Source organism: Nycticebus coucang, chromosome 12 (assembly GCF_027406575.1).
Source record: "Nycticebus coucang isolate mNycCou1 chromosome 12, mNycCou1.pri, whole genome shotgun sequence".
NCBI lineage: Eukaryota > Metazoa > Chordata > Mammalia > Primates > Lorisidae > Nycticebus > Nycticebus coucang.
The window spans coordinates 51,509,850-51,570,797 of record NC_069791.1 but is presented as its reverse complement, the minus strand read 5'-3'; the positions used below and the strand labels follow the sequence as shown (position 1 = coordinate 51,570,797).

Here is a 60,948-nt window from a genome sequence, read left to right as displayed (position 1 = left end):
AGCACTTGGGAGGCTGAGGCAGGTGGATTGCCTGAGCTCAGGAGTTCAAGATGAACCTGAGCAAGTGCAAAACCCTGTTTCTGAAAAATAGTTGGGTGCTGTGGCAGGCACCTGAAGTCCCAGCAACCTGGGAGGCTGACACAAGAGAACCACTTGAGCCCAGGAGTTTGAGGTTGCTGTAAGCTAATGCCACAGCACTCTACCAAGGGTGACCAAGTGACACTCTATCTAAATAATAATAATAATAATACTGTAATGCATATTTGAAACTTGCTTAGAAAGTAGATTTTAAATGTTCTCACTCCACACTCAAAAAGTTGGTAACTATGTAATGTGATGGATATGTTAACTGACTGTAGTAATCGTTTCACAAAATATAGTATATCAAATCAACATACAATATACCTTAAATATAAATAATTGTATTTGTCAGTTGTACATCAATAAAGCTGGGGTGGGGGGAAAGAAGATATCCAGACAGGTAGAGAAACTACATTGCACTATTGTTTCAGTAAATAATTCCTAAGTAGTCTGACAGAAGTAAGGAGAGAGGCTCATGCTCCCTCCGTGTGCACAAAAAAGGGTCTCCAGGACAGTTTCTGGCATATGAAAATGCCCCAAAAATGCTCATTTTATGAATGAACAAATCAATAACTGTATGGAGCAATTCTGTCAGAAGTGAAACAGTTGACTGGCTACCTAAAATTCCATGGACCTCTCTTACACATAAAGAGCTGATTATCTCTATCTGTCTATCTCTATAATGATGGATGCCAATCCAACCACATGTCCATGAAGAATGTTTGATTCATAAGTAGATCTTCATCATCTCACAAACAGAGCCTAGAGGATTACTACAATGAGCATCATTCCAGCCCCATGCTGTGTATGGCTTGCGAAAATTTACAATAACGCAACGCTCTTTGTGATCACTGGGCTCACCTGGATGCCAGAATCTGAAAAGGAGAACAAGGATGAGGGTATTTCGTTAAACAATGCTTTGACAAAGATTAGAGACAGTCAAGGAGTGAGGGGATTGGGATGAACTTCACAGAGGCCAAGGTCAGATATGCCCAAATCTACTCTTCCCCACTAGAAATAGTTTCTCCTTTGGCTCAGCACCTATATTACGGCACCAGCCACATACACCAAGGGTGGTGGGTTCTAACCCGGCTGGGGCAAGCTAGACAACAATTACAGCTGCATCAAAAAATAGCCAGGCATTGTGGCCGGCACCTATAGTTCCAGCTACTTGGGAGGCTGAGGCAAGAGAATCACTTAAGCCTAAGAGTTTGAGGTTGCTGGGAGCTCTGACGCCACGGCACTCTACCAAGGGTGACATAGTGAGACTCTGTCTCAAAAAAAAAAAGTAAAAAGAAATAGTTTCTTCTTCACTTGCATCTCTGGCATTTCCCTGGAAAACTATGCCCACATTACTCAGTATTCCAAACATCCTCACAGCAGCTATCTCAAAGGCTTCTTTGTATTTGTCAGTCCTTATGTCCTGTACCCAAGGGACTGGCAGTCCACAGGTTTTTAGGTTTCACCCTGGCCCCACTTATCAATAGAATTTTTTCCTTCCCTCCCTCCTTCCCTTTTTTTGTTTGAGACAAGAGTCTCACTCTGTTGCCTTAGGTAAAATGCCGAGGCATTACCATGGCTTACAGCAATCTCAGGCTCCTGGGTTTAAGTAATCCTCTTGCCTGAGTTCTCAAGTAGCTGGGACTACAGGCATGTGCTACCATGCCCAGCTAGTTTTCCTGTTTTTAGTAGACATGAGGTCTGGCTCAAGCAATCCACTCACCTCAGCCTCCCAGAGTGCTAGGATTACAGTCATGACCCACTGGGACTGGCTTATATTTTCCTTTATATTAACGTACTGTTTTCGGAGTCTAAAGAACTAGTAAAAATCTCTGTATCTTCTACCTATTCTTGTTATCTTGGACAAGTCATTTAATATCCCTGCTTCTCAGTTTTCTTATATAAAAAATAGGGCATAGAGGAACATCACTATATATAATATTTCTCACAGTAGATACGAGAAAAGGTAGTAATCTATTCAAGTACTTGAGTATTTATTTATTTATTGAGACAGAGTCTCACTTTGTCAATCTCAGTAGAGTGCCGTGGTGTCACGGCTCACAGCAACCTCAAACTCTTGGGCTCAAGCGATTCTCTTGCCTCAGCATCCCTAGTAGCTGGGACTACAGGTGCTCACCACAATGCCAGGCTGTCTTTTCTTTTTCTTTTTTTTTTTTTAGCAGGTCTGGGCTCTCCAGAGCATGTGGCCAGCACCCTCTCCACTGAGCTACAGGTGACCAGCCATACCTGAGTTTTTAAAAAATTACATAATTATGAGTGGTGCCTGTGGCTCAAAGGAGTAGGACGCTGGCCCCATATGCAGGAGGTGGCGGGTTCAAACCCAGCCTTGGCCAAAAACTGCAAAAAACAAACAAACAAACAAAATTTTATAATTATGAGATATTATAAGACTATCAGAATTTGACATTTATGCCTTATAAGAAATATGAAATCTTAATAGTTGGTTACGATCTTAACCAACATGAATTTGTATTGTATTTGAAGACACAACTATAGGGGCTAAAAGCACAATAAAAACCACCCGGATTTGAAGACCATTGTTGACACTGTTGGGTGACCTTAGATGAATTATCCTCATTTTCCAAACTCAATTTCCTCATCTCTATAGTAGAAAAAATAATAGGTGCCGCATCAGATTCTTGTGATGACTAAATGACATAATACAATTATTTAACCCAGTGCCCAGGAGTTAACAGGGAGCTATTCTAGTTTTATAGCTGACAGCTACAACACCCTAAACTCCCTGGGTCTTGGACCCATGATTTCTTTATCTAATTCCATACTCACGCAGCACTCTCATTGTATGGTGTCTGATCGACCCACTGCCAATGTCTCCGACCCTCTGGATCTGACAACCCCACAAAATAAGCAAAATGTTCATTCAGATTTTGTATGATGAAATCCTGTGGTAAGAAAAGAAAGGAGTCATAACCTTTAGACCACTCAGCTTTAGCTGCATTCTATTTTTTTTTTTTTCAGCATTATGGTAAATGTTTTATTATTGATTTTACATACAGGTGATTCTGATGCAGAATTTTGTTAGGATCATTTCTCCTAGGAAAACAATCTCCGGACTTGCAATGGGAGACAATGAAACAAGAGATCTCACTTTACAATTCATCAAACCAATCTGGAGCATATCAATACCTTTGTATGAATATTACTTTGGCATTATAGAATAAGATATTAATAGAAACCATAACAGTAAAAAACCTCATATTCTCTAATTTCCCAAAATTTTTTAGATTTTGGAAGACATAAAACTAAAAACCATTTCAAATAACAGCACTCAAACACCATAAACATTTGTGATGAGGTGCAATAGTCAATTTTAAGCCTCATATCATCTAGGTTTTAGCTAATGGAACCCTTATCAGTTTCCTAGCTTTTTGTCAGCCTTCTTTTGGGGGCAATTTTGCCTTACTGGCAAAAGAAGACAATATTAAATATGTTAATAATCCATATTGAGAACACAGTGTAAGCAGGTTGCTAACTCCTCAGGGGCACACTATAAACACACCACCTCCAGGAACACTGGTGAGTGCCCCTAGTTATCCTGCATTAGGCAGTTTCACACAATCGTTTTTTTCTCTGAGGCTGAAGTCTCTGGCTTGATCTTCCTAGGAGCTTCAAGAACAGAAAGTAGTTTACGTTGTCTCTAACATCTTTTCCTTGGTATTCTACACTGTTTTCCTGATCCCAGCACAAAAATTTCCCTAAGGATGAAGCCTTCACCTTCCAGGTTTCCAGAACAGCCTCCCGTCCAGGGCCAGAAGAAGTTGTACCATATTCCCAAATGGAAAAATCCCATAAACATGATCTTCCGCCTTTGCAGACCATAAAGCTTCTTCTTTACATCGGGGAAGATTTCTCCTTTGAAATAAGGCTGAAAGTCCTTGAGTTCAGTCCTGATCTTCTCCTTCAGTACTGCAGGGAGGGGAACCCCCAGCTCCTCCAATTTGGGATTTCAGGGAGGACAGGACTATAGTCTCCTCTCAAAAGAGGAAATAGCCTGTCCTCTGCCCAGCCACAATCACAGCTCCATTCTTTTCCCACAGTTCCTTTGCTTTGAAATTTCTTGGTTCCTTCTCCAGTGTTTTTGGGTATATCTCCTCCAGACCCTCCAGCGTTGCTCTCTGCTGCTTGAACAGAAACACCTCACTGTTGTCCAGGAGCAGTGCCAACACAGCAGCCCTGTGCTGATGGACCATATCCCTGTGGAGAAGAGACTGGAGTCCTGGAACGTTCCTTCCTCCTGCATTCTCTGGTGCCCAACTCCTGGAAGCTGAGGGGCCAAACATTCCCGACACCAAGGGTCCTAGGGGTGGGCCCTGCCTAGCTGCATTTCTTATGACTTTAGGAAAATAAAAAGGAGAGTGGCCCTTGAGGTGGTACAAGCCTGTAATCCTAGCAGTCTGAGAGTCCGAGGCTGGTGGATTGGTGAGCTCAGGAGTTGAAGACCATCCTGAGCAAGAGCAAGACCCCATCTCCACTAAAAATAGAAAAACAAAACAAAACGAAACAAAAAAAAACCCAAAACCAAATAACAAAAACTAGCAGGGCGTTGTGGTGGGTGCCTTTAGTGCCAGCTACTTGGGAGGCTAAGGCAAGAGGATGCATTGAGCTGGAGGTTGCTGTGAGCTGTGATGCCATGGTATTCAACCCCAGGGTGAGAGAGTGAGACTCTGTCAAAAAAAAAAAAAAAAGCCATGTGCAGTGGCTTATGCCTGTAATCCTAGCACTCTGAGAGGCTGAGCTGGGTGGATTGCCTGAGTTCACCAGTTCAAGCCCAGCCTGAGAAAGAGCGAGACCTCATCTCTACAAATAGCTGGGCATTGGGGCAGGTACCTATAGTCTCAGCTACTCAGGAGGCTGAGGCAAGAGAATCACTTGAGCCCAAGAGTTTGAGGTTGCTGTGAGGTATGACACCACAGCACTCTACCAAGGGCGACAAAAGTGAGATTCTGTCTCAAAAAAAAAAAAATAAATAAATAAAAAATAAAAATAAAAAAAGAGAGAGAGAGAAAGAATAGGAGAAGATCCTAGGAGTGTATGTCAGCTGAGGCTGAGCAGGGAAGGATCAAAGACATCACTTATAAACATGATGTTCAGTATATATATGGGAAACAATTTCTATCTACGATCATAAGGAATTCTCAGCTCACACTGACTTCCCTTCTTTTCAACACTAAGAGATGCCATTCTTCAAAATTATGCATGAGAAAACTTTGGCGGATATAATCATTTTCCTTTCATAACTTCAGAGATTTTTTGTTTATATTGTTTAATGCTAAGAACCCAGATATCCTAAAGTGATAAACAATTAAGAAACAGTTTTGTTTTTCTAAACAGGATTTCAATCATAAAATCAATGGTGATTCAAACCTCTAAAACAGAACAGCACACAAATTAAGAAAGATGCACAACACTCTAGCCAGAGCCGAGCAATGAGCATCTCTCGGGACAACTGGCACAAGCGCCGCAAGACCAAGGGGCAAGAGAAAGCCCTACCACAAGAAGCGGAAGTATGAGTTGGGACGCCCCACAGCTAACACTAAGATTGGCCCCCGCCGTATACATACCGTTTGCGTTCAGGGAGGTAACAAGAAATACCGTGCCCGGAGGCTGGACTTGGGAAACTTCTCTTGTTCTCCTAGGAAAACAAGGATCATTGATGTTGTCTACAATGCATCCAATAATGAGCTGGTTCATACCAAGACCTTGGCGAAAAACTGCATTGTGCTTATTGACAGCACACCATACCGACAGTGGTATGAGTCCCACTATGCACTGCCCCTGGGCTGCAAGAAAGGAGCCAAGCTGACTCCAGAAGAAGAGATTTTAAACAAAAAACGTTCAAAAAAAATTCTGAAGAAATATGATGAAAGGAAAAAGAACGCCAAAATTTGCAGTCTTCTGGAGGAGCAGTTCCAGCAGGGCAAGCTTCTTGCATGCATTGCATCAAGACCAGGCTGTGGCCGAGCAGATGGCTATGTGCTAGAAGGCAAAGAGCTGGAGTTCTATCTGAGGAAAATCAAGGCCTGGAAAGGCAAATAATTCTTCCTCTCTCCTATCTTTTTTTTTTTTTTTTTGGTTACAGTTGTCATTTTTTAGCTGGCCCTGGGTTTGAACCCGCCAGCTTTCATGCACGTGGCTGGCGCCATAACCACTGTGCCATAGGCAAGAAGCCTTCTCTTTCCTGTCTTAGTTCATGTAATAAACGTTCATTATTCAAAAAAAAAAAAAAAAGAAAGAAAGAAAGATGCACAACATATATCCTCTTACCTGAATTGACCTTAAAATACCTGAACATTCCCTTTAAGAGACATCAGCAGAATCATGTGTCACTCAACAACAGGGATAAGCTCTGAGAAATGCATCTTTAGCTAATTTCATTGTATGAACTTCACGAAGTGTACTTACACAAACCTAGATGGTATAACTTCCTACACACTCAGGCTACATGATATAGCCTCTTTGATCCTAGCCTACCAACCTGTATAGCAGGCTATTGTGCTAAATACCGTAGGCAACTTTAACACAATGGTAAATATTTATGTATCTAAAGATAGAAAAGGTATTGTAAAATTATGGTATTATAATCTTATGGGACTGCCATTGTATATGTGGTCCATCACATTATTATGTAGTGCATGACTATATTAAAATTGTGCGGGCGGCGCCTGTGGCTCAAGGAGTAGGGCGCCGGTCCCATATGCCAGAGGTGGCGGGTTCAAACCTAGCCCTGGCCAAAAACCAAAAAAAAAAAATTGTGCAAAAAAACGTACCCACAGTGTTTAAACCATAAAACCAATACCTGACTTACACATGACAAAAATTAAGCAAAAGCATGTAAAATAATGTGTAGAATTCAAAGGCAAGTTAGGGGAATAAAGGTAAATAGGGACACATGATTTTTTGTTTGTTTGGGAGAGGGACAGAGTCTTAAGCTGTCACCCTGGGTAGAGTGCTATGGCGTCACAGCTTACAGCAACCTTAAACTCTTGGGCCTAAGCAATTCTCTTGCCTCAGCCTTCCAAGTAGCTGGGACTACAGGAGCCTGCCACAATGCCTGGCTATTTTTTGTTGTTGTTGTTGGCAATTGTCATTGTTGTTTTAGCTGGCTGGGTTTGAACCTACCAACCTCAGTGTATGTGGTGGCACTGTACCCACTGAGCTACTGGTGTCACCACACGTGATGTTTTTTATTTTTATTATTATTATTTTAATTTTAATTTAATTTAATTTAATTTGGCTTTATTTTATTTTATTTTTTGGCTTTTTCAAAATTTTATTTCGTTGCTTATTTTTTATTTCTTTACATTTTTTTTTGTTGTTGTTGAGACAGGGTCCCACCCTATGCCCCTGAGCAGAGTGCAGTGGGCGTGGTAGCTCACGGCAACCTCAGACTCTGGCTGCGGGCACCCCACTGCCTCAGCCTTCGGAAGCCGCTGGGATTACACGCCCGGCTGGGTTTTTCCATTTTTTTCATGAGTCGGGGTCTCACTGTCGCTCAGGCGAGTCTCCAACTCCTGAGCTCAAGCAATTCTCCCTCCTCAGACTCCCATAGTGCTGGGATTACAGGCGTGAGCCACCGCGCCCGGCACATGATGTTTTTTAAAGAAGGAAGCTTTGAGGATGTCAAGCCTGGCTGAGCCCACGAGTCTGAATCCTGAGCAGTTACTAAAAAGGATAAAATGTTATATCTCTAATAGTAAGCAAATTAACTGACCCTGTGTTAAAATGTTCAGAATGAAAACCAAGGTAGTTTACAGTAAAAAAATGTTCCCTAAAAGCATGGCCAATATGTGATTGAGCCAGGACTTGATTCCAGCGACTTGGACCAAACCATAGTTTTGGAGCCCACTCCCCTGGTGGGGACTGTGGCTTGGAGTCCCAGCACACCCCATGGTGGTGCTGACTTGTGTTCCCACCTCATTCACACGCACTGCAGGCACCTCCTCTCCTGTTTGTGGGGCCACATCAGCAGCCTTTCTGCCCTCCAGTTCATCCTTGGGGCTGATGAAGTGGTCTTCCTCATTCATGGTGGAGGACTCCGAGTCACGGTGCTTGGTCTCTGCCTCGCCCTTGGTGAGCACCTGAGGCCTAGTCACTCGATGTACTTGAGAGGCTGGCCCACTGCATCCGTAGCAGGTTGCCCAGCGTGAGCTTCTTGGACTGTGAACATGGTCAAATTTATTTCTGATCTAGAAGTTAGACAGGAGTTGGGGGCTGATAGGCATAGAAGATTCGGAACTCTAGGTCAAAGTGTGCCACCACTTGGCCAGAAAGAATTAGCAAGTTACTGTTATATAATTTGCCACCCATCCACATGAAACTGTAGGAGCCAGTTGCTACGTGAATACCACATCAACCAACGCGAACTTGTGAACTTTCCCAACAATTTTCGTTCCTCACTTTGCCTAGTAGATATTTCCTTTTCGTGTTCCGGATGAACTTTCAGATCCATGCACATACCAAAAATTGAAAGAGTAGAGCCTGGTTCAGAAGGATATACACAGCAAATCCTTTTTTCCTATTGTTGATTCTGGTTATCTCCTGCAGGTCTCTGAAGATGTCAGTATCTGTGAAGATGGTGCATTACCACTGCAATCGCCTCTCGCGCGGAGGAGCTGCTGGCTCAGAGCGTCCTTGCAGCGGCTCACCGCCTAGCGAGGCTGGAAGTGCGCCTGGACGCTCGTGGAGCCGCGGTAGGCACCCTGATAGAAGGCCGGCCAGTCGAGCTCCAGCAGCGGCGGCTCCAGGTTCCAATGCTCCGGGAAGTAGGTGCCGCAGGGGCAGTAGGGCGACCAGCCGGTCCTCCGCCGCCGCCGCGGCCTCCGCGCCAATATCCCCGGGCCGCGCGTCCGCGCTCACGATGGCGCGCACGTCATCCGGGTTCAGGAAGCCGCCCAGGAGCCCACAGCGCAGGAAGGCGGCGAAGGCGGCGGGGCCGCCGGCCACCAGCTCCTAGAACTCCGGGCGCAGCGCCTCGCTGAACAACGGGCAGGGTTGGGCGGCCCGCAAGGCGACAGGCAGGCGGCAGGCAGCTTGTTCAGAGCCTTCGGCCACAAAGCCAAGGCAGCGCTCGGACGCGACAGCTCTCAACTTCAGACATTCTTCAATTTCTTTCCTGATTGTTGACTCTGGTTATTGATGATTTAACTTTATTTCTCTATATAATTTAATACATCTTCTCTGTTAAGTGGTTAATGATGTATAAAAATTTATGCATTTAATAACAAACAGAAAATTCAACCTTCAACTCTATCTCCATTTTATATATATTTATATACATATATAAGTATATATAATGTATATATGTATATATATTATATATACATTTATATACATATACATAAATATATATATATATATTTTTTTTTTGGCCGGGGCTGGGTTTGAACTCACCACCTCTGGTATATGGAGCTAGCGCCCTACTCCTTTGAACCACAGCTGCCGCCCTCCCCATGTTATTTTTTCTTATTATTTTTTTGCAGTTTTTGGCAGGGGCTGGGTTTGAACCCGCCACCTCTGCATATGGGGCCAGTGCCCTACTCCTTTGAGCCACAGGCGCTGCCCCCCATGTTATATTTTTAACACCACAATTTCTTTGCGGGAGGTTGGTTTTCCTGACTAAGGAAAAAGGTATAGAATGTAAAGAGGCTTTCCTATCTATTTTATCGAAAGCCTTCTGCCACAGCACAAATATTCCAAAATAACAAAGACCTCCTTCTTACTCAAGGGAGACATACAAAAAACAGGGAGAGCTCACGACTCCATTATCTGTTAGGAAGTACCTGCTCTTCCTTGGTGTTGATCACCAGCAAGTGAGCCTCCATTTCAGAGCAGTTCTTCTGACTTTCACTCCAAGATCTTGATTCAGTAGAAATAAAGTAGCATTTGGAACTAAATGATTTCCAATTCTCTGGGCAACAGCTCCAGACTTTCTCTGTATTAGAAACAGAAGCATGTAAATACAACGTAAGCGTTCACATATAAAAGTGTGGGTATTATTAAAATTAAGGACCAAAGGAGATCACACGGAAGAGGGAACTCCCACCCCCACGCAGGTGTAACAAGGCTCATCCTACATCCCTAACGTGTAAAATAAGCCAAGTTTACTTCAATCAGGCAATAATGAGAGAGGGTCTCCTTTCTCCCACTGGAGTGGGTATCAGGAAAAACCAGGTAAAACAATATTTAAGTAAGATCCAGACTCTGAGAACATAATGCAAAAATGTCCAGGTTCAATAGAAAATAACTCATCATACCAAGAACCAGGAAGTTCTCAAATGTAATAAAAAATGATAATTGATAGATGCCAAAAACCAATATAGCACAAATGTTACAACTATCTGACAGAAGTTTTTAAGCAGCCATGATAAAATGCTTCAACAGGAAGGTGCAAACATGCTTAAAATAAATGCAAAAATAGGAAGCTTCAGTAATTAAGTAGAAAATATAAAGAAAAACAAATTAAAATGTTATAATTGAAAAATACAATAACCAAAATAAAAATCTCAGTGGACGGGGTCAACACCAGAATGACAGAGAAATCAGTGCATTGGAAGACAAAAACAGTAGAAATTGCCAACTGAACAACAGAAACAAAATAGAAAAAAGATAAACGTATATATACCAGAAAAGAGAGGTGGAAATGTATAAAGCAAAAACTGATACAACTGAAATGATAAAGTTGACAAAGACACAATTATAGGTGGGCACATCATTACCCTGCTCTCAAAAGTTGATAGAGCAACTACATAGAAAATCAGCATAAATGTGGAAGAACTGAAAAACATCATCAACCACCAGGATCTAATCAACATTTATTGCACACTGTACACAACAACCGAATACCCATTCCTTTCAAGCACTTTATGGGACATATTTCAAGCTAGAACATATCCTGGGGCATAAAATAAATGTCCACAAATTTTAAATCATTGAAATAATAGAAGAGTGTTCTATTATTCTTCACCACAATGGAAGAAAATTAGAAATTAATTAAGAAAAAAAACCTCACTTTTAAATAATCCATGGGTCAAAGAAGAAGCCTCAGAGGAAAGTTTTTAAAAATGCATTAACTGGGGTGGCAACTGTGGCTCAGTGAGTAGGGCGCTGGCCCCGTATACCAAGGGTGGTGGGTTCAAACCCAGCCCGCCTAACTGCAACAACAAAAATAAATTGCCGGGCATTATACTGGGTGCCTGTAGTTCCACGTAGTTGGGAGGCTGAGGCAAGAGAATCACTTAAGTCCAAGAGCTGGAGGTTGCTGTGAGCTGTGACGCTATGGCACTCTACCGAGGGTGACAAAGTGAGACTCTGTCTCTAAAAAAAAAAATGCATTAACTGAATGAAACAGAAATGTTCAAAATTGCTATTCTTCAAGAAGAATCAGGAGATATCTGACTCTAGGATAAGCATCCCCAGCATTTTGTACTCCCAGAAAGTACAGAAGTGTAAACAAAAACCAACATTGATGGTCCAGTGATCTGTTGACATGTCACAGATCACTGGAAGGACTGGCACAGTGTCACAACACTGCAATCTCAGCACTTTGGGAGGTCAAGGCAAAAGAATACTTAGAGGCCAGGAGTTTAAGACCAGCCTGTGCAGTATAACAATACTCCATCTCAACAAAATATTTTAAAATTATCAGGGCACGGATGTGTGCAGCTGTAATCCCAAGTACTTGGGAGGTTGAGGCAGAAGGATCACTTGGGTTTAGGAGTTGGAGTTTACAGTGAGCTGTGATCACACCATGGCATTCCAGTCTAAAGGACTGAGTAAGACCTTCTTTCAGAAAAAAAGGGAGAAGCTAACTGGAAGAACAGGTAGAACAACAACAAAAAAATAAATTACTATTGGATTATAATCCGGAGTTTAAAATAAATAACCATCAGTAAATCCAGACATAAGCAAATTATCAGACAAGTTAATAAATTGGATAGAAGAGATAACTCTCAGATGTAAAAAATTTCAAATACACTGGGCCTGGTGCTTCACTTGAGCTCAGGAGTTCAAGACCAGCCTGAGCAAGAATGAGACCCTGTCTCTAAAAAAAAAATAGCCAGGGGCCAGGTGTGGTGGCTCACGCCTGTAATCCCAGCACTGTAATCCCAAAGCAGGTGGATTGCCTGAGCTCACAGGTTGGAGACCAGCCTGAGCCAAAGCAAGACCCTGCTTCTAAATTATAGCTGGGCGTTGTGGTAGGCACCTGTAGTCCTGGCTACTTGGGAGACGGAGGCAAACGAATCGCTTGAGCTCAAGAGTTTTTTTTTTGTTTTTTTTTTTTTGAGACAGAGCCTCAAGCTGTCACCCTGGGTAGAGTGCTGTAGCATCACAGCTCACAGCAACCTCAAACTCCTGGGCTCAAACGATTCTCCTGCCTCCACCTCCCAAGTAGCTGGGACTACAGGTGCCTGCCACAACACCCAGATATTTTTTGGTTGCAGCCGTCATTGTTGTTTGGCGGGCCCAGGCTGGATTCGAATCCGTCAGCTCAGGTGTATGTGGCTGGTGCCTCAGCCGTTCAAGCCACAGGTACTGAGCCAAGCTCAAGAGTTTGAGGTTATTATGAGCTATGATGCCATGGAACACCACTGGGGACAACAAAGTGAGACTCAATCTCAAAAAATTAAAATTTCAAATACATGATATAGATACATGTGATGAGTAATTTTATTTTTTAATAATTGATTAATCAATTAAAAATTTTTTTTATGTTTTTCGTCTTTTTTGGGAGGGTACAATGTGCTGATTTTATATACCATTGGAATTTTTACATAGAACGGGTTAACATGGTGTTCACCTCACTTATTTAATTTATAGACATTTATACTCTACTATTAATATTTTGACAATATTAATATATTTGACAATACTTGCAATATTCACAGTAGCTGAGGTCCCTACTGATTACCCTCCTGCCGCCCATCTACCCCTCTCGCATTCCCTCACCCTCCTCTTCTCTCCTTCTTTCTGGGCTATATTTGTGTTTTATCTTTCGTATGAAAGTGTAGGGGATTATATATTGGTTTCATAATAGTATCGAGTACATTGGGTATTTTTTTTCCCATTCTTGAGATACTTTACTAAGAAGAATGTGATCCAGCTCCATCCATGTAAACATAAAAGAGGTGAAGTCTCCATCTTTTCTATGGCGCATAGTATTCCATGGTATACATGTACCACAATTTGTTAATCCATTCATGGGTCAATGACCATTTCAGAATATTATAGGGGTACAAATGTTTTGGTTACATGAATTGCTTTTGTACTGTTTGAGTCAAAGTTGCAAGTGTGCCCATCACCTGGATCGTGTACATTGTGCCTTTTAGGTGTGAATTTATACTTCTCTTCCTGTTCCCACTAATCATTGCTTTCTGTTGAGTTTTAATATCCAATGTGCACATGGGTGTCATGGGTGTTGATTGATTAGTTCCAATTTAACAGTGAGTATACGTGGTGTTTGTTTTTCTATTCTGATACTTCACTTAAAAGAATAGTTTCCAGTTCCAGTCAATTGTTACAAAAAGTATTAGTTCACCATTTTTTTAAATTAAATCACAGCTGTGTACATTAATGTGATCATGGGGCACCATACCCTGGTTTCATAGACTGTCTGACACATTTTCATCACACTGGTTAACATAGCCTTCCTGGCATTTTCTTAGTTGTTGTGCTAAGACATTTACATTCTACATTTACTAAGTTTCACATATACCCTTGTAAGATGCAGCGCAGGTGTAATCCCACCAATCTCCCTCCCTCTGCCCACCTCCTCCCTGCCTCCCTTCCCTTTCCCCCTTCCCCCTATTCTTAGGTTGTAAGTGGGTTATAGCTTTCATTTGAAAGCCATAAATTAGTTTCATAGTAGGGCTGAGCACATTGGATACTTTTTCTTCCTTTCTTGAGACACTTTACTAAGAAGAATATGTTCCAGTTCCATCCATGTAAACATGAAAGAGGTAAAGTCTCCATCTTTCTTTAAGGCTGCATAATATTCCATGGAGTTCACCATTTTTATGGCTGAGTAGTATTCCATGGTATATATATATATACCACATTTTATTAACCCATTTGTCTATTGGTGGGCACTTGGGTTGATTCCGTATCTTTAGGATTTCGAATTGTAGTGTAATAAACATTTGCGTGCATGTGTCTTTTTGATAAAATGACTTTTTTTTGAGTAAATACCCAGTAGGGGGATTCCTAGATCAAATAGTAGGTCTAGTTCTAGTTCTTTGAAGTATATTCATACAACTTTCCAGAGAGGATGTACTAGTTTGGAGTCACATCAATAGTATACAACAGCCAGGTACTGTGGTGGGCACCTGTAGTTGCAGCTACTTGGGAGGCTAAGGCAAGAGAATTGCTTAAGCCCAAGAGTGTGAGGTTGCTGTGAGCTGTGATGCCATGGCACTCTACCAAGGGTGACATAGTGAGACTCCAAGGGTGACATAGTGAGACTCTGTCTCAAAAAAAAAACAAAAAAAAGTATATAGGAGTTCTGGGTGGTGCCTGGAGCTCAGTGAATAGGGCACTGGCTGCATACACCAAGGCTGGCAGGTTCAAACCTGGCCTGGGCCAGCCAAAACAACAATGACAATTGCAACAACAAAAAAATAGCCAGGTGTTGTGGCAGGCACCTGTAGTCCCAGCTACTTGAGAGGCTGAGGCAAGAAAATCACTTCAGCCCAAGAAGTTGCTGTGAGCTGTGACACCACAGCAGTCTACCCAGGGTGACAACTTGAGACTCTGTCTCAAAAAAAAAAAAAAAAGAGTTCCTTTCTCTCTGGATCCGTGCCAGCATCTGTTGTTTGGGGATTTTTTTGATAAAATCCATTATCACTGGACTTAGGTGATATCTCATTGTGATTTTGATTTATATTTCCTTGATGATTAGAGATGTTGAGCATTTTTTCATGTGTTTATCAGCCATTAATCTATCTTCTTTTAAAAAGCTTCTGTTCATGTCTCTGATCTACCTTTTTTGTGAAATTATTTGATTTTTTCTTGTTGAAATGCTCAAATTCTTAATAGATTCTGATTATCAGCCCTTTATCAGATATATAGCATCCAAATAGTTTTTCCCTTTCTGTAGGTTGTCTATTTGCTCTATTGGTTGTTTTCTCGGCTGTACAGAAACTTTAATTCAATCAGGTCCCATTTGTTAATTTTGGTTGTTGCTGTGATTGCCTTTAGGTTCCTCTTTGTAAATTCTTTGCCTAGCTCACATCTATAAGAGTTTTCCCTAGCTGGGTGTTGTGGCGGGCACCTGTAGTCCCAGCTACTTGGGAGGCTGAGGCAAGAGAATCACCTAAGCCCAGGAGTAGGAGGTTGCTGTGAGCTGTGACACTATGGCACTCTACCAAGGGTGATAAAGTGAGACTCTGTCTCTAAAAAAAAACCTCCATGACTTTATGTAGAATTGAGTATTTCTGTTTGAGTTGATTTCTAGTTTTATTCAACTGTGGTCTCAGATGATACATGGTATAATTTCTATTTTTTTGAATTTGCTGAGACATGTTTTGTGGTCTAACAGGAGATCTTGGAGAATGCTCCATGTGCTGATGAGAAGAACATATGTTCATGGCTCCGTGCCTGTAGCTCAGTGGCTAGGGCAACAGCCACATACACCAAGGCTGGCAGGTTTGAACCCAGCCTGGGCCTGCCAAACAATGGCAACTACAAAAAAAAAAAAAAGAAAAAATAGCCAGATTTTGTGGAGGGCGCCTGTAGTCTCAGCTACTTGGGAGGCTGAGGCAAGACAATTGCTAAAGCCCAAGAGTTGGAGGTTGCTGTGTGCTGTAACACCATGGCACTCTACCAAGGGCGAAACAGTGAGACTCTATCCAAAAAAAAAAAAAAGAAAAGGAATGTATGTTCAGTAGTTTGGGGGTAGAGAGTTATATAAATGTCTGTTATGCCCATTTGCTCTAGAAACTCTTTTACGTCCCATAATTTTTTGCTTATTTTCTGCTTTCTGTCCAGTTTTGTTTATCTTCTTGAGTCTGGATGAGTCTTTGTGCGTTAGATGTGTTTCCTGGAGATAGCAGATAATTGTCTTGTATTTTTTTTAGCCATTCAGCCAGTCTATGTCTCTTGAAAGGGGAGTTTATTGAAAGAATTAATCAAAGGGCTGAATTTCTGTTTATTCTGTTGAATAGAACTTTACTGCTTTGTTTTACCTATTGAGACATTGTGGTATCTGGGCTCTGAACTTCAGCATTTGGATGATTTTGCACTGGTGGGTGTCTATTGTGCTGATTAGTGTATAACGCAGACCTGAGTACCTCCTACAGAGCAGATCTGGTCTTGACAAATTCCCTCAGTGTTTGCTTATCTGAGAAAGTCTTTCTTTTCTCCCTGATATAAGAAAGTTAGTGATCCAGGATACAAAATTCTAATCTGGCTATTATTCTGTTTGAGAAAACTGAGAATGGAGCCTCAGTCCCTCTGGCTTGTAAGGTCTCAGTTGAGACATCTGCAGTTAGCCTGATGGATTTTCCTTTGTATATTACCTGATGGTTTTGCCATATAGGAGTTCCTCCTTCATGTTAACTTTGGCCAGTCTGATGATTATATGTTATGGTGATGCTCTTAGTGATGAATCACCCAGAAATCTATTGATCTTCTAGCACCTAGATGCAAATATTTCTAGCAAGACCTGAGAAATTTCCTCTAGTATTCCTTCAAATAGGTTTTCCATACCTTGTGTATTTTGTTCTTCTCTCTCAGGGAAACTGGTGATTCTTATGTTAGGTCTTTTTATATAATCCCATATTTCTTGTAGACTTTGTTTGTTCCTCTTATTTCTCTCTGTTCTTTCTCTCTGGCTGGCTTGTACACTTGAAAGATGCTGTCTTCTAACTCTGAGATTTTTTCTTCCAACTGATCTACCTTATTCTTTTTGTGTGTTTGTGTGTGTCAGAATCTTACATTGTCACCGTATGTACAGTGCTTGGCATTATAGCTCAGCAACCTCAGACTCTTGGGCTCAAGCAATTCTCTTGGTTCAGCCTCTCAAGTAGCTGGGACTACAAGGACCCACAACAATGCCCAGCTAGTTTTTCTATTTTTAGTAGACATGAGGTTTTGCTCTTGCTCAGGCTGGTCTTGAACTGTTCTCAAGCAATCCACTCACCTTAGCCTGTCAGAGTTCTAATGTTATAGGCATGAACCACCTCCCCCAGCTTGATTTAGCTTACCCTTAAGGCTTTCTACTATGTTCTGTATTTCCTTGAATAAATTTTTCATTTCTAGAAGCTCAGCTTGATTTTTTTCTAGTAATTCAATTTTACTGGTGAATTTTTCATTCATTTCCTCACTTTTTTCTATGGTTTCTTTGTGTTGGTTTTCTATTTTCTTTTTTATCATTGAGCTTCTTTATAATCCATATTTAAAAGTCTTTATGAGTTGTTGCATCTCAATATTCTTCTCATTTTCATTGATTTCCTTTGATGTACAGTTATTTTCTTTAGGGGTGTCCTTTTAGTCTGATTTTTCATGTTTCTGGAGTTCTTTCTATAATTCCTTCTCATCATAAGCAGCTGTTGCTTATTCTGTGATGGTTCTGTGATGGGTAATTCTTTTTTGTTTTTCTTTTTTAACTTTTGGGGAAGAATCTCATTCCATCATCCTGGGGAGAGTCAGTGGCATCATCATAGTTCACAACAACCTCAAACCCTTGGGCTCAAATGATCCTCTTGCCTCGGTCTCCTGAGTAGCTGGGACTACAGCATGCATCACCACCCCTAGGTAGTTTTTCTATTTTTAGCAGAGACAGGGTCTCACTCTTGCTCAGGCTGGTCTCTAACTCCTGAGCTTAAGCAATCTACCCACCTTAATCTCCCAGAGTGCTAGAATTACAGGTGAGAGCCACTGTGCCTGGCCTGTGTTGGGTAGTTCTGTGAGTGAATTTATCTAGGCCATAGTGCCTAGATATCATTCTAGATGTTTTGATACAATTTTTTTTTTCAGTCCTGGTAGAGACCATCAAAAATTGCCGATGTAGACTATATTGTAAGTCATCCTGGCTAGGTGTTGGGAAATGTTTTCAATTAGCAAAAATTGTGCCTCCGATAAACGTCATTGGCTATGATACTGCCACTACACAATGCTCTGTAAGGATTTTTTTTTTTTTTTTATGAGATTTACATTGAAATTGTTGAAGCTCAGTGCCCATATTTCAGAGGATAAGGCACTGGCCACATGCACCAGGGCTGGTGGGTTCGAACCTGGCCCAGGCCTGCTAAACAAAAAAACAAAAAATAGCCAGGTGTTGTGGCAGGTGCCTGTAGGCCCAGCTGCTAGGAGGCTGAGGCACGAGAATTGCCTGAGCCCAAGAGTTTGAGGTTACTGTGAGCTGTGACACCATGGCACTCTACTAGGGGCAACAAAGTGAGACTCTGTGCCAATAAAAAAAAATAATAAAATAAAACATTAAAAAAAATTGTTGAACTTTGAATAAAATGAATTGTCCTCTGTAATGTAAATGGACCTCATCTAATCAGTTGAAGATCTGAATGGAAAAAAGGAAGATTTCCTCTGAGAAGAAGGAAATTCTCGGAGAGGCGGAGCAAGATGGCAGCCGAGTAACAGCTTCCTTGCATCTGGACACCGTGAGTCTGGGGAGATAGGACTCCAGGCATCTCTGGCTGGTGGGAACTGCCTATCATCACTCCTATGAGGATACAGGGAGTCAGCGAGAGACTTCTGGACCCCAAGAGGAGGACTAAAACAGTGGAAAACCGGCAAGTGGTTGCGTGTGTTCAATCCGTCTAAACCCGCCCACAACTTCCACAGGCACAAGAACTTAAAGAGCAAGAGGAAGTGAAAGGAAAATTAGGGCAAGGAAACAGATAAAAGAAATCACTCATGAGGAAGAATCAGCAGAAAACTCCAGGCAACATGAAGAACCAGTCCAGAACAACCCCGCCAAGGGACCATGAGGTAGCTACTGCAGAGGATTCCACCTATACAGAAATGTTAGGAATGACAGAAAGGGAATTTAGAATACGCATGTTGAAAACAATGAAAGAAATGATGGAAACAATGAAGGAAACTGCTAATAAAGTGGAAAATAACCAAAAGGAAATCCAAAAACAGAATCAAATCAGAGATGAACGATATGAAGAATATAAAAAGGATATAGCAGAGCTGAAGGAAATGAAACAGTCAATCAGGGAACTTAAAGATGCAATGGAAAGTATCAGCAACAGGTTAGACCATGCAGAAGAAAGAATTTCAGAGGTAGAAGACAAAGTTTTTGAGATAACTCAGATAGTAAAAGAGGCAGAAAAGAAGAGAGAGAAAGCAGAACGTTCACTATCAGAATTATGGGACTTTATGAAGCGTTCCAACATACGAGTTATAGGAATTCCAGAAGGGGAAGAAGAATGCCCCAGAGGAATGGAAGCCATACTAGAGAATATTATAAATGAAAATTTCCCAAACATCACCAAAGATTCTGACACACTGCTTTCAGAGGGATATCGGACCCCAGGTCACCTCAACTCTAACCGAGCTTCTCCAAGACACATTGTGATGAACCTGTCCAAAGTCAAGACAAAAGAAAAGATTCTGCAAGCTGCCAGGAGTAAGCGCCAGTTGACCTACAGGGGCAAATCCATCAGAGTGACCGCAGACTTCTCTAATGAAACTTTCCAAGCAAGAAGACAATGGTCATCTACCTTTAATCTACTTAAACAGAACAATTTTCAGCCCAGAATTCTGTACCCTGCTAAGCTAAGCTTCAAAATTGACGGAGAAAGAAAATCATTTACGGATATACAAACATTGAGGAAATTCGCCACAACAAGACCAGCTCTACAGGAAATACTTCAACCTGTTCTGCACACTGACCACCACAATGGATCAGCAGCAAAGTAAGAACTCAGAAATCAAAGGACAGAACCTAACCTCCACACTGATGCAAAAGATAAAACTAAGCAATGGACTCTCACCAAATAAGACGAATAGAATACTACCACACTTATCAATTATCTCCATAAATGTTAATGGCTTGAATTCCCCACTGAAGAGACATAGATTGGCTGACTGGATTAAAAAACACAAGCCATCCATTTGCTGTCTGCAAGAAACACACCTGGCTTCAAAAGACAAATTAAAGCTCCGAGTCAAGGGTTGGAAGACAATTTTTCAGGCAAATGGAATTCAGAAGAAAAGAGGAGTTGCAATCTTATTTTCAGATACATGTGGATTTAAAGCAACTAAAGTCAAAAAAGACAAAGATGGTCACTTTATATTGGTCAAGGGAAAACTACAACAAGACGACATTTCAATTCTAAATATTTATGCACCCAATTTAAATGCTCCCAGATTCTTGAAACAGACCTTACTCAGTCTGAGCAATATGATATCTGATAATACCATCATAACAGGGGACTTTAACACACCTCTTATAGAGCTGGACAGATCCTCTAAACAGAAATTAAACAAAGATATAAGAGATTTAAATGAGACCTTAGACCAACTATGCTTGATAGACGCATATAGAACACTCCACCCCAAAGACAAAGAATATACATTCTTCTCATCACCCCATGGAACATTCTCCAAAATTGATCATATCCTGGGACACAAAACAAATATCAACAGAATCAAAAGAATTGAAATTTTACCTTGTATCTTCTCAGACCATAAGGCACTAAAGGTGGAACTCAACTCTAACAAAAATGCTCGACCCCACCCAAAGGCATGGAAATGAAACAATCTTCTGTTGAATAACAGATGGGTGCAGGAAGAAATAAAACAGGAAATCATTAACTTCCTTGAGCATAACAACAATGAAGACACAAGCTACCAAAACCTCTGGGATACTGCAAAAGCAGTTCTGAGAGGAAAATTCATCGCTTTAGATGCCTACATTCGAAAAACAGAAAGAGAGCACATCAAAAATCTCACAAGAGATCTTATGGAATTGGAAAAAGAAGAACAATCTAAGCCTAAACTCAGTAGAAGAAAAGAAATATCCAAAATCAAATCAGAGATCAATGAAATTGAAAACAAAAGAATCATTCAGAAAATTAATGAAACAAGGAGTTGGTTTTTTGAAAAAATAAATAAAATAGATAAACCATTGGCCAGACTAACTAGAAATAGAAAAGTAAAATCTCTAGTAACCTCAATCAGAAACGATAAAGGGGAAATAACAACTGATCCCACAGAGATACAAGAGATCATCTCTGAATACTACCAGAAACTCTATGCCCAGAAATTTGACAATGTGAAGGAAATGGATCAATATTTGGAATCACACCCTCTCCCTAGACTTAGCCAGGAAGAAATAGACCTCCTGAACAGACCAATTTCAAGCACTGAGATCAAAGAAACAATAAAAAAGCTTCCAACTAAAAAATGCCCTGGTCCAGATGGCTTCACTCCAGAATTCTATCAAACCTTCAAGGAAGAGCTGATTCCTGTACTGCAGAAATTATTCCAAAAAACTGAGGAAGAAGGAATCTTCCCCAACACATTCTATGAAGCATACATCACCCTGATACCAAAACCAGGAAAAGACCCAAACAAAAAGGAGAATTTCAGACCAATCTCACTCATGAATATAGACGGAAAAATTCTCAACAAAATCCTAGCCAATAGATTACAGCTTATCATCAAAAAAGTCATTCATCATGATCAAGTAGGCTTCATCCCAGGGATGCAAGGCTGGTTTAACATACGCAAGTCCATAAACGTTATCCACCATATTAACAGAGGCAAAAATAAAGATCACATGATCCTCTCAATAGATGCAGAAAAAGCATTTGATAAAATCCAGCATCCTTTTCTAATTAGAACACTGAAGAGTATAGGCATAGGTGGCACATTTCTAAAACTGATTGAAGCTATCTATGACAAACCCACAGCCAATATTTTACTGAATGGAGTAAAACTGAAAGCTTTTCCTCTTAGAACTGGAACCAGACAAGGTTGTCCTCTGTCACCTTTACTATTCAACATAGTGCTGGAAGTTCTAGCCAATACAATTAGGCAAGACAAGGAAATAAAGGGAATCCAAATGGGAGCAGAGGAGGTCAAACTCTCCCTCTTTGCTGACGACATGATCTTATACTTAGAAAACCCCAAAGACTCAACCACAAGACTCCTAGAAGTCATCAAAAAATACAGTAATGTTTCAGGATATAAAATCAATGCCCACAAGTCAGTAGCCTTTGTATACACCAATAACAGTGAAGATGAGAAGCTAATTAAGGACACAACTCCCTTCACCATAGTTTCAAAGAAAATGAAATACCTAGGAATATACCTAACGAAGGAGGTGAAGGACCTCTATAAAGAAAACTATGAACTCCTCAGAAAGGAAATAGCAGAGGATATTAACAAATGGAAGAACATACCATGCTCATGGATTAGAAGAATCAACATTGTTAAAATGTCTATACTTCCCAAAGCAATCTACCTATTCAATGCCATTCCTATCAAAGTACCTACATCGTACTTTCAAGATTTGGAAAAAATGATTCTGCGTTTTGTATGGAACCGGAAAAAACCCCGTATAGCTAAGGCAGTTCTTAGTAACAAAAATAAAGCTGGGGGCATCAGCATACCAGATTTTAGTCTGTACTACAAAGCTATAGTGCTCAAGACCGCATGGTACTGGCACAAAAACAGAGACATAGACACTTGGAATCGAATTGAACACCAAGAAATGAAACTAACATTTTACAACCACCTAATCTTTGATAAACCAAACAAGAACTTACCTTGGGGGAAAGACTCCCTATTCAATAAATGGTGTTGGGAGAACTGGATGTCTACATGTAAAAGACTGAAACTGGACCCACACCTTTCCCCACTCACAAAAATTGACTCAAGATGGATAAAGGACTTAAATTTAAGGCATGAAACAATAAAAATCCTCCAAGAAAGCATAGGAAAAACACTGGAAGATATTGGCCTGGGGGAAGACTTCATGAAGAAGACTGCCATGGCAATTGCAACAACAACAAAAGTAAACAAATGGGACTTCATTAAACTGAAAAGCTTCTGTACAGCTAAGGAGACAATAACCAAAGCAAAGAGACAACCCACACAATGGGAAAGGATATTTGCATATTTTCAATCAGACAAAAGCTTGATAACCAGGATCTATAGAGAACTCAAATTAATTCACGTGAAAAAAGCCAACAATCCCGTATATCAATGGGCAAGAGACATGAATAGAACTTTCTCTAAAGACGACAGACAAATGGCTAACAAACACATGAAAAAATGTTCATCATCTCTATATATTAGAGAAATGCAAATCAAAACATCCCTGAGATATCATCTAACCCCAGTGAGAATGGCCCACATCACAAAATCTCAAAACTGCAGATGCTGGCGTGGATGTGGAGAGAAGGGAACACTTTTACACTGCTGGTGGGACTGACTGCAAACTAGTACAACCTTTCTGGAAGGAAGTATGGAGAAACCTCAAAGCACTCAACCTAGACCTCCCATTCGATCCTGCAATCCCATTACTGGGCATCTACCCAGAAGGAAAAAAATCCTTTTATCATAAGGACACTTGTACTAGACTGTTTATTGCAGCTCAATTTACAATCGCCAAAATGTGGAAAAAGCCGAAATGCCCACCAACCCAAGAATGGATTAACAAGCTGTGGTATATGTATACCATGGAATACTATTCAGCCATTAAAAAAAATGGAGACTTTACATCCTTCGTATTAACCTGGATGGAAGTGGAAGACATTATTCTTAGTAAAGCATCACAAGAATGGAGAATCATGAATCCTATGTACTCAATCTTGATATGAGGACAATTAATGACAATTAAGGTTATGGGGGGGAAGCAGAAAGAGGGATGGAGGGAGGGGGATGGGGCCTTAGTGTGTGTCACACTTTATGGGGGCAAGACATGATTGCAAGAGGGACTTTACCTAACAATTGCAATCAGTGTAACTGGCTTATTGTACCCTCAATGAATCCCCAACAATAAAAAAAAAAAAAAACCACAAGAGAAATTAGAAATATTTCAACTGAATGACTGAAAATTTGTGAGATACAGTTAAAAGAGTGCTATAAAAATATATAGCTTTAAATACTTAGAAAAGAAGAAACATCTAAGTCAACAACCTGAGGTTTCACCTTAAAAGACTAGAAGAAGATCAAAGTAAACACAATTTTAAAAAGAGGAAATAAAGAAAAAAGAAGAAGTCAGTGATTTGGAAAACAGAGACACAATAGAGAAAGTTACAGTAGAACTTCCATAGTTGACCACCTCCCTATACTGACCACCTGCTTAAGTTGACCTAATTTTCTTAGGCCAGAGATGCACCACCACATGTACGTATCAGCACAGTAGGCCTAGTTTCCTGTGTTGACCACCTCCATGTGTTAACCAGTTTGTTACAGTCCCATGCATGGTCAACTTACAGAGGTTCTACTCTATACCCAAGAGTCAATTCTCTGAATAGTTCAAGGACCAGAAAAAAACTTTTCATAAGACAGACTTTGCTTGATGCCTAATTTTTCTTTCTTTTGGTTTCTGTTTTCCTGTAGAGAATGGATGGCTGTTGAATTGTTTCATAGAACAACAACAATTTTATTATTGTATAATTTACATGCTATAAAATCCATCCATTTAAATGGTAATTAAATGTTTGATAAATTCATTGAGTTGTATAATCTTCAAAAAAAAAAAAAAAAAAAAAAAAGAAGGAAATTCTCCAGCAGAGCCTTTGGCCTTCCTCTGCAAAACTGGCTCCTTTTAGGTCTCCAGCAGTTTTGTCTTTGGACTCACACTACAAGTCTTTCCTGAGTCTCCACCCTGCCAACTTCCATCCCTGCCCCTGCCATCAATTTTGAACTTCTCAAGCCTCTACATGAGTCAATTTGTTAAAAATAAATAACATTCTGGGCAGCACCTGTAGCTCAGTGGATAGGGTGCCAGCCCCATATACCAAGGGTGGTGGGTTTAAACTCGGCCCTGGCCAAACTGCAGCAACAACAAAAAATAGCTGGTGCCTGTAGTCCCAGCTACTTGGGAGGCAGAGGCAAGAGAATCACCTAAGCCCAGGGGCTAGAGGTTGCTGTGAGCTATGATACCACAGCACTCTACTGAGGGTGATATAGTGAGACTCTGTCTCTTAAAAATAATAATAAATAATAAATATCATTCTATACTAAATAAATAAATATCATTCTATACATTCTATTGATTCTGTTTCTCTATGAAGCCCTAACACAATTCTCTACCCTAATAGATAGCAAGCACAACTCCACTATTCTTTATGCAAAGAAATTAGTATGGAAAGGGGACAAAAAAGAAGAACTTTATAGTGGAGAAAGAGAAACCTGGGAAACAACGTTAGCCAGGCATTTAAGGTCAAAGTTGACAGTCAAAAATCATTTGACAGTATGTACTCTTGATATGAGATGAAAGTAGCATTTTATAGCTGTGATCTTCCTCACAAAAACCAATAACTCCATTTTAAGTATTAGAAAAACATCACACAAATTCTAGTAGGTAGAACATCCTATAATATGCCTGACCAGTATTCCTCAAAACTGTGAAAGTCATCAAAAACAAGGTACGTCTGAGAAACTGTCACAGCCAAGAGGAGCCTAAAGAGACAAGACAATGTCATGTGGCACCCTGGATGGGATCCTGTTAAAGGAACATTAGGTAAAAAACAAGGAAATCTGAATAAATTGTGAGCTCTAATTAATGATGAAATGTCAATATTGGTTCATTAGTTGTAACAAATGTATCATACTTACATTTTAATAATAGTGGATACTGTGCATGCCAAGGAAGGGAGAAACAGGATCTTCTTGCCTTACCTGTTCAATTTTTCTCTCAATATAAAACTATTCCTAAGTTAATCTATTCATTTTAAAACTTTAAGTCATTTACATCAGTATCAAAATCATCATCATCATCATTTTCATCAAATGGTTTTAATTAATATATGAAAAAAGTGCAATTTGCACGGAAAGTTTAGAAAGAAATAAAGGCAGAAGAAATTGTAAAGCAAGGTAACTTTTTCACAATTAAGCCTCTATTTCCTTGCATAGATAAAAATATACATATGAGAATTTTATGTCCTATATATTTGCACATTTATAGCTTAAAATGATCATGAGAGTCAACTTGTTAGTGTGATCTACCCTGGAATCTTATTGGAAATAGTGATTTGGGATCCTTACCTAGTAGAGTCAGCAACTGAATTCTAGGTACATTCATTTTTACCTGTGATGGTCAGATTATTTTTCACGCACTCCAATGTTGTATGAATCGTCTCCTTTGTAGTATTTTTTTTGTCAGGAAGCTGAGAAGATTTTGCAAAGGAAGCTAGAAAAAAGAATAAAGATCATTCGTTTTCCTACTACCATTATAACTTTGCTCTATATTGTTATTTTTTTACCCTCTTTATAGAAGCTACTTGAGGAGAGGGATCCTGTCTGGAAAATATTTCCTACTTGGAAACCATAGATGTCTCCAGGAATAGCTGAGAGATCAGCAGATGACAGAGGACATGGCAGTTCCCTCAGAAGGGGTCTGAAGGGGCTTTTCCTTATTCTCCTTTAATGCTTAATGTGAGATGCCAGCAGAGCTGTCTTGGGGGAGGGGAAGATGAAGGAAGGCAGATGAACACTTGAATTCAAGGATGTGTGTGCATACGCTGACAATATGCAGCGGGTGGGGTAGAGAAGAATTAGCTAATTCTGGCTCGGCACCCATAGCACTGTGGTTACAGCACCAGCCACATACATCAAGAGTGGCAGGTTCGAACCTGGCCTGGGCCAGCTAAACAACAATGACAACTGCAACAAAAAATAGCCAGGTGTTGTGGCAAGCACCTGTAATCCCAGCTACTTGGGAGGCTGAGGCAAGAGAATGACTTAAGCCCAGGAGTTTGAGGTGGCTGTGAGCTGTGACATCACAGCCCTCTACTGAGGTCGACATAAGGAGACTCTGTCTCAAAAAAAAAAAAAAAAAATTAGCTAATTCTGACAAGTTCTGGGATATCCTGCAGAATGGAAAATTTTTTAAAAAATCCAAAATGGATCACAACAACAAAAGAATCTTCTTCTCTTTCCTTTATTCTCTCCATTCCAACTAGCTCCCAATCCTGGGCACAACAACGTTCTCACATCTCTTCCAATTTAAAACAAACCTACCATGGCAGCGCCTGTAGCTAAGTAGTTACAGTGCCGGCCACATACACTGAGACTGGAGGGTTCGAACCCAGCCCTGGCCAGCTAAAAGAACAATGACAACTGCAACAAAAAAAAATTGCTGGGTGTTGTGACAGGCACCTGTGACCTCAGCTACTTGGGAGGCTGGGGCAGGAGAATCGCTTGAGCCCAAAGCTTTGAGGTTGCTGTGAGCTGTGACGCCACAGCACTCTATCCAGAGTTGACAGTTTGAGACTCTGTCCCAAAAAATAAAATAAATCTACTTCTTCTCCTACAAAATGAATTTTCTTTTGTTCTTCCTTACATTTCATTTGTTCCTTAACCCATCACATGCTGACTTTTGCTTAAACTGCTTCACAACACCATTGTTGAAAAGGATTATCGGTAACATCCTAGGCCCACTTATTAGTCATCTTCCTATTTGACCCCAGCTCTTTGCCCTCTTAGTTCTTAGGACACTACTCTTTGCTGTGTTTGCCTTTCCTTTCTTCCTATTGCTTCTTACTCTCTTTTGTAAGTGCCTCTTCTTCCATCCAGCTCTTTTGAAATGTAACATTTCTGAGAGCTCCATCCTTACCCTTCTTTCTCTTACTAAATTCTCTGAGTGATGTCATATATCCCCATGGCATCACCTGCTATCTCTGTGTAAGTAACACCCAAAGCCCAGACCTCTCTCCTGAAAATCAAACAAATGTATCCCCCCCAGTCGTGTCCATTTGAGGGTCCCACAGTTATATAAAACTCAACATGTGCAAATCTTAAATCATTATCTTTCAACCCAAACCTGCTATGCATGTATATTTTCTATCTCTTTGAAAAACTTTCTTTCTGGCCAGGTGTGGTGTCTCATGCCTATAATCCCAGTACTCTGGGTGGCCAAGGTACATGGATTGCTTGAGCTCATGAGTTTGAGACCGACCTGAGCAAAAGTGAGACCCTGTTTCTAGAAAAGAAAAATAGCTGAGTGTTGTGGTGGGCACCTGTAGTCCCAGCTACTTGGGAAGCTTAGGCAAGAGGATCGCTTGAGTTTAAGGTAGCTGTGAGCTATGATGCCACTACACTCTACCAGGGTGATAAAGTGAGACTGTCTCAAAAAAAAAAAAAAAAAAGAAAAAGAAAAAGGAAAGTCTTTATATTTCTGAGTTTACCAAGTCAAAATATTAGAGCCACATTTTACTTTTTTTGGTCCCTTTCCCCCCCAGATCTAGATACTCATCAAACATCTATCCCCTTCATCATTCAAAGCTACCTCCTCTTCTATTTCTTCACTAACACTTGCCATAGATCTGGCTCTCACTATTTCTCAGTTGGATTTATGAATTAGACTTCAACTTCTCTCTGTGCCTCATATTTTGTCCTCATATATCCATTCTCCACACTTGTTTATGAAGTGTTTTTCCATAAGGCAAATTTGATTATATAAATTCTCTGTTAAAATTCTGCAGTCTCAGCTCGACATTCATAGCTCAGTGAGTAGGGCACTGGCCACATACACCAAAGCTGGTGGGTTCAAGCTCAGCCCAGGACTGCTAAACAACAATGACAACTGCAACTAAAAAATAGCTGGGCGTTGTGACCAATGCCTGTAGTCCCAGCTACTTGGGAGGCTGAGGCAAGAGAATCGCTTAAGCCCAAGAGTTTGAGGTTGCTGTGAGCTGTGATGCCATAGCACTCTACTCAGGGTGACATAATGAGACTCTGTCTCCAAAAAAAAAAAAAAAATTCTGCAGTCTCTCCACATCTATAACACATTGCAAAAATGGCCACAATTTTTAACATTCCTTTTATCCACACTCCTTTGCACTATGATTTCCAGCTTCTTCAGTCAAGTAAGGGCACTCAACCCCAGGGTGACTTAGTGAGAGTCTGTCTCTAAAAAAAAAGAGAAAAAGTAATAGGGTCTGGCTGGGTGGTGGCTCATGCCTGTAATCCCAGCCCTTTAGAGGCTGGGTGGATTGTTTGAGCCCAAGAGTTTAAGGGTGTAGTGAACTGTGATCATACAATTACATCTCAGGCAGGATGACACTCAGTCTCAAAATGAAAGGAAGGGAAAGGAAGGGAAGGGAAGGGAGAGAGACAGAGGGAAAGAAGAAGGGAAGAAGGAAGGGAGGGAGAAAGACGAGAGGAGAGAGGGAAAGAGGGAGGGGAGGAGAGAGGGAAGAGAGGAAAGAGGGGAGAAGGGAAGAAGAAGAAGAAGAACAACAACAACAACAAAAAACGAAATGTGATCTGTTTTTCCACCACTTAAATCTGGTCTGCCTTTAAAATTTCCTTTGGCCAACAGAATGTGTAGAAGCAATCTGTGCTAGTCCCAAATTGAGATTTCAAGAGGCCTTGCTGACTTCCACACTCAGTCTTGGAAGTCTTCAAGTTTCCATGTGAATAGTCCCAGTCTAGTCTAATGATTGATAAGAGAAATGTGGCCAAATTGCTTGTCCTTCCAGCTGACATCCTCTTTCTCAGAAGGGAAGTTGCTCTGGAGTGGTACCTGACCACATAAGCATGAGGGAGGTAAGCCAGGACCCGAGGAGCCCCCCCAACTGACGCCAGTCGAAGTTGCCAAACTGCAGAATTATGAGCTAAATAAACAGCTTCTGTTTTACTCCATTAAATTTTTGATTGGTTTAATAATCAGGAAAAGATATTTGATAAAATAAGTGTTGGGGGGAAAAACCCACATTCTTTTTTTTTTTTTTTGTAGAGACAGAGTCTCACTTTATGGCCCTCGGTAGAGTGCCGTGGCCTCACACAGCTCACAGCAACCTCCAACTCCTGGGCTTCAGCGATTCTCTTGCCTCAGCCTCCCGAGTAGCTGGGACTACAGGCGCCCACCACAAAGCCCGGCTATTTTTTGGTTGCAGTTTGGCCGGGGCTGGGTTTGAACCCGCCACCCTCGGTATATGGGGCCAGTGCCTTACCGACTGAGCCACAGGCACTGCCCAAAACCCACATTCTTTATAATGGCATACAGCACTCTCTCTTCATGACCTGAGTTCTGCTTATTTCTCCCAGCTAGAGCTTCATTTCTAAGTCCTCTTAGCACCGTATGCTCCAGTCACGCATCCTTACAGTTCCCCAAATTCTGTATCTGTCATATCTGTCATCCTTGGTAGACACGGCTGTAAATGTCACCCTTCTGTGTTTACTTCTTACCTCCCCAACACTTACCATACAATGTGGCAACTAATGGTTCCTTAACTGTTCTCTAAATTTCTTGAGACCAGGGGCTATGTCTCTGGACTCTGTCTGGCTCAGGACCTGACATGTAAAAGATGGCCATTATTACTTACTGAGTGGCCAAATGAATGAATAAAATATCTACCCAAATATATCCTAGTTCTATGCCTTTTAACATTTTGGTAAGTTCTAAAAGCCAAAGATATGCAGCAACGTACCTATTTTGCTAAATTGGCTTTTAGATCTCACCCAGTCTTGGGCAGGACACAAATAATTAGAGTGAAATTCAATGGAGAACTTTTCTCAAAATATTGTTCCCATGTTCCTCTTTTCCACCTGTCTCATCTCAAAATATAAGTGTGCACTCAAGCAGTACTGGCCTTAAAAATGCTGCTACAGAAATATAGATTTGTCCTCTCATAGTGTCTAGTATAGAAAGCCCAGAGATTTCACTTTATAACACAAACACACATACACACATACACAAACACTCTTACTCTATAATTTCTCTAAAGAGAATGGATTTTTTCATTTTACAGGTGGTAACTAAATACAAATGAAGAGTGAAATTTCCAGTGGATTTACATGAATTATGTCTCCCTACAGAAAATTGTATATCAGATTTCTTGATAAAGTCATTTTTATTATTTTATTTTATTTTATTTTATTGAGACAGAGTCTCACTGTGTTGCCCTTGGTAGAGTGCCGTAGCATCACAGCTCACAGCAACCTCTAACCCTAGGGCTTAAGCGATTCTCTTGCCTCAGCCTCTAGAGTAACTGGGACTACAGGTTCCTGCCACAATGCCTGACTTCTTTTTATTGCTGTTGTTGAGACTGAGTCTTACTTTGTTGCCCTTGGTAGAGTGCTGTGGTGTCACAGCTCACAGCAACCTCCAACTCTTGGGCTTAAGTGATTCTCTTGCCTCAACCTCCCAAGTAGCTGGGACTACAGGCGCCTGCCAGAACGCCTGGCTATTTTTGTTGCAGTTGCCACTGCTGTTTTTTAACTGGCCAGGGCCTGGTTTGAACCCGCCACCCTCAGTATATGGGGCGGGCGCCCTACTCATTGAGCCAGAGGTGCTGCCCTAAACTCATTTTTAAATATCAGTTTCTAACAGATATGTTCTCTTCATGTAGAGCAGACATTGCTTATTGATTGGGCTGGCATACTTACCGATAAAAGCAATGAAGAATGAGAGTTTCAATAGCAGGAAAAGTATCAGCAGTGAGACACAAACCAGCTTATGAGAACCGAGTTTACTTTTCTGAGGGATGGTTCTTTTTTTGGGAGCTGAAGGAGAAACCAAATGAGTTTTATCAACAATAAATTCTGTCCTTACTTCCTCTTCTTCTTCTTCTCCCTTTTCTCAGATGACACACAATTACTAATGGTATGGCACTCGAAATACTATGAGAATAAGAAGGAAATGATAATGTTCATTGTAGAAACTTTAGAAAATATATAGAAGCACAAATTCCTACCATTGAACATGACTCTTTTATTAATCATTTGGTATATATCCCACTAGCAATTTTTAAAAGGCAGATATACAATATATGTACATTTTCTAACAATTGACGCATCACAAAATCTGATTTCTGATGTAAACCCTCTTTGATAAGTTCTAAGAGCCAAAGACAGGCAGCAATTCACCAACTGTGCTACACTGGCTCATGAACATTTCTCATAACACGTTTCTGTTAACACTTTATATCATGATTCAATACCATTTCCAACTTTACTTTTAAAAACGCTATAGCAGGGTGGCGCCTGTGGCTCAAGGAGTAGGGCGCCGGTCCCATATGCCGGAGGTGGCGGGTTCAAACCCAGCCCTGGCCAAAAAACCACACACACACAAAAAAAAACGCTATAGCAGTTGGGCGGCACAGTGGATAGGGCACCAGCCCCATATACCAAGGGTGGCGGGTTTGAACCTGGGCCCCTGCCAAACTGCAACAAAAAAATAGCCGGGTGTTGTGGCGGGCCCTGTAGTTCCAGCTACTTGGGAGGCTGAGGCAAAAGAATCACCTGAGCCCAGGAGTTGGAGGTTGCTGTGAGCTGTGATGCCACAGCACTCTACTGAGGGTGATAGAACGAGACTCTGTCTCTAAAAAAAAAATACTATGGCAGGTAAACATTTATAATCATCCTTTATTATATCTTCAGGATGAGGTCTACCTTTTCAGTCACTATCTCATAGTAGGAGTGGGAGAAGAATCTCAGTCCTATATAATATGAGTTCATTTTTATTTTATTATTTTATTTTACTTTATTTATTTTTTATTTTATATATATTTTTTGAGACAGAGTCTCACTATGTCATCCGCAGTAGAGTGCCATGGCATTACAGCTCACAGCAACCTCAAACTCTTGGGCTTAAGTGATTCTCTTGCCTCAGCCTCCCAAGTAGCCCGCCACAATGCCTGGCTATTTCTTTGTTGCAGTTGTCATTGTTATTTAGCAGGCCCGGGTGGCGTTCGAACCAGCCAGCCCTGGTGTATGTGGCTGGGCCCTAACCACTGAGCTGTGGGAGCTGAGCCAGTGACTTTTTAGAAAAATACATATCCACACTAATGTATACTTACGTAGAAGGATATACATTAAAATGAAAATTATGGTTTTCTCTAAATCATAAGAGTATAATTTAAATTTCTGTTGTTTTCTGATTTTTTCCTATGATAATCATTGTTATTTATATAATAAGGAAATTATGCAAAGTTTTTAAGAAGAAAAAAAAACAATTTTCCTGAGTACTCCTGATACCCCCACGGAGGTGTTTCAGGAACCATTAGCATCCTGACTCCCTCCCTCCAACAGCTTCTTGTACTCTAAGTGAATTTTTATTCTCTTCTGTGTCTGAGAGCTCACATATGCCACCCAAAGTGCCTTTATCTACTCCAAAATTAATCGAATATGTCTCAGAGATGAAACATGCCATAGATTTTCTGATTTCAGAAAAATTTCCCTGGAGATGTAATGAACTTTCTTTTTGAGACTTTGTAGTCTTTCATTTGGAATGGTTTTGTTCTACTTCAGTACTAACAAACACAGTCTCATCACAGCACCCACACCCTTACCCTCTAGTCAAAACACAAATCCCACAAATTCATCAATAACCCCTCCATCTGCTGGGGAGGCTGTAACCTCAGACTAACTCAACCTAGGAAAACACAGGACGACAGCATCTCAGCATCAGAGCACTCACCTTAGCTCAGGAATATACTTAATTTCTCACACCTATGTTTTCTTATAGTCAGCAGAGTTGGGACTAAAAACAGCATCACAAATCCTTTCTTCCCCACTATACAACGGTACAACCCCTTCATGCTTATCTACAGGCAACTCAGTCTTTTGAGACTTTCCTGTTTCCCAAACATGGCCAGGGAGAGAACCAGCAACTGACACCACCTATGCCTTGTTTATAAACTCTCTCTCCATCCTTCATGTCGTCATTAATTCTGACAACCAGGAAAGGGTTCTTACCTATAGGGGAGTCTGAGTTGGTGCCAACGAATGTGCATCCATATTTGAACCTCATTCCAGAACAAGTGATTTTTGAAGCCATATTCAGAAGAGGTCTCTGTTTTTCACCAGAAAATCTGTTTCAGGGCTTCCTTAAAATATTTATTAAATGACAACCAAGTATGGTGAGATTGTATCTCCTTCCTATTGCTCAACTTGGTGAAAGCAGAAGTACCAAACAGGTAAACACCCCTTAAAGAGATCTCATGAGAACTGAAATTGCAATGTGGGGGCTACTCAGTCCACAGAGACCCAATCCCCAGGATCAGCACAGTGAGAATTACAGCCTTAAACATATGCTAGCAGGTGTGATGAAAGGGGGAGCTCAAAGGGTGGAGGAACAAATAGGAAGGCAAGGAAAAGAGGAACCAAACAATTAAAGATGTCTATTCTGAGAACTAATTTCTTTCTTTCTTTTTTTTTTTTTTTTTTTTGCTTTTTGTTTTTGAGACAGTGTCTCACTCAGTTGCCTTGGGTAGAATGTCATGGCATCATATATCTCACAGCAACCTCAAACACCTGGGCTCAAGTGGTGGGACCATAGGCACCTGCCACCAGATCAGGCTAGTTTTTTCTATTTTTAGTAGAGACAGGGTGTCCGCTTGCTCAGGCTGGTCTGAAACTCCTGAGCTCAAGCAATCCTCCCACCTCTGCCTCCCAGTGTGCCTGGATTACAGGCATGAGCCACTGTGCCTGCCTCTGAGAACTGTGTTCACTGAACTCACCAGAAAAAATAAAATTTGTGTGCTTCCTTCCACGTGCAAACATAATGACTCACAGACCAAATTACCCGAACAAACACTTATTCGTGTTGCTTTTACTTCATCATTTCTGGCTGATGACACAAATTCTTGGTACCACATTGTGAGAGGATCATTGACACAGAGTCACACGGCAGCCTCCCCACCTTCAAGGCCCAGCTTCCTCTGGCACAGTAGGGAAGGCAAAGCTTGAGTCCTGGGCCTTGTGAAGAGGCTCCTCCCTGCTCTGGGCTTTCCCTCATTGTTCTCTCTGACCCCATCCTGAGTCTCCACTCATTCTGCTGCTTGTCACCTCCAGAACCCTGGAGAGCAGCTCTCCTTACTGGATGTTGGAGGAGGGACCAGCTTCCATTCCAGACTCCTCTAGCCTTTAATCCCCACACCCACTCAGCAAAAGGATATCCAGGTACAATGACTATTTTAACAGAATAATCGAAACAAATCACGTTTTTGAAGCAGATAAATTTAAACAGTGTGCTAAATATGACTTTCCCAATTCTCCATGTGAAATCTTTCCAAGACATGCTCCCTGCTCACATCTGGGTTGTCTGGCCTCAGTCTCCCCTAGTGATCCTCCTTCTTTTATCCTCCTCCACCAAATACTCATCCTGCATCACACAGTCTCTCTCCCTCTCCCTGTTCCTCTCTCTCTCTCTCTCTCTCACACACACACACACACACACACACACACACACACACACACTGGTCCCCTGACCACCTCTTACACTCCTGTAGGCTCTAACATCTCACATAAGGGGCCCCCCACCTTGGGTGGAAGCCTTCCTCACCTTGTAGGGCGCCGAGTCCCATCCTGGACTATCCCACCATGTGGGAGGCTGAGGCCAGAGAATCGCCTAAGCCCAGGAGTTGGAGGTTGCTGTGAGCTGTGTGATGCCACGGCCACAGCACTCTACCGAGGGCAATAAAGTAAAAGTGTCTCTACAAAAAAAAAAAAAAGAAAGAAAAAAGAAAGATATTTGGTACACTATTTGTAATATTTTGTAACAAGATAGCAAGTGAAAATTTTATTCACTATGAAAGTATCTATCTCAGTATATGGAAATAAAGATGGAATAAGTGGGACATTTTTATTTTACTTTAAAGTTTTTTTCTTTTACCATTTGGTATTTTATGAGCATGTAGGAATCATGGCAAAATGCACCCTTTTCTCTAGGTTGGTTTGCTGAAAGATGAACACACAAGTAAAGCAGATTAATAAGAGAAAAGTTTACTTCCAAATACTATGTGCATGGGAGAAACCACAGGAATGATTATCCAATGTCTCAATGATGGTCAGATACTTTTATAGATGGCTTTTTGAAGGGAAGGGGAGAAGGTGGAGTATGGGTGCAGCAAGTGGTTGCTAGGGAGGATGAGTAGGTGGGGAAAACAGATTGACTTGTAAATTAACCTGAGAGACAGGTATTGTGTTTTAAACGATTTGGGCCAGGTCTGCTGACATTCAGGGAGGAAAGGAGGTCAGTTGCCCCCTTTGATCCCCTCATCAGGTCAGTCTAGTTTTATGCAGACAGAGGAACAACCCCTTCCAATACTTTCTGATTGTGAATGGCCTTTAATTCGAAATATTCTTTATGTTAAGTAGTCATATTTGGGGATAAAATTTCCTTAGCTCCTCCAAGCATGTATTTCTTTTACAATAAGAAACACAGCAAGCAAATTTTTTTTTTTTGTAGAAAGGTAATAAGGCAATGCTCTTTTATTAGAAACCAATGAAATGTACAAATACTTTATTTTTTAGAGACAGAGTCTCACTTTATTGCCCTCGGTAGAGTGCTGTGGCGTGATAGCGCACAGCAACCTCCAACTCCTGGGCTTAGGTGATTCTCTTGCCTCAGCCTCCTGAGTAGCTGGGACTACAGGTGCCCACCATAATGCCTGGCTATTTTTTTGTTGTTGCAGTTTGGCTAGGGCCGGGTTTGAACCCACCACCCTAGGTATATGGGGCCGGCACCCTACCCACTGAGCCACAGGTGCCGCCCTGTACAAATATTTTAATTTCAAATTTTAGTTACTCATATGGCAAAACAGGTTTATTTTTACCAGTATAACCTAATTTCAAAAGATCTGCATAAATAATTTTATGAATTGAAAAGGGTAAACCCATAGAATTTTAAAATATTAATTATCAAGGTAAAATAAAGACTTTTTTTTTTTGGAGACAGAGCCTCAAGCTGTCACCCTGGGTAGAGTGCTGTGGCATCACAGCTTACAGCAACCTTCAACTGCTGGGCACGATTCTCTTGCTTCAGCCTCCCAAGTAGCAGGGACTATAGGCACCCACCACAGCACCAGGCTATTTTTTGTAATATTTTGTAACAAGATAGCAAGTGAAAATTTTATTCACTATGAAAGTATCAATCTCAGTATATGGAAATAAAGATGGAATAAGTGGGACATTTTTATTTTAAAGTTTTTTGTTTTTTTTTTTTACCATTTGGTATTTTATGAGCATGTAGGAAGGTTATCACTGTTGTTTGGCAGGCCCGGACCAGATTCAAACCCACCAGCTCTGGTGTATGTGGCTTAGCTGGTTGAGCTACAGGTGCCAAGCCAAAATAAAGACATTCGATGAAACAAAATTTGAGAATTTTACCTTACATGTTTGTATTCTTATGATGCTACCAGAAAAGCAATCTCAAACAAAATGGGAATTTAAACTAGAAACAAAGTGAATATGGAATTGAATCCTATGATCAGGAAAGGAAGGGAGGGCAAGAAAGGGGAGGAGAAAAAAGAAAAGGAAAGAAAAAACTACCTAAAAGTTCATGGGTAACATCTGCAAAACCCTAAATAATAAGGTATCTCATGAACCCTGCAATACAAGTGGGTAAAGATAAGCTGTCAGCTACAAGCGCCCCATGGTACTAATGTCTGCACAGAAGAAAATAGAGGGAAGCAACCGGAATTGAAAACTGAAAATAACCAATGAGTATTCTCTTAAAAGCTTAGCAAATCTATCTGTGAAGCCGCTGAAACTGGGAGAGGTTTCATCTCCAGTAGTTCTTAAGTGCAAGGGTTTGCGGTAAGGTCTGAGAGGCTGGAGATGTGTGGGTTTCATGAATATTCTAAACGAACTGCCAAAGCCCCTGACTGAGAAGAAACTGCTCTCAACATCATCTAAATTAAGCAACATTGGGGCAATACACACAAAGGAAAAATAATATCTAGATAAAAGTAGCAGAAGGAAATAGGGTGAAGAGGTGTTACAAAGTAAGCTGCCATTACTTTTAACGCTTCACAAAAACAAATAAGAGGAAGTATTAGGGCTGTGCTGTCTAATCTTGAGCTCCTAGCTGCATGTGGTTATTAAGCACTTAAAATATGGCTAGTGCAAACTGAGATGTGGTAAAATTGTAAAATGCACACCAGATTTCAAGGACTTAGCATTAAAATGTAGGATATTTCATTTATAAATTCATGTTGATTATATGTTGAAATAACAATATTCTAAAATATCAGATTTTAGAATGAAATTCATTTCTCCCGCTTTAGAATTTTTTAATGTGGCTAAAAAAAGTCTTAACTATTATATTTTTGGCTTGCATTGCTATGCGATCAGAGGCACGGAGTTAGAAAGGCTATCATAAACCACACTTCTTTTTTTTTTTTTTTTTTGGTAGAGACAGAGTCTCATTTTTTCGTCCTCGGTAGAGTGCTGTGGCGTCACAGCTCACAGCAACCTCCAACTCCTGGGCTTAGGCGATTCTTTTGCCTCAGCCTCCCAAGTAGCTGGGACTCCAGGCACACACCACAAAGCCCTGCTATTTTTTTGTTGCAGTTTGGCTAGGGCTGGGTCTGAACCCATCACCCTCGGTATATGGGGCCAGCACCCTACTCACTGAGCCACAGGAACTGCCCACTTCCTTTTTTTTTTAAAGATAAATGAATGTAATTTTTATTTCTGAGTAAAATAATATATGAATGTTTTAAGATTTCAAATATACATACCAGAAAAACCTTATAACTATTCCCCAACCCTTTTTCTATGGGTAATCAAGATGAAATTTAACTGTGATGTTATGTACACATTATTACAGATCACAAGTAAATTACTCATTTATTTACATCCTGACTTTGTAAAGTTAAAATAATTTATCAGTTATACTACTTCCCAGAATAGTGAAAACTATAATGACATTTATACTCAAAATAGTCGATATGTGTATTGTGTGGCATGGAGTCACATGTTCTTTCTTTCTTTCTTTTTTTTTTTGAAACAAATGACAAATTTTATTACATGAGTTAATTTTTATATCCAAGCACAAGGATAATGAAATATATTTTCCATGCAAAATATTATATACACTAAATAACCTGCAGTGGTAACAATGCAGTGTAGGTTTCCTGGGAAGCAGACCCTGTGATAGACACATACATGCAGGAAGTGTATTTATTGGGCAGTGCTGTCTAGATGAGGACCAGTGAGAGTGGAAGAATGAAGCAGGACAGACAGAGCAAGAAGCTGAACTCTATCGAAGTCTCAGTTGATCCCTTGAGGAACCTCTGAAGTTGGGAAAGCCCCTCAAAGATGTCTGAACTGAGGCAATATCCAAAGACTGGCCATTGCCTCAATTCACACTTCCTTTTTAAAAGTTCATAAAGACTACATAAAAACAAGCAATAGAGGGTGGTGCCTGTGGCTCAGTGAGTAGGGCTCCGGCCCCATATACTGAGGGTGGCAGGTTCAAACCCAACCCAGGCCAACTGCAACAAAAAATAGCTGGGCGTTGTGGCTGGTGTCTATAATCCCAGCTACTTGGGAGGCTGAAGCCAGAGAATCGCCTAAGCCTAAGAGCTGGAGGTTGCTGTGAGCTGTGACGTCACAGCGCTCTACTGAGGGCAACTAAAAAAAAAACACACACAAGCAATAGACTTCTTGATGCCCTGATGTCAATAGCTTTAGCTTTAGTTAACTTTCCTAGTTTTGAAATTTGTCTTTAATTTTGGCTTTGGAACATTTCTTTTAATTTCATGTCAGCTTAGCCATGCATTTAAAATATTTAAGACATTAGGTGATTAAAAAATAAATCATTAGGGTGGCGCCCGTGGCTCAGTTGGTAAGGCGCCGGCCCCATATACCGAGGGTGATGGGTTCAATCTGGCCTCGGCCCAACTGCAACAAAAAAAATAGCTGGGCATTGTGGCGGGTGCCTGTAGTCCCAGCTACTCTGGAGGCTGAGGCAAGAGAATCGCTTAAGCCCAGGAGTTGGAGGTTGCTGTGAGCTGTGTGATGCCACGGCACTCTATCGAGGGCCATAACATGAAACTCTGTCTCTACAAATAAATAAATAAATAAATATTTAATTAATTAAAATATTTTAAGACTAAACTGATTGAATGGGAAAAGTTGTGGAGTAGAACATGAAGTACCAGCAGAGATTAATGCCAGAGAGGCTCAGATTCCAGCAAGAAAGCTAGGTAAAGCGATTTATTTCTCCCTCCCCCACATCTATGGTAGTCAGTAGGCTCCCAAGCTGCTGGAGAGCCCTTCTGCCCTTACAAGCCCAAAAGCTGCTGCCACCAACGAACTAGAAGCTTCTTGTGGATGAAGCAGCAGGCTCCTGGTGCCCTCAAAATTACTTTCCATCACTGTAGACCTGAGCCTTGATGGCAGGTGCTATATAGCTTCTTCACCTCTGTGCACCTTTATGCTCCCCAGAGGGCTTCAGCCCCTCAGTTTTTCATCTTTCTCATTCCAACAAAACATTTCCCAAAGCTAGGCCCAGATACTGGAGTTCCAGGCAGTTCAGTGGGTCCCAGGGGATTTGCGTAACCACTATCCCCCCACAGAGCTTGGATGTTCTGGGAGGTTGCTTTCTGGAGAGGGAGACAGAGATAGCCAAAGTGCTAGCTTTCTCCCAGTCTTTTTTGCTCCCATTCCCTTGCCCTGCCCAAGGCTGTTGAGAGACAGTTGAGCCAGAGCTTGTAGGAACTTCTATTCTGCTTGTTTGGTGAATCCACAACTGGCTTTCCATAGAGAATGGGACTTGAGCCTTTCTCAACACTTTTTCTCTCTTCCTTCATGCCACCTGTGGCTGCTGAGAGAGACAATTGAGCCACCATGAAGAAGCTTCCACAGAAAGTGGGGCTCAGCTCTTTCCTCTCTGAGTCCTGCTATAGACAGAGGGGTGTTCAGACTGTGAGCTCCCTGCCCACTGGTCTTCCTGTGCCACTTGCCTGGTGACTCCATCAAGGCAGGACATGCCCAAGGCTTGATGTCCTGCTTGGGCAACCCTGTGGGCAACTTGGGACCTGCGCACCTCTCCCTGGCATGCTTACAGATCGATCTTCAGAGACCTGAGGGATGGGTCCACAAGCCAGATCCCACACCCCCAGGTCTCAGTTGATTGTTCAGGGATAAGGAGAGGAGATGTATGATTGGGTGAGACCTCTGTGCCCCTTCCTAGGAGCTTTGCTTGAAAGCTGGGAGCAGATCTTTAATCCCTAATGAAAGAGACACCTTTGCTGCCTATGGTGAAACATAAGTGCAAGCTTATCCAACCCTCTGCTGTGGCAGAGAATAAGGACTCACCTGAAGTTCCAGGGACCCACCCACCACCTAGGGCAATGAAGTGTTTCTCCTGAGGGAATAGAGCTAGCAACTGGACTCAAAATCAACACTGCAGCTTTTCCTGCTGGCAAGTGCCACCTACTGACAGGGAGGTCACTTTGCATGCCCTTTACATCATTTGCTGACTCAATCATACAGAGTGTGCTTCCGTCTTACCCACAAGCACCACCCATTGTCTCAGAGATTAAAGTGGGTGTGTCATTATCCAAACAAAAAAAAAAAAAAACAGCTGCTCTAGATGAGAAGGAATCAGTGGAAGTTCTTTGGATACATGAAAAGTCTAAGTGAAAGGACATCTCCTCTAAAAAGAGTAAATCTGCACCAATAGAAACCTATCAAAATGAGAATATTAAAATGATTAATAAAATTTTTGAATATGGATTGTAAGAAAGCTCAATGAAATGTGAGAGAAAATATAGATTGGCACCCATAGCTCAGTGATTAGGATGCCACCGCCACATATATTGGGGCTGGCCAGTTTGGACCCTATCCAGACCTGCTAAACAACAATGACAACTACAACGAAAAAATAGCTGGGTGTTGTGGTGGGCATCTGTAGTCCCAGATACTTGGGAGACTGAGGCAAAAAAATCACTTAAACCCAAGAGTTTGAAGTTTCTGTGAGCTGTGCACCATGCCACTCTACCAAGGGCAACATGGTGAGACTCTGTCTCAAAAAAAATGAAAAGAAAAGAAAAATACTGAGGCAAGAGGATCACTTGAGGTTGAGATGGAGGTTGTTGTGAGCTATGATGCCACGGCACTCCACCCAGGGCAACAGCTTGAGACTCTGTCTCACAAAAAAAAAAAAGAAAAAGAAAAGAAAAGAAAGAAATATAAGAGAAAAATAGAAATCTCACACAAATAAAACACAAAACAATGCAAGAAATGGATAAATAAATCAAATTATTAAAAACATGAAGCAGACACTCTGGGAGGCTAAGGTGGGAGGATCTAATTGATATCAGAATTTCAGGTTCTTGGTCTCAGTGATTTGAAGAACGAATCAACGGACTACAGGATCAGTGGTAAGTTAGAATTTATTCACAGAAACAGAAAGTACAACTACAAAAAACCAAACCTCCTGGCAGAGAGAACCCAGGAGGGGAACAAGCTCTCCTGCTCCCTCTTAGAGGTCTGTCTTCGGGCTCTCTGCTCAGGGGTTTATATAGTGGCAGGGGGGGTTGTTCTGCGAGGGCGTGGGTCTCGTCAGTTACAGCCAACTGTCCAATGAACTCTCAGGCCTTGGAAACTGACAGAAAATCTACCAGTCAGAAGGCCACCTGGAGGAGACAGCAAGGCGCCAGCATCTCCCTCGCAGGTGTCGGGCGCTTCCAGCAAGCTGGTTCCTCCATCCGCAGGAACATCAACACTTCCAGGGCTAAGGCAGCAGGTCATGGTGCTGCCTTGTCCTGCATCATAATCTACTGAGCTAAGGAGCCTGAGACTAACCTGAGCAAGAGTAAAGACCCCACCCATTTTTACTAAAACTAGAAAAATGCTCTAGGTGTTGTGTTACAACTCCTTGGGAGGCTGAGGTAGGAGGATCACTTGAACCCAGGAGCTTGAGGTTACTGTGAGTGAGGTTGATGCCATGGCACCCTAACCCTGTAATAAACAAAGCCTACAGGAAATATGGGATTATGTAAAGAGTCCTAACATAAGACTCATAGCAAGACTCTGTCACAAAAAAAAAAAAAAAGAAAGAAAGAAAAAAATCAAGCAGAGGTTCTGTAAATAAAAAAATTCATTCAGGAAAATATAAAATACAACAGAACATCTTAAGAATAGGCTAGACCAGGCAGAAGAAAGAATCTCAAAGCTAGAAGAAACACCTTTATTTTATTTATTTATTTATTTATTTATTTATTTATTTATTTGAGACAGAGCCTCAAGCTATCACCCTCGGTAGAGTGCTGTGGTGTCACAGCTCACAGCAGCCTCCAACTCCTGGGCTTAAGCAATTCTCCTGCCTCAGCCTCCCAAGTAGCTGGGACCACGGGGGCCCACCATAATGCCTGGCTGTTTTTTGGTTGCAGTTGTCATTGTTTGGCAGGCCCAGGCTGGATTCGAACCCACTAGCTCTAGTGTATGTGGCTGGTGTCTTAGCTGCTTGAGCTACAGGCGCAACGAGAAACACCTTTTAATTAAACAAGTCCGACAAAGAGAAAGAATAGAGAAATAAGAGTAATAAACAAAGCCTACAGGAAATATGGGATTATGTAAAGAGTCCTAACATAAGACTCATAGGCAAACCTGAGCATAAAGAACAAAATACACAAAGTCTGGGAAACCTATTTGAGGGAATACTTGAGGAAAATTTCCCAACTCTTGGTAAACATGTGGGCATCTAGGTACTAGAAATGCAACAGACTCCTAGGAGATTTGTAGTCAAGAGGAAATCGTCAATATATAGCCATCAGACTGGCCAAAGTTAATACGAAAGAGGAACTTCCCCAATTTGTAGTAAGGTGAAAGCATTGTATAGCTTATAAAGGAAAACCCATTCATACTAACTGCAGACTTCTCAACTGGGACCATATATATATATACATATTTTTTTTTTTTTGAGACGGTCTCACATTGTTGCCCCTGGCAGAGTGCCCTGGCATCATAGCTCCCAGCAGCCTCTAACTCTTGAGCTCAGGTGATTCTCTTGCCTCAGCCTCCCAAGTAGCTGGGACAACAGATGCCTGCCACAATGCCTGGCTATTTTAAGAGATGGGGTTCACTTTAGCTCAGGCTGGTCTCATGAGTTCAGGCAATCCACCTATGTTGGTCTCCCAAAGTGCTGGGTTTACAGGCATGAGCCACTGCACCCAGCCCTAACTGGGGCTCCTTTCTCCCTTTTCTCAAACAGAATAATGGCCAGCCTAGAACTTTGTATCCTGCAAAACTAAGTTTCATATGTGAAAGACTTCTCAGACAAGCAAACATTTAGGAAATTCTTCAAGACTAGACCTGCCCAGCAGGAATTACTCAAATGTGTAATATACACAGATAGCACAATAAACATCCACCAGTGTAAATCCACCCAAACGCTAAAGTTCAGAAACCAGATGCCACAATGACTCAAGAGGTAAAACAAAGCAATAAAGTTCTATGCAACAGGATGAACAGAAACCTATCCCACTTACAAATTCTTTCAATAAATGTGAAGGACTTGAACACCCCACTAAAGAGACATGGGCTGAGTAAATGGATTAAAAAATACAAAGCAAGTATCTTCTGTCTCCAAGAAATACATCTAACCACAAGGATTCATTCAGATACAAGGTGAAAGGATAGAAAACAATATTTTGAAAACCAAAGAAAGCTGATGTAGCCATTCTCATATCAGACTTCACCTAGACTTCAAATTGACAAAAGAAAGACAAAGACCGTTATTATACTGTGGTGAAGGGAGCAATTCAATAAGAAGACACAACAATCCTTAATGTTTATGCATCTAAGACAGGTGCACCAGATTCATAAAACAAATCCCACTAGATCTAAACAAAATGATGAACAGGAGTATTGTAGTAGCCAGGGACTTCAACACCCTATTGACAGAATGAAACAGATCCTTCAAGCATAAAATAAATAAATAAACAATGGACTTAAAGAGAACTCTACAACAAATGGAGTTAACAGACATTTACAGAACATTCTACTTCTAAACTACTGAATATGTATTTTTCTTATAAGCTCATGGAACATTCTGTACCATTAACCACACCCTAGGCCACAAAACATTTCTTTTTTTTTTTTGAGACAGAGCCTCAAGCTGTCACCCTGGGTAGAGTGCCGAGGCATCACAGCCCACAGCAACCTCCAACTCCTGGGCTGAAGTGATTCTCCTGCCTCTGCCTTCCAAGTAGCTAAGACCACAGGTGCCCACCACAATGCCCGGCTATTTTTTGGTTGCAGCTGTCATTGTTGTTTGGTGGGCCCGGGCTGGATTTGCACCCACCAGCTCAGGGGTATATGGCTGGCACCTTAGCTGCTTGAGCCACAGGCACTGAGCCCACAAAATATTTCTTAACAGATTTTTTTTTTTTTTGCAAAGAAAGTGTGGCTATTTTATTTTTCAAAAATTAATCTTTTTGGAAGTATCCCCTCCCCTACTCCTACCTATTGGGTAGTGTGGATGAGGGGAATTTCAAGTAAGACTCTGTCACTATATTCTGATTTCAAATGTTTCCTTTTAGTCTCTGCCTTTTCAGTAAATGTTTAACCTTTCACAATTCTTCACCCAATATCCTGTCCCTTATGTAGCTGGCTTATGGGGTTCTAGCCTTACCAAGCTTTGAGACAATGGTGGGAAAGGGGAGGGGATTCTGATCTTAGGCAATGGCAGGAGAGGAGAGGGGATTCCAATCTGTGAGTGGATCTGGGTGCTCCTTCTTGGCTTCTGTGGAAATAATGTTCCCTGTGCATCTTGTGACTGCTCTCCTGGCTGGCTTCCATAGCTGAAGACTGCTGATGACACAGGAGAAGTGTAGTCTAGTTTTCTCTCTGGGTAACCTTGTCTAGTGACTCAGAACTGCCCCCTCCCAGTTTTTGGGGTGCATATTCTCCCTGAGCTCTCCTTTGGTTCTCATATTGAGCGGTGGTCCTATAGACATGGCTCCTGCTGTAGCATGGCCCTGGGAAAGTTACTGGCCCCGGCTCCACCACAGGCCACAAAGGAGCTACCAGCAACGTTCCACACCAGGAGCTGAGGAAGGCTCAGCAACCCCTGACGCCATGTAATCCTACGACCCTTCCAATTTTACTCTAAAGCAGTTGACTCAACCTGCGGAGGCCATTCACATAGTTGTGCTCCTACAATTGTGTAATCAAGGGTCCTGAGGTAATTCTGTGAAGTGAGCAGCTTTTTCCTTAGCCTGTATAACTGGCTCTTCTTTTCTGTGATATCAGCCCAGAAATCACAAGTCAGACAGCAAATATCTCAAGTATTGCTTTCTCTACTTCTGTTCTTTCTCTTCTCCATAATCCTGAAAGGGGCCAAATTGCCCCTTCTTCCTGGCTTGATACCACTTCCCTTCCATGGTGTCCTTCCTGGGGGGCCTGCTCACTCCCATCCATCCTTCTCTAGGGGCTCTAATGACACAATCACTCTCTGCCTGAAACTCTTGGGGGGAAAAGAAAGGAAAAAAACCTATCGGCTTGATATTTTCTTTTTTTTCTCTTTCCTCCCTCCCTCCCTCTTCTGGACAGAGTCTTAGTCTGTTACCCAGGCTAGAGCGCTGTGGCATCGGCCTAGCTCACAGCAACCTCAAACCCTGGGCTCAAGCTGTCCTTCTGCTTTAGCTTGATATTTGCAAAACTTTTTTTCATTACGTTTCCTCCCTGATCTCCTCTCTTTGCATAGTGGGATCTGCTGGCTGCCTGTTGAGGGAGCTGAGAGGAATTACAGCTAGATTTTAGGAGGTTGCAAAGCAGAGCACCCCTGCAGGTTGGGTTACATCAGGAGAGGGGAACACAGGGAACCCACACAAATTTATCAGCTACAACTCCATTAGCTGATGTGGCAATGACATGAGGGCAGGAGCGTGTTGGTGGGAGAGCTGCAGGTCATGTTGCGTGTGATGCGCCCAGCTCTCCACAGATGCACATGGAGACACCATCTCGGTGATGAAGCTTGGGAGGAACATCTGAGAGGCAGCCTTTCCCATCTGCCTTGTGTAACAGCATCTTCACACATATCTGATGCCCTGTCCACTTCAACTCCTCTGAGACCCTACTTTGTGCTTATGTTCCCAGGGCGTGTTAATCTTCCTGTATCCACAATAGATGTATCATGTATGGACCTATATCCAAATGAATGCATGAATGAATAATGAAACTCTGTGTCAGGGCCTCTTCCTTTTTGATTCTGGGCTCTGGGCTTTTTTACCTGCCGCCTTTCTTACAACACACCAGCTTCCCCTCACGATAAAGGTTCTCAGATGCAGTCCCTGCTTGTCTGGAGTTGACTGGCTGATTTGGCCAGTCCAGAGTAGACAAGTGGATCCTGAATGTCTTCTTCAGAAACATTAATTCTCATACTCACTACAATTTTAATTGTCAGCTTTTGTGCCTCCCATTCAACATCAAAGTCATCAACATCCTACATTTTGGCAAACCCAGTGATTTCATTTTAAGCTTTGACTTACTCCACTTTTCAGCAACATTTACCACAATTAGTTTTTCTTTGAACACTCTTTACTAGGCTGGTCCATCATTATCATCTTTCTTCCTTAATAGTGTTTCTTCTCAGGCTCCTCTGCTAGTGCCTCCTCTTTTCCCTAAGCTTTAAAACTCAGATGATCCCCTGACTCAGGCCCTGTCTCTAATCTTCTCCAGCTACACTGTTCCTCCAGGTAGTCTCATCCAGTTTCCCGTGTAGGTGACCCACACATGTGTGCCTAGAACTCTCATCTCTTTTTTTTTTTTGGAGACAGAGCCTCAAGCTGTTACCCTGGGTAGAGTGCCGTGGCATGACAGCTCATAGCAACCTCCAACTCCTGGGCTCAAGTGATTCTCCTGCTTCTGCCTCCCAAGTAGCTGGGACTACAGGTGCCCACCACAAAGCCTGGCTATTTTTTGGTTGCAGCTGTTATTGTTATTTGGCCGGCCTGGGCTGGATTCGAACCTGCCAGCTCAGGTGTATGTGGCTGGCACTTTAGCCACTTGAGCCACAGGCGCCAAGCTTCTCATCTCTTTTTTTAAGAGCCAGGCTTGCATTCTATTGCCTCTCCAGCACTTTAATTTGGGTTTCAGACAGGCACACAAATTCTTATCCCTAAGTATCCTATCTTGCAGCCTGAAAGTCTTCCACATCTTAGTTAAATGGCCAACAGATTTTTTTTTTTTTTTGTAGAGACAGAGTCTCTTTATGGCCCTCGGTAGAGTGCTGTGGCCTCACACAGCTCACAGCAACCTCCAACTCCTGGGCTCAAGCGATTCTCTTGCCTCAGCCTCCCGAGCAGCTGGGACTACAGGTGCCCGCCACAACGCCTGGCTAGGCCAACAGATTTTTTAAAAGTAGAAATTTTACTATATATCTTCTTAGCCCAAGGAGAATAAAATTAGAAACCAATTCCAAGGCTCTGTTCCCATAGTTCAGTGGTTAGGGTGCCAGCCACATACAATGAGGCTGGCAGGTTTGAACTCAGCCCAGGCCTACTAAACAATGACAACTGCAACAAAAAAATAGCTGGGCATTGTGGTGGGTGCCTGTAGTTCCAGCTACTTGAGAGGCTGATGCAAGAGAATCTCTTAAGCCCAAGAGTTTGAGGTTGCTGTGAGCTGTGATGGGACCACCCTCTATGCAGGGTGACATAGTGAGACTCTGTCTCAAAAAAGAAAAAAGGCGGCACCTGTGGCTCAAAGGAGTAGGGTGCCAGCCTCATCCCCAGAGGTGGTGGGTTCAAACATGGCCCCGGACAAAAAACAAACAAACAAACAAAAAACAAAAAACTACAAACAAATAAAAAACAAAAAACAAACAAAAAAAGAAATCAATTCCAAAAGAAATACTCAACTCTACACAAAATCATAGAAATTAAACAATCGCAATCCCCATCAAAATACCAATGTCATATTTTACAGACCTAGAACAAATAATTCTACACTTTGGAAGCATAAAAGAACCTGAATAGCCAAAGCAATCTTAAGGAAAAAGAACAAATCTGGAGGCATCACATTACCAGACTTTAAACTATACTACAAGCTTAGAGTATCCAAATCAGCGTGTTGTAGCACATAAAGAGAGCCATAGACCAATGGAACAGAACAGAGAACTCAGGTATAAAACCATCCACATACAGCTAACTGAACTTGACAAAGCAGACAACAACATGCGCTGGGGAAAAGAAACCCCATTCAACAAATGATGCTGAGAAAATTGTATAACCACTTGCAGAAGAATGAATCAGGATCCATACCTCTCACCACTCAGGAAAATTAATTCAAGAAGAAAAAAAAATTAAATGTAAAGGATGAAACCATAAGAATTCTAGAAAAAAGTGAAGAAAAAACTCTTGTAGATATCAGCCCAGGTAAAGAATTTATAAAGAAAACTTCAATGGCAATCATAACAACAGCAAAAATAAATAAATGGGAGTTGATTAAAAGGCTTCTGCACAGTTAAAGAAATAATCAACAGAGCAAATAGAAACACCCCCCTAAAATGGGAGAAAATATTTGTAAGCGACATATTTTATGAAAGACAAATAACCAGAATCTACAAAGAATTCAAGAAAATCAGCAAGAAACAAGAAAATGCCATTATTTAGTGGGCAAGAGACATGAACAAAGGTTCTTCAAAAGCAGATAGACAAATGGCAAAAAAACATGAAAATATGTTTAATATCACTAGTCATCAGGAAATGCAAATTAAAACCACAATGAGATATAATCTTACCTGAGAGTGGCTTTTATTAAAAAGTCCAAAAATAGGCCAGACGCAGTGGCTCATGCCTGTAATCCTAGCACTCTAGGAGGCCGAGGCAGGTGAATTGCTTGAGGTCAGGAGATCAAGACCAGCTTGAGACCAGATCAAGAGCAAGAGTGAGGGCGGCGCCTGTGGCTCAGTGAGTAGGGCGCCAGCCCCATATGCCGAGGGTGGCGGGTTCAAACCCAGCCCCGGCCAAACTGCAACAAAAAAATAGCCGGGCGTTGTGGCAGGCGCCTGTAGTCCCAGCTGCTCGGGAGGCTGAGGCAAGAGAATCGCGTAAGCCCAAGAGTTAAGAGGTTGCTGTGAGCCGTGTGACGCCATGGCACTCTACCCGAGGGCGGTACAGTGAGACTCTGTCTCTACAAAAAAAAAAAAAAAAAAAAAAGAGCAAGAGTGAGACCTTGTCTCTATTAAAAATAAAAAAAATTAACTGAGCATTGTGGTGTGCACCTGTAGTCTCAGCTACTGGGAAGGCTAAGGCAAAAATATCAGTTGAGCCCAGGAGTCTGAGGTTGCTGTGAGCTATAATGCCACGGCACTCTAGTCAGGGCACCAGAGTGAAACTCTGTCTCAAAAAAGAAAAAGAAAGAAAGAAAAGGAAAAAGAGACCGAAAAAAAGATTTTTCAAAGAAATAAAAGTAGACCTACCTTTTGACCCAGCAATCCCACTACTGGGTATTTACCCAAAGGAAAAGATGTCATTTTATCAAAAAGACACCTACACATGAATGTCTATCATAGCACAATTCACAATTACAAAGATGTGGAATCAAGTCAAGTGCCCATACTATGGAGTACAACTCAGCCATGTGGAAGAATGAATTAAGGCTTTTTGCAATTATTTGGATAGAAGCTATTATTTGAAGTAAAGTATTGAAAGAATGGAAAAACAAACACCAGATGTACATGCTATTAAATTGGAACTAGCCATCAAGCACACATGTGCACAGAGGGAAGTAAAACTCAGTGGAAATCAAGCAGTGGGGAGGGTGAGAAGGGGATGGATAAACAGCTACCTAACGGGTACAACAAACACTATCTGAGTCATGGGCATATTTACAACACTGACTCAAGCATAACAAAATCAATACATGTAACCAAAAACATTTGTACCCCCATAATATTTTGAAAAACAAATAATAATAATTTTATAACTTAACCAACAGAAAAGGATTGAGGTCAAGCTTATATGATATTATTACATTCAAAAGTGAAAATAAGCAGCAGAAGAACTTCTCTACAATGAAAGCATACCAGAAAGAGGCCCACAAAACAGGTGAAAATAATCTGGTATTTCTTTTTTTATTTTTATTTTTTTGAGACAAAGCCTCAAGCTGTCACCCTGGGTAGAGTGCTGTGGCATCACAGCTCACAGCAACCTCCAACTCCTGGGCTCAAGCGAGACTCCTGCCTCCACCTCCCAAATAGCTGGAGACTATAGGCGCCTGCCACAACGCCTGGCTATTTTTTGGTTGCAGCCATCATTGTTGTTTGGCGGGCCCCGGGTTGGATTCGAACCCGCCAGCTCAGGTGTATGTGGCTGGCACCTTAGCCACTTGAGCCACAGGTGCTGAGCCAATAATCTGGTATTTCTAAACAAACTCAAAGACATTTAAAAACTGATACTAGTTGGGTACCCATAGCTCAGTGGTTAGGATGCCAGCCACATGCACTGGAGCTAGTGGGTTTGAATCCGGCCCAGACCTGCTAAACAAACAACAACAACAACAACAACAACAAATAGCTGGGTATTGTGGTGGGCACCTGTGATCCCAGCTGCTTGGGAGGCTGAGGCAAGAGAATCACTTAAGCCCAAGAGTTTGAGGTTGCTGTGAGCTATGATGCAATGGCACTCTACCCAGGGCGACAGCTTGAGACTCTATCTCACAAAAAAAAAAAAAAGAAAAAAAATAAGTTTGACCATGTTCGCAGTCCAAGGAGCTCACGCTGGGCAACCTGCCGCAGATGCAGTGGGCCAGCCTCAATCACACCCAGGAAGAGTGACCTGGACTCAGGTGCTCACTGAGGGTGAGCCAGAGACCAAGCACCGTGACTCAGGGTTCTCCAACCATGAGTGAGGAAGACCACTCCATCAGCCACAAGGATGAACTGGAGGGCAGAAAGGCTACTGATGTGGCCCCACAAACAGAGTCAGGAGAGGAGGTGCCTGCAGTGCATGTGAATGAGGTGGGAACACAAGTCAGCACCGCCATGGGGTGTGCTGGGACTCCAAGCCACAGTCCCCACCAAGGGAGTGGGCTCCAAAACTATGGTTTGGTCCAAGTTGCTGGAATCAAGTCCTGGCTCAATCACATATTGGCCATGCTCTTAAGGAGAACATTTTTTACTGTAAACTGCCTTGGTTTTAACACAGGGTCAGTTAATTTGCTTGCTATTAGAGATATAAAATTTTATCCTTCTTTCTAGTAACTGCTCAGGGTTCAGACTCCTGGGCTCAGCCAAGCTTGACATCATCAAAGCTTCCTTCTTTAAAAACATCATGTGTGGCAGTGCCAGTAGCTCAAGGGGTAGGGTGCCACCACATACACTGAGGTTGGTGGATTCAAACCCAGTCCAGGCCAGCTAAAACAACAATGACAACTGCAACAACAACAACAACAAAAAATAGCCAGACGTTGTGGTGGGCGCCTGTAGTCCCAGCTACTAGGGAGGCTGAGGCAAGAGAACTGTCTAAGCCCAGGGGTTGAGGTTGCTGTGAGCTGTGATGCCACAGTGCTCTACCCAGGGTGTTAAAGTGAGACTCTGTCTCTAAAAAAAATAAATAAATAAATAAAAAATAAATAAACCTATAAAACATCATGTGTGGTGGCACCAGTAGGTCAATAGGTAGGCCGCTGCCACATACACTGAAGTTAGTGGATTCAAACCCAGCCCAGGCCAGCACTGACAACTGCAACAACAACAAAAAATAGCTGGGTGTTGTGGTGGATGCCTGTAGTCCCAGCTACTTGGGAGGCTGAGACAAGAGAATCACTTGAGCCCAAGACTTTGAGGTTGCTGTGAGCTGTGATGCCACAGCACTCTACTGAGGGTGACCATATGAGGCTCTGTCTCAAAAAAAATTAAGTACCAGTTTTGAGGATCAAATGAGTTAATGAATGTAAAATACTGTGAGCTGTGATGCCGTGGCACTTTACTCAGGGCGACAGCTTGAGACTCTGTCTCAAAAAAGAAAAAGAAAGAAAGAAATGTTAAGAAACTTAATTAAACTGAAAAGCTCTGTATAGCTAAGGAGACAACAACCAAAGCAAATATCCAAACTACATAATGGGAAAGGATATTTGCATATTTTGAATCAGACCAAAGCTTGATAACTAGGATCTATAGAGAACTCAAATTAATCCACACGAAAAAAGCCAACAATCCCATTTATCAGTGGATAAGAGAGATAAATAGAACCTTCTTTAAAAAAGACAGATGAATGGTTGACAAACGTATGGAAAAATGCTCATCGTTCCTAATTATTAGAGAAATGCAAATCAAATCCACCGTGAGATATCATCTAACCCCAGCAAGAATGGCCCACATCACAAAATCTCAAAACTGCAGATGCTGATGTGGATGTGGAGTAAGGGAACACTTTTACACTGCTGGAGGGACTGCAAATGATATAGACATTGATTACTGAGGTAAATAAACATAGTGTTATAATAATGTTGGGAGTTTAGGAATGGGGCATTGTGAAGGAGATCTGAATGTTTATCTATCATGAACTATAATCATCGCTAAAATTGATAAAGATAGGCATTATGGCACACCTCCTGGGTGAAGGACTCAAATACAACTTGGACTTTAACAAATGCAAACAACGTAACCTAATTGAATGCACCCTTATATGAATCTGGAAAAAAAAAATAATTGTTACAAATCACAATTTCACTTATAATATACTTCTAAAAAGTTCTAGCAGGCAACTTAATTTAATCTACTGTATATCCTGAAAGTGAAAAAAAAAAATCTGGATGTGTTATTATCGTAAATGAAACTTATCACAATTAAGTCTTTATCGTGTGCCAAGCATTGGAGTTCATGGAGGAGTTAGGGGGCAGGGGGAGGAAAGGGATTCCTACATTACAACTTCATGTCTAATAGAGAAGGAGGTGAATAAATAATGTCAATACCATGGGGGAAGAACGATACTGAGTTATGTATTACACAGTGGTGGCACAAAGGAACAAGACATTGTTTCTGGGTGGCGCCTGTGGCTCAGTCGGTAAGGCGCCGGCCCCATATACCGAGGGTGGCGGGTTCAAACCTGGCCCCGGCCAAACTGCAACCAAAAAATAGCCAGCCGTTGTGGCGGGCGCCTGTAGTCCCAGCTACTCGGGAGGCTGAGGCAAAGGAATCGCTTAAGCCCAGGAGTTGGAAGTTGCTGTGAGCTGTGTGAGGTCACGGCACTCTACCGAGGGCCATAAAGTGAGACTCTGTCTCTACAAAAAAAAGACATTGTTTCTGCTTGAGCTTATCAGAGAAGGTTCTATTGTGGATGAACAGGAGCTTAGGGAAAGTGATATTTGAAGCAGAATATTTTTATTGGATAGATTTCGATTTCAAAATATTAAAATATTAAGATACAAATGTTTTAGATTATATGGCTTGCTTTTGTAATGCATGAGGCCTGGCTATGGATGTGCTCATCACCCAAGTAGTGTTCATTGTACCCATCAGGTAGGTTTTTGCCCATCCTGCCTTCCCTTCCTCCCTCCCCTGGTTGATTTCCACTGAGTTTTACTTCCCTCTGTGCACATGTATGTTCATGGGTTAGTTCCAATTTAATAGCAAGAATATGTGGTGTTTGTTTTTCCATTCTTTTTTATTTTTTTGCAGTTTTGGCTGAGGCCAGACTCGAACCCGCCACTCCTGGTATATGAGGCCAGCACCCTACGCCTTGAGCCACAGGCACTGCTCTGTTTTTCCATTCTTAAGATACTTCACTTAAGAGAATGGTCTTCAATTTGATCCAGATCGTTACAAAAGGCATTAATTCATCTTTTTATGGTATACATATACTATATTTTATTAATCCAACTCATGAATTAATAGGCACATGGGTTGATTCCACATCTTTGCGATTGTGAATTGTGCTGCAATTAACATTTGAGTGCAGGTGTCTCTGATGAAAAGTCAAATTCATCAAAAGATTTGAAGTGGCTTAAAATATATATATTTACAATAAATCAGACTTTTTTGTTTTATTTTGTTTTGTTTTTTGAGACAGAGTCTCACTCTGTTGCCCTGGGTAGGGTGTCGTAGTGGAGTCATTGTAACTCACAGCAACCTCAACTCCTGAGTTAAACCAATTCTCAGCCTCAGCCTCAGCCTCCCAAGTAGCTGGGACTATAGGCAACTGCCACCATGCCTTGCTAGTTTTTTGCAGTTGTTGGCCAGGGCTGGGTTTGAACCCGCTACTTCCAGCATATGGGGCTGTCACCCTACCTGTTTGAGCCACAGGCACTGCCCAGTTTTTTGTTTTTTAATATTTCATGTACAGAACCCCAGGCTGCACCATTCAGCTCCCAGCCCACTCCCTGCCAGGCCAGGGTCATATCCATGGCTAGTTTTTTCTACTTTTAGTAGAGATGGGGGTCTTGCTCTTGCTTAGGCTGGTCTGGAACTTCTGAGCTCAAGCAATCCACCCATCTCACCTTCCTAGGGTGCTGGATTACAGGCGTGAGCTACCATAGCCCGCCAACAATAAACCAGTTTAATATACAGAAGAGACAATGAATCCGCAACAATAATAATAAATAAATAAATACAGAAAAGAAAAAGTACATACACCAACCGGTGACTCTATCTCCTATAACCATAATTGAACATTGTATTCAGCACCAACCATCCTTATCTCTGGGATAAAAAGAGAAACAGAGTGACTTATTATGCTGTGTTGTACAAGAATTTAATAGATCCTGGCAAGAATTAAACATTGTTCTGGTACCAAATTAAAACAGTAATTTATGACTTAGAAATGTATACGTGGATCAATAAAGGATTTAATTTTCATCCAATTGTTATTTTTGAATCATTCTTTTTTTTTAATTTTTGAATTGTTCTTGATCAAAGTTGAGGACTTAATGGCTCAGTGCCGATAGCTCAGTGGCTAGGGTGCCAGCCACATACATCAGAGCTGGTGGGTTCGAACCCAGCCCAGGCCTGCCAAACAATGACAACTAACAACCAAAGTTGAGGACTTAAAATATAGTTTGACATATATTATAATTTCAGTCCTCTTTTACTGGGCTGTCCTGAGGGAACTATTTAAACATAAAAATAAACTTGGAATATCTGAGTAGTGGAATTATTTTTCTGCTATTACCTTATCTTTTTTTTTTGCAGTTGTATTATTTTTTGGCCAGGGCTGGGTTTGAACCCACTGCCTCTGGCATATGGGGCCAGCCCCTACTCCTTTGAGCCGCAGGCACCACGGCCCTGCTATTACCTTTCTTTAATGTTTGTAAAATAATTCCAGTTAGTGAATGTAAAGTGTCTGAACCTCTCTTGACTTTTCTTAGCTTAATTATTTTTAAAAAATATTTTTGCCAGTCATGGTGGCTCACACCTGTAATCCTAGCACTCTGGGAGGCCAAGGTGGGTGGATTGCCCTGAGCTCAGAGGTTCTAGACCAGCCTGAGCCACAGTGAGCCCTTGTCTCTACAAAAAAAAAAAAAAAAAAAAAGCTAGGCATGTGGCGGGCGCCTGTAGTCCCAGCTACTTGGGAGGCTGAGGCAAGAGAATCACCTAAGCCCAAGAGCTGGAGGTTCCTGTGAGCTGTGACACCATGGCACACTACCAAGGGCAACAAAGTGAGTAAAAAGAAAACTAGTTAAAATAAAATTTTAACTATATGTATTTCACTACAATTTTTTTTTTTTGCAGTTTTTGGCCAGGGCTGAGTTTGAACCCATCACCTCCAGCATATGAAGCCGGCGCCCTACTCCTTTGAGCCACAGGCACCGCCCTACAATTTTTTTTTTAATACACATCACCATTTTATTAGTTACATAATAAAACAAGTTACCAAGCATCCAAATATTAAGTTACACAGCTCGAAGGCATATAAAATATTAGATGTCTGCTCAGTTCATTAGCAGAAACCCACTGCTTTCTTTGGAGGAGGTTGGGAAGAGAAGAAAAAAAATCACACTTGAAACAAAATTAAATTGGTAAACAACTTCTGATAAATATGGGGAAAATTACAAGAATTTCAGAAATCTTCTGATTAAGAATTGTTTTAGCGGGCGGCACCTGTGGCTCAAGGAGTAGGGCACCGGTCCCATATGCCGGAGGTGGTGGGTTCAAACCTAGCCCCGGCCAAAAACCACACAAAAAAAAAAAAATTATTTTAGCTACAATTAAAGCATCTCCACCTTAAAAAAAATTTACATAAAAAAAGCATAGTTTTGGGCGGCACCTGTGGTGGTAGGGGGCGGGCCCCATATACCAAGGGTGGAGGGTTCAAACCTGGCCCCAAACTGCAACAAAAAATAGCCAGGTGTTGTGGCAGGCACCTGTAGTCCCAGCTACTTGGGAGGCTGAGGCAAGAGAATCGCCTAAGCCCAGGAGTTGGAGGTTGCTGTGAGCTGTGATGTCACAGCACTCTACCAAGGGTGACAAAGTGAGACTCTGTGTAAAAAAAAAAGCATAGTTTTACATGGTGTGTACAAGAAAAAGGCAACATTTGGCTAATAATATTTAGTAGTCCCCTCCCATTCTTTTTCCAGACCCCCCTGTTAAGTTGCATTTCAAGGTCACAATTAAGTAAATTAATTGTGAGCCTTTTTTTGTACAAAGACATTAAAGACGTGTGTTTTTGTACAATGTAGATTTTCAGAATGGAGGGTTTACATAACATCACAAAATGAGATTTGCAGAAAGACATTAAACAGTCACTCTAAGACTTGGTAAAAACAAAACAAAAACCCAGTGGTTAAGCAGACCTGAGTCTACTGGTGTAAATGCAGGATACAATTTTTTTTTTTTTTTTTAAGAATGGATTGGACTTGTGACAAAGGTACAAAATTCAATAGAAGAATGATAGTCATTTGAACAAATGCTTCTGGACCAACTGGAAATCCATGGGCAAAAAAAATGAAACTCCAACTAAATTTCATACTCTTTACAAAAACTAACTCAAATGGATTATGGACTTATATTTTAAAATAAAACTAGAAAACATAAGGGAAATCTTCATGATCTAACCTGACACCAAAAGTTCTTAGAGTTAATACCAAAAGCATGATCTATGAAAGGAAAAATTATTAAATTGTACTTCATTAAAATCTTTTGCTCTGGCTCAGCACCTGTGGCTCAAGCTACTAAGGCGCCAGCCACATATACCTGAGCTGGCGGGTTCAAATCCAGCCTGGGCCCACAAAAGAACAATGATGGCTGCAACCAAAAAATAGCCAGGTGTTGTGGCAGGCACCTGTAGTCCCAGCTACTTGGGAGGTGGAGGCAGGAGAATGGCTTGAGCCCAGGAGTTGGAGGTTGCTGTGAGCTGTGATGCCATAGCACTCTACCCAGGGCGACAGCTTGAGGCTCTGTCTCAAAAAAAAAAAAAAAAAAAAAATCTTTCGTTCTGTGAAAAATCTTAATAGGACAAAAAATTAAAAAAGAATAAAAAAAAAAGCTACAGTGTGGGAAAAATATTTGCAAGCTACATATCTCACAAAACTGTATCTTGAATGTAGAAAAAATTCTTTGTCCGGGCACAATGGTTCATGCTTGGAATCCTAGCAATTTGGTAGGCCAAGGTGGGAAGATCACTTCAGGCCACGAGTTGAGTCTAGCCTAAGCAAGAGCAAGACCCCCTCTCTACAAAAAAAGAGAAAAATTACCAAACGTGGTATTAGGCACCTTTAGTCCCAGCTACTGTGAAGGCTGAGGCAGGAGGATCACTTGAGCCCAGGAGTTAGAGGTTGTAGTGAGCTATGATGATGCCATTGTACTTTACCCAGGATGACAGAGTTTAGACCTTGTTTCAATAAATAAATAATTAAAAATATTGAAAATACGTGCTATTGGTGAGGTGGCTCACCCCTGTAATCCCAACACTCTGGCAGGCTGAGGCAGGTGGATTGCCTGAGCCAGAGCCAGACCCTGCCTCTAAAAGTAGCTGGGCATTGTGGCGGGCACCTGCAGTCCCAACTACTTGGGAGGCTGAGGCAAGAGAATCACTTGAGCCTGTGAGTTGGAGGTTGCTGTGAGCTATGATCCCAGGGCAGTCTACTGAGGGTGACAAAATGAGACTATGTCCCCTTCCCCTCCCCCCAAAATTGTTGCTCCCTAGCCTATGGCTAGTCACCGCATAGGAGTGTAAATGTACAGGATCAGGGACTGCCAGACAGAGAGCCAAAGAGGCAGCTGCACCTGAGAAATGCCTTCATGCCCTTACTCCTCTGCAGGAAAACAACAGGGCCCTGCAGGATGTCAGAACAAATATTATTTCAAGAACAAAATAACTAATGATCCTCCACTCAGGGAGAAACTGAGAGGGGAAGACATGGCAAAACCTTCTTCCCCAAAACTACCACAAAAGGATAAAAAAAAAAAAAACAGCTGTGGCAGACGAAAAAAAGAAAAAAGAAAGAAAGAAAGAAAAAGAAAAGAAAACAGCTGTGGCAGAAATGGAGGGAGGGAAATGAGGAGAGAACGGTTCCAGGGGTCCTCAAACTTTTAAAACAGGGGGCCAGTTCACTGTCCCTCAGACTGTTGGAGGGCCGGACTATAGTTTAGAAAACAACTATGAACAAATTCCTATGCACACTGCATATATCTTATTTTGAAGTAAAAAAACAAAACGGGAACAAATACAATCACACTGCCTTGTGTGGCCCGCGGGCCGCAGTTTGAGGACCCCTCCTTTTTGTTCTTGTTTCACACATTTTCTTTTTCTTTTTTTCTTATTTATTTGAAATTTTTATTAGATCATAACTGTGTACATTACTGCATTTATGGGGTACATTGTGCTGATTTTATATACAATTTGGAATGTTTACATCAAACTGGTTAACATAGCATTCATCTCATTTATTTAATTGTTGTGTTTAGACATTTGTACTCTACTCTTAATATATTTGCCATGTACCCTTGCAATATGCAGAGTAGTTGAGGTCCCACCTATTACCCTCCCTCCACCTAGCCTCCCACCGACCCTCCCCTTTCCTTCCCCTCCCCTCTCCTTCTTTCTGGGATATAATTGTGTTTTATCTCTCTCTTTTTTTTTTTTTTTGAGACAGAGCTTCAAGCTGTCACCCTGGGTAGTGTGCTATGGCATCACAGCTCACAGCAACCTCCAACTCCTGGGCTTCAGTGATTCTCTTGCTTCAGCCTCCCAAGTAGCTGGGACTATAGGAGCCCAACCATTGTTTTTTTAGTTGCAGCTGTCATTGTTGTTTGGTAGGCCTGGGCTGGATTCCAACCTGCCAGCTCAGGTGTATGTGGCTGGTGCCTTAGCCACTTGAGCTACAGGCACCGAACCGTGTTTTTTGTTGTTGTTATGTTGTGCCCAAGTCATGGGATCATGCACGTAAATCATCCGGAGACCAAGTCCGATGCAAAAGCAAGAAGTTGTTTATTTACAAACTTCAGCCCGGGCTTCCTGGTCTTGGTACAGCAGGAGAGCAGAGAAGCCCCCATCTCGAAAAGGAGGGAGGTTTTTAAGGGTACAGAAAGGAAAAAAAGGGAGGGGGTGTGAGGTGAGCTGCTGGGGCGAGGTGATAGGGGGTTTAGGGGACTGAGCAGTATTTGTTCTTGGCTGTCTGAGAGAGTGTTGCTATCGCTCGGAGCAGACGTTGTGCAAGGGCGCGGATCATGGGGCAAGGACAGGGGTGGGGGAGTAAGCAGGTTGCCTAAGGCCTTTGGTATGCAGCTGCAAAATGAAGGCTGGAGGACAAGATGAAGTTAGTTTTAACAAAATGGAGTTAATTTGGTCCTTACAGTCGCAGTTTGGCTGGTGCCGGGTTCAAACCTGCCACCCTTGGTATATGGGTCTGGTACCCCACTCACTGAGCCACAGGTGCTGCCTAATTGAGTTTTATCTTAACAATGGCTACAGGCCAGTGGAGTGGTGGCTCACACCTGTGATCCTAGCACTCTGGGATGCCAAGGCAAGTGGATCACCTGAGCTCAAAAGCTCGCGACCA

At 41.7% G+C, this 60,948-nt stretch overlaps 1 protein-coding gene, 1 non-coding gene and 1 pseudogene across 2 annotated transcripts; 1 reads left to right on the top strand and 2 right to left on the bottom strand.

Moving 5' to 3' along the window:
- Positions 1-452: 452 nt before the first annotated feature.
- Positions 453-42,756, bottom strand: LOC128561958 (C-type lectin domain family 4 member A-like). Its single transcript, XM_053556608.1, has 6 exons — positions 42,627-42,756; positions 31,657-31,773; positions 26,354-26,455; positions 9,903-10,054; positions 2,890-3,005; positions 453-956 (listed from the first exon to the last, which is right to left on the bottom strand). Exons 1-6 carry the CDS (start codon positions 42,754-42,756, stop codon positions 809-811), a joined length of 765 nt encoding a protein of 254 aa, XP_053412583.1. The 3' UTR covers positions 453-808.
- LOC128561732 (40S ribosomal protein S8-like) lies at positions 5,550-6,159 on the top strand (annotated as a pseudogene).
- On the bottom strand, positions 18,094-18,234 carry LOC128563088 (U4 spliceosomal RNA). Its single transcript, XR_008373739.1, has one exon. It is a non-coding gene; the product is annotated as a U4 spliceosomal RNA (small nuclear RNA).
- Positions 42,757-60,948: the final 18,192 nt, after the last annotated feature.

Excerpts from the sequence above, each read along its gene's own strand:
- LOC128561958 (XM_053556608.1), bottom strand. The coding sequence starts at position 42,756 with ATGACCTGCTGCCTTAGCCCTGGAAGTGTTGATGTTCCTGCGGATGGA. Across the intron at positions 31,774-42,626 it reads TCCAGGTGGCCTTCTGACTG|CTCCCAAAAAAAGAACCATC; the intron begins GTAGATTTTCTG and ends TTTCTCCTTCAG. Across the intron at positions 26,456-31,656 it reads ATTCTTCATTGCTTTTATCG|CTTCCTTTGCAAAATCTTCT; the intron begins GTAAGTATGCCA and ends TCTTTTTTCTAG.